At 38.1% G+C, this 66,281-nt stretch overlaps 3 protein-coding genes across 3 annotated transcripts; all 3 read right to left on the minus strand.

Moving 5' to 3' along the window:
• Positions 1-21,340: 21,340 nt before the first annotated feature.
• On the minus strand, positions 21,341-22,485 carry LOC112087334. Its single transcript, XM_024157349.1, has 2 exons — positions 22,282-22,485; positions 21,341-21,829 (listed from the first exon to the last, which is right to left on the minus strand). Exons 1-2 carry the CDS (start codon positions 22,483-22,485, stop codon positions 21,341-21,343), a joined length of 693 nt encoding a protein of 230 aa, XP_024013117.1.
• Positions 22,486-31,044: 8,559 nt separating this feature from the next.
• Positions 31,045-32,484, minus strand: LOC18020386 (aspartic proteinase CDR1). Its single transcript, XM_006402991.2, has one exon. It carries the CDS (start codon positions 32,467-32,469, stop codon positions 31,150-31,152), a length of 1,320 nt encoding a protein of 439 aa, XP_006403054.1. The 5' UTR covers positions 32,470-32,484; the 3' UTR covers positions 31,045-31,149.
• A 1,154-nt stretch (positions 32,485-33,638) lies between these two features.
• On the minus strand, positions 33,639-36,684 carry LOC112087288 (triose phosphate/phosphate translocator, non-green plastid, chloroplastic). Its single transcript, XM_024157314.1, has 9 exons — positions 36,163-36,684; positions 35,252-35,374; positions 35,004-35,156; positions 34,769-34,854; positions 34,589-34,673; positions 34,381-34,500; positions 34,230-34,298; positions 34,003-34,132; positions 33,639-33,909 (listed from the first exon to the last, which is right to left on the minus strand). The coding sequence occupies exons 1-9, from the start codon at positions 36,550-36,552 to the stop codon at positions 33,833-33,835; spliced, it is 1,233 nt and encodes a 410-aa protein (XP_024013082.1). The 5' UTR covers positions 36,553-36,684; the 3' UTR covers positions 33,639-33,832.
• Between the last annotated feature and the right edge of the window lie 29,597 nt (positions 36,685-66,281).

Here is a 66,281-nt window from a genome sequence, read left to right on the forward strand (position 1 = left end):
AATAACGTAATGACTACAGCTTATATGAAAATCAGCAAAAAACTATAAAGACAAAAAGCTGGGTTTTCAGGGAAATTCTCTCTGGGGGATGAACGATTCAAAACATTGCTAAAAAGTAAATTAAAAGATCCTAGCTAAAACTTTTAGAACTCGAGTCACGAACATATTAACACGCCACTGTTGTGATCATAACCAACTATCTCTCGCAACTCTGACCAGTAGGTTTCCACTCTGGCCCAGGAAGGAAAAAGATGCAAGCTTGCTTAAGACTCGTCAACATTCATAGTTCGCCCATAGGTAGGTTTCCACTCTTATGGTTGATCTGCTCTTCTCAAACTAGATCTGGCCCCAGATGAATACTTTCCAAGGACTGAGATCAGATTGTAGTTCATGACGCTGCTCTCATGCATTAAAAATAAGTGTAGAAGAAAAAGTTCTAAGATTCGGCTTCAATAGCTAATGGAATCCGCATCAAACATGTATAACCCCCATCGAAAATCCCTTAAACCCAACAATAAAACTACTCAGACATGGTTAAAGAAAGCAAAAACATTGTATTCAAAAGATGAATAGAAATCGATATTGAAAAAAGAAACAAAGAGGGTTCAAGAGATAGATCTCTATCTCCCTAGACCTAAAACTAAAAAAATAAAGGACAAAAACTTAAAAGCTGCTAAAAGAGAAATTTCATAAGTGTCTCCTTCGTCTAGGACTCCTAAAAACATGTATTTATAGTGTTCAAGTCATTTCTGCGCGTCACTTAGGGTTTCTCCAAATGAGGGAATCATTTTGGGCTTCTAGGCCGGACAGACCAATCTCCGCGGTCGGGGAGGATGGGACTGGTGCAAATTGGGTGTTGGCCGCAGGTAGGAATGCTTGACGGCTGGTTTACAGGACATCTTGCTCTTCGTGTAACTTTTGATTGAACCGTTGGATTATCATGTTGTAAAGTGTGCTGGAAAGCTGGTAGTTCCATCTTTAAGGTCTCCAAATTTGAGCTGGATCAGACCGTGAGAACGTCTTCATTTGAGGATGAACTTCTGACGGTTTCACTCTGAGCTGAATATCTGGTCTTCTATCCATTTTGTTAAGCTTTTTCCTAAGTTTCCTGAAAAGAGTCTTGAAACTACAAGTACTAGAAAAACATAATAAAAAACATTTGAAAGCAATAGAAAACATAAAAAAATTATCGCAAAACGATCCATAAAAGTGGTCAAAATATAGTGTTATCAACAAGTGACCGTTTAGGAAGAAGAAAGATGTTCGTATCCCACCACCAATGTATCTAACAAGGGAAGAACTTAAAGCGCAAATAGATCACTGTGGGGGGGGGGAGACTTGAAACGGTCCCTCGAGGGGGAAACTGGCACACTCCAGCTAATATGCCTGATGGATATAGGGATCATCATAATTTGCACAAGAAAAGCATATTTTGGGAATTGTCGTACTAGAAAGATCATCTGCTGAGAAACAATGCACATTGAGAAAAACTTTTTTGATAACATCATGCATACAGTGTTGAATATGCCGGGAAGAACCAAAGACACCGGGAAATCACGGATGGACTTGCCTGATCTATGCAACAGAATTGAATTGCCTATTTTGAGCAATGGGAAAGCACTAGTTCTGGTATTTCGATTAGGTGAAAAAATAAGGCGGTGTTGTTTGATGCTAAGAGAATCAAGGGTTACTTCTAGTTTCACGTTTTAAATTTATAACCCTAAATGTCTGCAAATGCACAGATGTACGCTGTAGTACTTAGGGGTCGAACCACAGATATTTGGAGCTTTCGGTACGAATCAATCAAAGATTAAGACTAGTAGAACAAGCAAAATGGGGTTTTTAGTTTTGGTATCACCAAATCTAAATGCAAATGAAATGAAAAGGTTGTAAAACAATAAGGAACTAAACACTGGGTCTAAAGGGTTTTTGCAGGGGTTCATGAACTGATCAAAAGACCAACAAATCGATAAAGGTAATCATCTAGTGAAGATCCAGAACTCGAATAGGCGCGTGTATGATTAGCCAAATCTCGCCACCCAAATCAACAAATCACTCAACTTGGCAATTAACTCTCGCTCTCATGCCTAAGATCATGCATTAAAAACAGAATTCGTCCACGCTCGCGATTCTCTATAGGTAGTTTTCGTCTCCTATAGCGACTTCACTCAATCACTTCTAGGTCTGGTAATTCGATACCACACTCTCGTGGCTCCAATTACTGAGATCAATTTCTAGTCGGATAGCAACAGAAACATCATAGGGAACAAGAATGAACGAAGGACTCCTAGAAGATTAATAACCCTAAATCGAACAAAGCATATGATCAAAACATGAAATTCCCTTTGAAATATCCCTTAAAAACCCAACTGGGAAATTACTCAGACATGGTTGAGTTTAACATTATAATTGCATAGAAATTAAATAGATAAAGGTAAGAAACGAAGAACAGAATGAAGCAGGAGGGCCGATGGTGCCTCTCTCGGTGGCTCCTCTTCACGGCGAGTCTCTCTCTCTAGGGTTCCTTACAAAATGTGGCACCCCCTTCTAAATGACTTAAAAGAAGTTTATATAGTGTCTTGAGACCTCGGGAATGCCTAGAGCTTGCAGGAATAATGACGGGAATGACTTGGGCTTTAAAATGGGCTTCTGAGGATCGGAAATAAGCTCCCCGTGGTCTATAATGTCACAACCCCGGCGAATGATGTTTTGGCCGCGGGTGAGCTTTCGACTGTGATGTTTTGCCTTCAGTGCATCGGCCATATCTGGAGATCTAACCGTTTGATTGCTTTGATTCCACTTGCATTGGAAAGCTGGTTGTCTCCGCTATCTTGTACCGAAATTTGGTGATGATCATACGCTGGGAAAGGCTCCATTTGTTTCCAAACTTCCGACGGTCCAAAGTTATCCAAAGTTGTGCTTTTGGCTTCCAAATGCATTCCTTTTCTCAAAATATCCTGAAAATTCTTTTTATATGGAAATCACTTAAAATTCTCAAATGCATTCCAGATTCTAAAATATGGAAATCACTTAAAAACCTTTAAAACTGAGTACCAAAATTGTCTCAGATCTACTTTTGGTTTTCCAAAACTCTTCTTTTTTACCGAAATTAACTATCTCCTCCGCCTATCTTCTTACTCTGGCGTCCGTGAACCGCCATGGCATCCCTTTTTTTCTTCTCCGGCGAGCTCTGTTCTTCCATCTGTTCGAGTCTGTCAACATTCAATCTTCTAAGCCTTGTTTGCAACCCTTCATCTGCTCTCTCTATCTCAAGATAAGACTGCCTCAAGATCAAATGTTTTTCTTATACCAAGTTCTTAAAGAATGTTTGCTCTGTTTCAAACTTCTGAGACCAGCCTCTAAATCCCTTACGTTTCAAGCCTCTCAATCCTCTTAAAGATGTAGCAAACTCTTACCCCCAGGAGCAAATCTGAAGCCCCGAAAGATCAAAGTCTGAAGACCTCTCCCTCTAAAGGGAAGCTCGGATTACTGAAGACTGAAGATCTCTAGCTTTGGGCTAAGCTATTCTTTTTTTGTCACTCCAAAGAAATTTCTCTTTTTCAGTGCTCGCCTCCTCCTGAGAAGTGTGACGTTCCTCTTACTTGGATCCAACCTTTCTCTAGTCGTTGACTAAGCTCCTTTGTATCTGTCGAACCTGTAGCTTTTTCATCTTGTTCCCGAGAACACCATATCCGCGTGGTTTATTGTTCTCTTAAAATGGACCAGTCAAAAGCAAACACAAGTAACTCTCACCTGGAGGAGGAACTCCTGAAAGACGATGATATGCTCAGAGAGGATTTAGAGAATGTGGCATTGGGTTTCATCGATTCTGAACTGGGCGGGTGATGTGTCGTGTGAAGGTGTCAAGTTTTACCCTAAATGAAATCAATAGCCGCAAGTGCACAGCTGATCGATTGTAGTACTTAGGGATCGAATCCACAGGGAAGGAGGATCTTTCCTGCAAAAGCCTTCGAAAGAAATATAAAGTAAGGAAGTCTAGAACCAGGCGAGTTTTGTGAGGGTTTTGGTGGTGTGTTTAAAACGTAAAAACGAATCCTAAAGAGAAAATACGGGAATTAAAATGACCTAATAACTAAACTTAACGAAAATGGGTAAAAACGAGAAAAACGGCTAGACCTAATTGCTAAGTGAAAATCGATTGAAAGAGTAAAGAAACAAGACTAAAGCTTGAATAAAAATCGGTGTAAATCTATAAGAAAAGAGGCGCTGGGGTTCAGGGAAGTTTTCTCAGGGGTATGAACGATTCAAAACATTGCTAGAGAGTAAATTTTATAAGATCTTAGCTTAAACTTTTCGAACTGGAGTCACTGACGTATGAATACGCCACTGTCGTGATCATAGACAACTATCTCTATCAACCGTGACCAGTAGGTTTCCACTCTGGCCCTGGAAAAGAAGAGGTGCATTATGTTTAAGACTCGTCAGCATTCACAAATCGCTGTTGGTGTTGTACTCCGCACCCCCGGTTTAGCCCGGTAGGAACCAAGATTGGCCCAATTAATCCCGATTTATGATGGTTCACCCGCAGAATATTTCATGATCTTATCCGGAAAAAGGAAATATTCTGAGAAGATAATTCCTCAAGGAAAAAGGAAGTTGTTCTTATCTGCTCCAAGAAATAAGGAAATCTGCATTATCAAGTCAAGGAGGAAAAGGAAAATTGACCGGCTTCAACCTCTATAAATAAAGAGCTCATCGTTCATTCAAGGATTCATTCACAACTCTGCAAAAAACCTAGAACACATCTTTTTCTTATCTGTAATATGAACTACGAATGGCTTGATCCCTCTTTTGGGTACGTAGGCAGCTCATATTGAGTTCAGCTATAACTTTAATAAAATCTCTAAATTCTTTGTGTGATACTCGGTATCAACAATTGGCGCGCCAGGTAGGGGGACCAACGATTTTCAAAAAAAAAAAACCCTAAAAACGAAAGATACGATGATCTCCAATCTCTCTCCATCAAATATCTCCAATCACCGACATGGAACTTGCACGGCATCTCAGATATTTAATTATTTTTTTCAGCTCATCGGTGGGGTTTTGGAAAATTATTGATTTGTAATAATCAATTGGCGTAACTCAACTTGGAAGGAAATTCATGCTTGAAGGCAAAACTATTAAATTATTAAACTGTATAGTTTTCTTCTTTACACACGTTTTCTTCTTTTGATGGCAGTCTCTTCCTTCGATGACTTGCATGTGAAGCAAAACTTCATCTTCCTTATCATACGAGAAAAATCAACAACTACAATGACGTCAACGCCAAAGAGCTCGGCAAAGAAAGGAACTGAAAACAAAAAAAAAAAAAAAAAGAAGGAGGATAAGAGCCCCGAGCCCTCATAGAATTTGTTACAAGGGAGAAGTAACTTGGGGAACAATCAAAACAAAAATCTCCAACAAAAATCAAGCAAATATCATGTGCACCCTCAGGCCTGTGTCAAGGAAGACCGCAGACAGAGAAAAAGAGGCGGTCGTACACAATTTCTTCACCAGATCAAACTCTCCAACAAAAGGAAGAAGATCGTTCACAAGGGCTTCAACCATAAAAGACTCAAAGCCAGATGTCAAATCTCCCGATGTCAAGAAGTCAGTTTGTCGCTTCCCATATTCTGCTCGAGTTCGTCGACTCTGCTTGAGCTCGTCAGCTCGGCATCTGCAAAAAACGAGATCCCACAGCCTACGGTTTAACTTGTTCGCTCATGAATAAGTTCTAAGTCAATAACAAGCTCAAACCCATATGGAGAACGGTTGCTCAGATCGTGATTTAAGTCTTCAAAAAAGGCGGCTCACGAACTCATTTTGAACTTATCAGACATCAAGCTCAACATAAACAAACAAGAAGAATTAAAAGCAGCTCGCAAGATTGGCGATTTGTGGAAAACATCAGTCACGGTTCGTTTGTTAAAAAAAAAAGAGAGGAGTGGGATACCTCACTCTGAGTTCCATTGTCCGCCATCGTCGCCGCTATTCACCACTGCACCTGCAAAATCAAAGCCGACCAAAGTGATAGAAGGAAATCAAATCTTTTGGGCTTGAACAGGTTTTTGGCCCCATCTGATATTATACCAGGCCCAACAGCTGGCCCAAGATGATGTGAAGACTTTGGCCCATTCCTCACCATTCTCCACGATCCCCTCCCGATCCTTTCTTGACGAAAAAACTATTCCAGCTCCGATCTAGTCAAATCCGGCCAAACCTCCGACCAATCCTGCATCTTCCGGTGAATTACTACTTTTCCGACCAGAGCCGTCTCATCTGTTTGCTTCGACGCCAACAAAAAACCCCTCGAGATCTTCTCCTCTTTCTCACTTCAGCAACCATGGCGAAGAACATAGGCTGCCTCCGATTCTCGATTTCGCAGAGTAGTCCACGCAAATTGCTCCATCACCGAACTCAAGAGATTTCATGTTCATTCTAGGCTCGGAAAACTTCAGAGATTCGCAACAATTCCCAAGTTTCAATACATGATGACATCCCAGAAATACTTCACTGAGATTAAGAAGATTTATTCTAGCCGATACCATCACCATCTCAGCTCGCCGCACGGCTTCACCAGCTCTTTACCAGAATCTAAAAACCAATCTTCGCTCTAACAAGGGTTGAACATCAAAGAGCCGAGCTCCACAATCCCACACCAAAAGCTAAGTATCATTTTCTCTGCTAAAGTACTATGATCCAAAATCTAAGAAAACTGTCTTCACAAGCCTTCATTACAATGTCGCAGGATTACAAAAGTATCAGCTCCGGCTAGGATGATTTGGTGCACGAATGCCATTATAACGACATATAGTCAAGAATCTGTTTGCTTTGACAAGGCTATAAGCAGACAACCGCATGGAGCTCTCCATAGAAGGATACTCACCGAACTCATTCCAATTTTGTTTTCACCGATCTCGTTCCGCTTCCGCTCACATCCAAAGTTACTTACCAATTCCTCAAATCTATACTTAGCTCGTCCAACTGAGCTCCTCGAAACCCAGGTATCATTTATCGAGATATTTGTCTTATTCAAAAATATTCTCCATTCTGCTAAGTTACAGGGTCCGTCCCTCAAGTCAAGCCGAACTTCTGTTCGCAAAAAGAAAAGAAAAGAGAACGCTTCTCTGAAGCTCTCCATAGACGAGCTTGGAGCTCCCACGTAACTCACGCTTCTCTAAAGTCGTTTCTAAAACGAGCTCCAAGCTCCCACTTAAGCTCACATTTCAACACATTTCCGAACAAAACTATTATTGACATGATCGTCAGTTTGAGTTCGTCAGTATCAGTTCAGACAGGTTCAATTCCTTAGTTTCAGCTCATCAGCATTCAGTCTGTGTGTTGAGTTTCAGCTCGTCAACAACTTCAGTTTGTCACTTTTAGTTCGTCACTATCAGTTCGGTTCAGATTTGACAACTTTAGTTCGTCGGTTGTTATTCAGAATTTCAGAATCTCAGTTTTGGTTCAGAGTTTTAGTTCGACTCAGAACTTCAGCACCTCATATTCAGTCCATAGATCAGATTTTGTTCAGAAATTCATTTCGTCAGAGTGGTTCAGTTTTTCAGCTCGACAGATTCAGTCTGTTACCCTTAACCCGTCAGCCTGAATTTTCAAACCGATCATCTGCAAAATACATTTCTACCGAGCTACACTACGCTCATCTATATTTTCAAGCTTGTCAACCGAACTCCTCAGAAATACAGGGTCCGTCCCTCTAAGCCGAACTAACATGTTCGCAGTCCCAACCGAACTCATCGGTATTACATCGACTTCCTGGCCAGTTGTTCGATAGCATTTCTCAACAATGCAACCTTAAAAAGCCGAGATCCGTCTCGCAAGCGTCCACATGGCGCCGTGGTGAAAGAATCCACAATACTTAAAGCCGGGGCCAGTCCTGCATTACTTATTCCTAAGTCACCGAGAACAATAAGCCGAGCCCATCTCGCACACTCTGGTTCGACTTAGGAAACCTTGAGTCCGTATCGTGTGTTTACAAGAGTTTGAACTTCACTCTTCCAGCACGAGAAAGCTCACTTGGGTCCCCCAGGCCGAGTTCATTTAACTCGCACAAATTAAGCCGAACACCTCAGATTCGCACCGTAAGCCGAGTCCACAACACTCGCAAAAGTAAGCCGAATTATCGCAATTCGCAATAGACTAAGTCGAAACTCATATAAGCCGAGCTAACAGCCTCGCAAGAATCCACCAATCTCAGTTCACACCAGACTAAAAGTACTTACGAAATCTGCCGAACTCCTACATATACTCTTTCGCCGGACTGAGGGGGGGGCTTACTGTTGGTGGTGTACTCCGCACCCCCGGTTTAGCCCGGTATGAACCAAGATTGGCCCAATTAATCCTGATTTATGATGGTTCACTCGCAGAATATTTCATGATCTTATCCGGAAAAAGGAAATATTCTGAGAAGATAATTCCTCAAGGAAAAAGGAAGTTGTTCTTATCTGCTCCAAGAAATAAGGAAATCTGCATTATCAAGTCAAGGAGGAAAAGGAAAATTGACCGGCTTCAACCTCTATAAATAAAGAGCTCATCGTTCATTCAAGGATTCATTCACAACTCTGCAAAAAACCTAGAAAACATCTTTTTCTTATCTGTAATATGAACTACGAATGGCTTGATCCCTCTTTTGGGTACGTATGCAGCTCATATTGAGTTCAGCTATAACTTTAATAAAAGCTCTAAATTCTTTGTGTGATACTCGGTATCAACAATCGCCAATAGGTAGGTTTCCACTCCTATGTTTGTTTTGCTCTCCCAAACTAGACCTGACACTGGATGAACACTTTCGTGTCACCAAGCATCTGAATCAGATTGTAGTTCATGACGCTACTCTCATGCAGTAAAAACGAATTCAGAAGAAAAATATCTAAGATTCGGCTCAATAGCCAATGGAATCCTCACCGACCATATATCCCCATCAAAAATCCCTTAGACCCAACTATAAAACTACTCAGACATAATAAACGAAATCAAAAACATAGTATTAAAAAGTAGTACAGAAACCAAAATTGAAAAAGAAAGAACAAGGGTTCAAGAGATAGATCTCTCTCTCCCTAAAACCTAAAAACAAAGCTTAAAGTAAAATTTCTGTAAAGTATTTCGTCTCTTCTCCTTCTATTCTTAAAAATGACCTAAATGACATGTATTTATAGTCTCCAATACTCTTTGGTGTCTAGGGTTCCAGAATTGAGGCTAGGAAAATTATACGGGCTTCAGAAATGGGCCTTCAAAGTCGGAGTTAGTTGGCCGCGGTCGGGATGGTTGTGACCGCGGGGAAAGGGTGGCTGGTCGCGGTGGTTGTGACCGCGGGGAATGGCCTGTTGGCTGCGGGTGGAAACGCTTGCCGGCTGGTTTACGATACATCTTGCTCTTCGCGTATCTTTTGATTGAACCGTTGGATTGCCAAGCTGTAAAGTGTGCTGGAAAGCTGGTACTTCCATCTTTAAGATCTCCAAATTTGAGCTGGATCAGACGGTGAAAAGGCCTTCAATCGGGGGTGAACTTCTGACGGTTTGACTCTGAACTGAAATCTGGTTTTCTATCCATTTTGTTAAGCTTTTCCCAAAGTTACCTGAAAAGAGTCTTGGAACTACAAATACTAGAAAAACGTAATAAAAGTACTTAAAAGCAATTAAAAACATAGAAAAAGTATTTCCCATAAAAGTGGTCAAAATACGGTGTTATCAACTCCCCCATACTTAAACCTTTGTTTGTTCTCAAACAAAGCAAAAGTCTAAACTGGTTAAGTGAAAACAAAAATAGGGAATGCACAAATCTCAGAGACATGAACTCCTAAACTAGGACCAAAGATCGTGCATCAATCCACAACTTAGTCTAGAAAATTCTCACCAGTACACAAAAGATACTAGTCCACTTTTTCCGTCATGCAAAACTTAAACAATCTAAATCTTGATTCCAGTTAACTAGCTCTCTACATTAAGTTCAATAGTGAGTTCTCATTAAAGACATCATCTAGGGTAGACGGCGTTTGGCATTGAAGGGCTGTTTAAGTGGTGGAGTTAAAGTGTTTCGGGTTACCTGATGAATCTGGAGGATGCAAGATAGTATGCAAAACCGCAAGAGAGATAAGGACCTGTTGATGACCGCAATTTTCAGTCACTTCTTCTTGCCAAATGTTGTTGCATAACTCTTCCTCCTTTGTTGTAAACACCTATTCCCCCAGACTTAGATTCTTTCCGGGAATCAGAAAATGGTCTCCAAAACTCCATAAAATCGAACTCCAGTTGCCTTGGGACTTAAAATTCGACCTCTCTAGACTCTCTAAGGCTTTTATTTCCTTTCTTTTCTTATTTTTTTATTTTTTTATTTTTTTTTGGGAAGGAAAAGCCTTTTAAAGAGAGAGAGAGACTAGAGGACGAGATTGTACCAAAATTTGAGATTTTTCTAAGGCAAACTGAGCTTCCTCTTGTGTTGAATCCTTCCGGGAACTTTTCCGGCAAATCGCAGGTCTCTGTCCTTGGTGACTGAAAACTGCGTCGTTCCTCTTTCTCTCCAACGTTTTTGCACTTATCTGCATATAAGACAATAGAAAACAAGAGTGCATGTGGTTTGAAAGAGGATTGGTTAAGGTGGAGAACTAGCTAAAGATGAACTAGCCATTCAGGATCAACAGAGAGTGGTAAAAAGGGTAAAGGAGTCCTGAATGTATGATTCGTTTCCCTGGTCTAATGCCTCAATGAGAAAATTAAGTCCAAATTAAGTCCAAATAAATCAGAGCTAGTGTATTCCTTCATCTAAATAGAAATCATTCAAATTCCTCTGGGGTACTTCGTTTCAAAAATGCTTAGCTACTGCCTAGTCTAGTCCTAAATCATGAATGAGCATGTCACTAGGAACAGTCTAAAAGCACACAGTCAACTATCATTGATTCATGTTCACCATTCCCTTTAAAACGTATTTTGTTTTAAAAACCGATTTTGAAAAACTTTAAGGAAAATGCAAAAAGTGTAGATAATGCAAGACTCATGAAAGAAAAGTGGTTAGAAAGGGATGAAATCCTCCCCCAGACTTAAATCACACTGTCCTAAGTGTGAAACAAGTCGAGATTGGATGAGAAAAATGCATAGATAATCGAATTGGTAAGGCCAAAGAGAATTTACCTGGATCCGGGATGCTGGTGGTGATGGACCGGATTCATTCGAAGAGGTTTGGGAATGTGATAGGTGGTGATGAAGGTGGTGGGAAGTGATGAATGAGGTGGAGTGGGGATTGGTGAGGTGGAATGAGGTGAAGGGGGTAATTTGGGGTCGGGTTTGATCTCAACGACCATTCACCGCGGTCAGAGGTCACGCGACCGCGGTGAAGTGGTGCTCGGCCGCGGTCAGAAAGACGGCTGCGGTCGATCATGCGTTTCCTGCAGTCAGAGCATCTGCGACCGCGGGGGCTTATATCGCGGCCCGTTCCTGCTTCTCCTTGGTTCCTGCTGGGCCGAGCAGTCAGGGACCATCCTTCTTTTTGGTTTTTTCGGGTTTTTAGATTTTTTTTTGGCTTTTTTGTTTTATAAGAAACACCTGAAACTAAGAAAAAGAAAAAGATAAATAGAAAAAGAAAGAAAAATCCTAAAGAAAACAATACCTAAATGGGTTGCCTCCCATTAAGCGCTTCTGTTTAAGTCGTTTAGCTCGACTTTTGGTGTTAGACGTGGCTTAGTCTAATGAAGAAGACCTTGTCCTGAGACAAGTCTTTTTCGACATCTCCTTGCTTTGCCTAGCAGGTTCTTCGTCACTCCAAAGCTCTTCTTCAAATTCTTCTGTTGCAGAACGTTTTCCTGCTTTGCTGTTGTATAGCACAGCTTCTGTGAAGACATCTTTATCGATATTAGCAAACGAAATCCTCCGGTTTAGCCAGTCCATTATAGCTCCGGAAGTTGCTAGAAAAGACCATCCAAGAATCATTGGATATGTTGCGTCTCCGTTTCGACAATGTAGAAATCGACAGGCACTATGCAATCTTCTATTCTCAAAGGAATTTCATGAGCTATTCCTTGAGGCGTTGCATTTGAATCATCAACTAGACTAATCTTTGCTCTAGTCCTGCGCAGGTGTTTAATACCAAGTCACAAAGCAATTGCCTTGGACATCATGTTAAGACAAGCTCCAGAATCACAAAGCATGTTTTTAAACATTTCTCCTCTAATAGAGCAAGAAATGAGAAACTAACCTGTAGTCTTGAACTTATGGAGAATTCGAACTTGCCTTTCTCTGTAGGTGTTGGCTGGTGTTTCAAACGCAGAATAGGATTCACAAAAGAAAGCTGCAGCGTCGTATTCAATGATTGAATCGATGTATGGCATCTTTATCTTGCTGCATATTGGGTCTTCTTGGATTGTAGAGTCAGCTGAATCTTCAACACATTCCTTTGCCATCATACAAGGTAATGATTGCTGCCAATCCGTTTCTTCATATGAAACTTGGTTTTCTTCTTCCTGAGTTGCTTTTTTAGGTGCTGGAGGTTGAAGTTGGGATAGCAGATGTATTATTTTTCTTTCAAATCCTGGAGGTGAATCTGAACGACCAACTCCCGCGGTCACAGGCGTCGCGACCACGGGAAAAGGAGCCTTGGCTGCGGTCGGAATGGTCGGACCCGCGGCTCCGGATGCGAATTGCTCGTAGTTCGCTTCTTCCTTCTTATACTTGATACGAACCTCTCCAGCTTCTTTATTTGGTAGACCAGCATCATATGAACTCACACCAGGGCGTTGTTGTGCATCTTCATCAGGATTTTTGGGAGATTTCTTAGAAAATCTCACAATCTGCTCAATGTTGGGCATCTGTTCCATCCTTGTATCAATCTCCCGTGCCTTGACCTCGAGTTTGTTCAGCCTGTGCTCGATCTCCTGCAACTCTTCATCTGTCTTCTCTCTATACCAGGAGGCGGATTCTCTGACTTCTGTGATCTCCTGCTTCAATTCGACAATATCACTTGAGTTTTGTATGATGTCATACCCTTGTCTTGTCTGCTCTATTGCGACTTGGTGGATCATCCCAGCTAGTGTTTGTGCGTCCTTGTGTGTTTGTTCTTCCAGAACTCGAACATGATTGGCCAGATCATCGAATTTTCTGTTGAACTCTTCAGAGATTGAATCAATTCTCTTGAGCAGGGTGTTTTCGATAAGAATCTGCTGATCAAGGAACTGGTTTATCATTCTTTTGAGGCGTCCCAAACGTCTGCTGATCCTCAAGTTGTCCTCTTGCTGATTAAGGTTCTGCGGTGTAGGATTATAGGCGTGTGGCTCGAAGTAGGTCGGAGGAGGACCATAAGGATTTTCCCGGCGTCGAACAGGCTCTCTGCGCCGGTGCTATGGATGATTTGGCTGGCTGTATCGATCCATGTAGCTAAGATCTCGGGCTTGGTGTTCTTCTCTGCGTCTGGTGGCTTGAGGAGTGTTGTAAAAACCTTCCTCATAGTATGGATTTCGATTTATAAGATCCATATCTTCTGAAATGGAAACAAAATAACCGAAAAATGGAAATATGCAGAAAAAGGGGTTCTAGAGTCGATTTACCAACCTTTCTTAGGGTTTTGCGGAAAAGAAAACGCGTGCCTTCCCCGGCAACGGCGCCAAAAACTTGATGTGTGTCGTGTGAGGGTGTCAAGTTTACCCTAAATGAAATCATTAGCCGCAAGTGCACAGCGGATCAATTGTAGTACTAAGGGATCGAATCCACAAGGAAGGAGGATCTCTCCTGCAAAAGCCTTCGAAAGAAATATAAAGTAAGGAAGTCTAGAACCAGGCGAGTTTTGTGAGGATTTGGGTGGTGTGTTTAAAACGTAAAAATGAGTCCTAAAGAGAAAATACGGAAATTAAAATGACCTAATAACTAAACTTAACGAAAACGGGTAAAAACGAGAAAAACGGCTAGACCTAATTGCTAAGTGAAAATCGATTGAAAGAGTAAAGAAAATAGATTAAAGCTTGAATGAAAATCGGTGTAAATCTATAAGAAAAGAGGTGCTGGGGTTCAGGGAAGTTTTCTCAGGGGTATGAACGATTCAAAACATTGCTAGAGAGTAAATTTGATAAGATCTTAGCTTAAACTTTTCGAACTGGAGTCACGGACGTATGAATACGCCACTGTCGTGATCATAGACAACTATCTCTCTCAACCGTGACCAGTAGGTTTCCACTCTGGCCCTGGAAAAGAAGAGGTGCATTATGTTTAAGACTCGTCAGCATTCACAAATCGCCCATAGGTAGGTTTCCACTCCTATGTTTGTTTTGCTCTCCCAAACTATATCTGACACCGGATGAACACTTTCGTGTCACCAAGCATCTGGATCAGATTGTAGTTCATGACGCTACTCTCATGCAGTAAAAACGAATTCAAAAGAAAAAGTTCTAAGATTCGGCTCAATAGCCAAAGAAATCCTCACCGAACATATATATCCCCATCGAAAATCCCTTAGACCCAACAATAAAACTACTCAGACATAATAAACGAAATCAAAAACATAGTATTAAAAAGTAGTACAGAAACCAAAGTTGAAAAAGAAAGAACAAGGGTTCAAGAGATAGATCTCTCTCTCCCTAAAACCTAAAAACAAAGTTTAAACTAAAATTTCTGTAAAGTATTTCGTCTCTTGTCCTTCTCTTCTTAAAAACGACCTAAATGACATGTATTTATAGTCTCCAATACTCTCTGGTGTTTCTAGGGTTCCGGAATTAAGGCTGGGAAAATGATACGGGCTTCAGAAATGGGCCTTCAAAGTCGGAGTTAGCTGACCGCGTTTGGGATGGTTGTGACCGCGGGGAATGGGTGGCTGGCCGCGGTTGGTGGTTGTGACCGCGGGGAATGGCCTGTTGGCCGCGGGTGGAAACGCTTGCCGGCTGGTTTACGAGACATCTTGCTCTTCGCGTATCTTTTGATTGAACCGTTGGATTGCCAAGCTGTAAAGTGTGCTGGAAAGCTGGTACTTCCATCTTTAAGATCTCCAAATTTGAGCTGGATCAGACGGTGAGAAGGCCTTCAATCGGGGGTGAACTTCTGACGGTTTGACTCTGAGCTGAAATCTGGTTTTCTATCCATTTTGTTAAGCTTTTCCCAAAGTTACCTGAAAAGAGTCTTGAAACTACAAATACTAGAAAAACCTAATAAAGGTACTTAAAAGCAATTATAAATATAGAAAAAGTATTTCAAAACGATCCATAAAAGTGGTCAAAATACGGTGTTATCAGCGGGCGTGAGGATGAAGCGCCTGCGAAACCGAGAGCATCATGGTGGAGAAGCCCTCAAAAATCGGATGAAGGACCAGAGTCAATTCCAACTCTCGGAAAGCTGGGCAAGAACGTCGGGAAAAAAATTCCAAAATCGCCGGCGGCCCTAGGAATATCGCTGAAAAAAAGGAGTTTTGTGAAGGGCCGAATTTCTCCAAAACCCAAGGGAAAAGGAAAGGGTTCGAATTCTGGCCCAGGCCCAAGTCTACATGATGAAAAGAATGAAAAGCCCAAAGGTAAGAAAAAATCCAAGGCCCATAAGGCAAAAGCAGCATCATCTTCTGGTTTGGGAGGCGCCCAAAAACCAGCGAACTGCCTGAAATGAACGTGATCGGATGGAATTGTCAGGACGCGGGTGCCGACCTGACAAAGGACCACCTAGAAGAATTGCACCAATGTTTTTCACCTCGGCTTTTATTTATATCAGAAACTAAAAACAATCATTTTTTCTGCAAGATATGCAAGTGTATTTTGGCTATGACCATGTTTGTACCGTTGAACCGAGAGGTCGAAGCGGCGGTCTAGCACTTTTTTATATGGATGAGCCTGCGGTTTCTATTTCTTATTCGGATGAGCACTTGATTGACATAGAAACAACTCTAGACGGGCATAAAATTTTTATGACTTTCGTCTACGGAGATCCGATTGTAAAAAATCGAGAAATTGTTTGGGAACGCCTCACCCGGATGAGTCTTTCTCGTAAAAAGGTTTGGTTTATGATTGGGGATTTTAATGAAATTACAGGAAACCATGAAAAACGAGGAGGACGAAGAAGACTTGAATATACATTCATCCCCTTTCGAAATATGCTGGATAATTGTGGCATGCTAGAATTCCCATTTAAAGGAAATTCATTCTCATGGGTAGGAAAGAGACGGTCGGGTAAAGTCAAGTGCCGACTTGATAGAGCCCTTGGAAATGAAGAATGGCAATCCAGATTTTCCCACACATCAGTGGAGTACCTAAAACTATGGGGTTTGGATCACCGACCGGTTCTAGCTATGATAGGAGTGGACAATCAACAGCGGAATAAAACTTTTAGGTTCGATAAAAGATGGCTTGGAAAGCCGGGCTTCAGAGAGGTGGTGATCTCCGGATGGGGCTCTTTTGATTGAAGCTCACGTCGAGTTTTCCATCAAAAAATAGTCGACTGTCGGAAGAGTATCTCCTAGTGGAAGAAATCTCTCCCAAATAATTCGGAGAAGATGATTGAAGATCTAAAAAACCAATTAGATAAAGCTCAGGATGATGAGGATACATCAACAGAAGAAATAAAAGAGATCAGAAGGAAATTATGCGCAGCGTTGCGGGAAGATGAAATCTTCTGGCAACAAAAGAGCCGTGAAAGATGGCACAAGGAAGGGGATAAAAACACAAAAATTTTCCATGCCATTACTAAACAAAGGAGAAGCCGGAACCGTATCATCGCCTTGAAAGATCATAATGGAAATTGGGTGGACACCGCGAAAGGCATTGAAAGGGTGGCCTCACAATATTTTCAGGATCTGTTTACCTCATCGCAGTGCACAGACCCCGGAAACGCACTCCGGTATATTACCGAGAAAGTTACTGATTCTTCCAACCAACTCCTGCAAAAGGATCCCTCAGAAGCAGAAATTAAGGAAGCCCTCTTTGATATTAACCCGGATAAAGATGGCCCAGATGGGATGACGAGTAAATTTTTTCAAAAATTCTGGTTGGAGTTCCGCCATGACATAGTTAAATTGGTGAAAGACTTTTTTATTTCGGGAATTTTTGATCCTAGACTTAACCAGACGAACATTTGCCTTATCCCAAAGAAGGAAAAACCGAGAGCAATGACGGAATTTCGCCAGATTAGTTTCTGCAATGTAAGCTACAAGATTATCTCTAAGCTTCCTTGCAAAAGACTCAAGAGGACCTTACCAAACCTGATCTCGGAAACACAATCAGCCTTTGTGGCTAGACGTTTGATCACAGACAATATACTGCTGGCACAAGAAAATTTTCACGCCCTTCGCACAAATTCTATCTCTAGAGAGAGCTTCATGGCCATCAAGACAGACATGAGCCAGGCTTACGACCGGGTAGAATGGGGTTTCCTCGAAGATCTTATGCTTAAACTTGGGTTTTTCGAGAGATGGGTGAGACTTATAATGTTCTGCATCTCCTCTGTTTCGTACCAAGTCCTGATTAACGGAGAACCAAAAGGAAAAATCATCCCGACGCGAGGACTTCGACAAGGAGACCCCTTATCCCCATTCCTTTTTATCATGTGTACTGAGGCTCTTATCTCCCTCCTTAACGGGGCAGAGGAGGAAAAACGCATTTATGGGTTAAAAGTAACCCAAGCAAGCCCTCCAGTTTCACATTTGCTTTTTGCCGATGATAGCATGTTCTTCTGTAAAAAGAACGTCCAGGAGGGTTCTGAGATTTTTGGGATTATTAATACATATGGATCAGCCTCAGGCCAACAACTAAACTTAGGCAAATCATCCATCATTTTTGGGAATAGAGTACCAGAATTTAAAGATGGCTATCAAAAATGCTGTTGGAATATCTCCTGAGGGCAGCATGGGCATGTAACTGGGCCTCCCAGAACAGATCTGCGGATCAAAGAGGAAAGTTTTCGCATATGTTCAGGATCGGCTGAGTAACCGAGTCAATAATTGGTCTGCAAGACTTCTTTCCAAAGGTGGAAAAGAAATTCAAATCAAATCAGTCGCTCAGGCTGTTCCCACGTATGTCATGTCATGCTTCTTCTTACCCCAAGGAGCTCCAAGCAGAATAGTTCCGGAATCCACTGGATTGCCTGGGATAAGATTTGCATCCCCCAAGATATGGGAGGACTTGGATTTAGAGACTTACAAGATTTTAATTTAGCCATTCTAGCTAAACAGCTATGACGACTTATTCAGTATCCTTTATCCCTCTTAGCTCGGGTTCTGAGAGGCAGATATTATAGACAGACTGATCCCTTAGAGGACCGGAATGTCTATTCTCCATCTTATGGGTGGCGGAGTATCATGGCTGCTAAGCCTTTCTTGAAGATGGGCCTGAGGAAGACGATTGGCTCAGGTCTTAACACAAGAGTTTGGAGTGAACCGTGGATCCTTGATCTTAGGGCTCGACCGGCAAGCGCCACCCCACAGATCGGATATCGAGATCCAGGATTATTAGTATACTCTTTTATCCGTCAAGACACGAAACAATGGGATGTCCCCCTCTTGAGAGAGTTTTTCCAACCCGAGGACGTCTCCCTCATCCTTGGGTTGAGACCTAGCCGTACCCGGACCTTAGATGGATACGCCTGGAACCATTCCAAATCAGGACTTTACACGGTTAAGTCGGGATATGACCTGATTAGAAGGACTAAGTTAGATCGAGATGCGGGAGCAAGGAGCGGGCCAAGTATCACGGCCCTCCAAAGACATGTATGGAAAGTCCGTACACCTGGAAAGATGAAACACTTTATGTGGCAATCTCTATCAGGGTGTGTCGCAACCTGCCAGAACCTCACTTACCAGCATATGGGGTCTGATAAGCGCTGCCCCCGGTGTGGGGATCCTGAAGAGTCTATAAACCCTCTATTGTTTTATGTCCCCCGGCATTACAAGTCTGGGCGTTATCGGACTTTCCGTCCCTTCTGGGTTTTTTCCCGAGCACTTCTATTTATTAAAATTTGAGCTTTCTCTTTTGGAAAACAAAGGAGTTGGGCATGACAGATCCCCAGAAGGATGTATATCCTTGGATCCTATGGTTTATCTGGAAAGCAAGGAATGACAAAATCTTCAAGGGGAAAGACTCCTCCCCCGAAGATACTTGGATTCACGCCAAGGTGGAAGCGGAAATTTGGAGGATTGCGAATCTGCCGGAAGATGACGTCGACCCTATCGCTGGGACGATAGGCCCCTCTCAGCCCCTGATACCCCTAACCGGGGACCTGCAAATCCCGATATGCCAGATTGATGCTTCATGGATCGATCACAGACCGGTTAGCGGCCTTGGGTGGTGATTAGAGGATGATAGGGGATTAGAGATTTCTGGCCTACAAGGATGTCACAGAAGCCTCTCGGCTCTTCATGCTGAGATGGACTGCCTTCTTTGGGCTATGTCGTGCTTGAGAGATGGACAGATATTTTCGGTGAATTTCCAGACTGATTGCTCGGACTTGGTGTGAATGACGGAATCTCCAGCAGATTGGCCATCCTTATGACAGAGTTGGAAGCCTTCCGGATCCTTCGAGAGAGCTTTGCCGAGTGCACCTTATCCTATATCCCGAGAACTTTAAATGTCCGGGCGGATAGTCTTGCAAAAGGAGCCTGTGCTAGAGGATGTATTTTCTCCCAAATCAATCATAACGAGCCGGTCAAGGATGAACCCCGGATCATCTCTACGACTAGCCAAATGTGATGTATTAATTGGGTAGTGAAAAAAAAAAAAAAAAACCTTAAATACTGAGTGAAAACACCTGCATAAGACATTAAAAGTGATCCATAAAAGTGGTCAAAATCAGGTGTTATCAACTCCCTTAGACTTAGACCTTTGTTTAACCCCAAACAAAAATGTATTTAGGAAAGAGGTTTGAAAAACGCAGGAACTAAACAGTATCTTAGTGACCATGCTTCTAAACTAAAATCAATCATTATGCTCAAGTCAGGTATAGTCTAGAAAATTCTCACCAAAATACTGGCATAACTAGTCTGTTGATCCGTCATGCGAAAGTCTAGACACTTAAACCTATCTTCCAGTCGACTAGCTCTTAACATTCATTCAAAGGTTCAAGTGGTTTTCATCAAAAGGACTTTAGTAAAGCAATCAAGGCTAGGTATTCAAAATGGCTTTTTAGGGTTGAGGTTCTTAGTGTTTTAGGGTTACCTTTTTCTGGAGAGACAAGATATTATGCAAAACAGCAAGAGAGGATGGAGATGTTGATATTCATGGTTTCCAGTCACATTCCTCTTGTCTTAAGATTTCTGATCTCGTTCCTTCAAGGTCTCTCCATAACTCCCGCAGACTTAGATTTTTGTCCAGGTTTTAAAACCAATGATGCACTAATGGATACTTGTAGCCTTATCCAAGTAATTTCCACTATCCTGGACTCTTAAGGCTTTTGGTTTCCTTTCTTTTCATTTTTTTCTCATTTTTCGATTTTTCTTTTTGAAAAAGGAAACCGCCTTTTGATATAGAGTCTTAGGGAGCACGCAATTTACTTTTACTTTTGTGATTGAGATTTTTGAGAAACCATTAAGTTTTGATATATTCTTGATGCTCCACTTTCCCAAATTCCTTCAGTCTTTCTCTTGAGTGACTGAAAACTATGTTATTCCTCTCTCTCAAGCGTTTTTGCACATATCTGTCGATACAAACTAAAGGGAGAATGCATGAGGTTCGAACATAAAGGTTAGGGTAAAAAGTGTGATACCAGCTAAAGATGAACTGGCCATCTTGGACAACAAAGAGTCATAACGATAAGGTGAAGATGTCCTAGATGTATATTATGATGCCTACTAAAACCAATGATGAGAAAATTAGATGTCAAGATTAAGTTCAAGTGAAATGAGCTAGTATATCTTGGCAGAAAAGATCTCCATGAATAGAAGTCCTCTGGTGGGAGTTCATAGTGTGAGTATTCTAGCTACCTCCTAGTAGAGTTTACAAACACATGGGTCTTACTCATCATCATTTTTTTTTCGGTGTTCCTGTTTTGAAAACCTTTTGAAAAATTTTTTTGAAAGATCTTTTATGGAACACAAACTCAAAACAAACCAAATTTCGCTACCAAGGGATGAACATCCTCCTCCAGACTTAAATCACACTGCCCCTAGTGTGAGAAATCTTTGAGAGGATGGGATAATGATGGATTGAAATTTGGAATGATTAGGTGTACTTACCTGGCGATATTCCGCGGCTCTTGATGTGTTTTCTGGTTCGTGATTTCTGTTCATCTTTTATTCGTTCTTCACTTAAAAACCTGAAATAACAGAAGACAAAAACAAAGCAGCAAAATAGAAAATGCAAATCAAAGGGAATAAGTAAAATACCAAGAGGGTTGCCTCCCACTAAGCGCTTGCTTAAATTCATTAGCTTGACTTTGATGATGCTTTAGCCTGGTGGATCTGCCAAGAGCATTTCTTCTCTTCCTTCTTCTTCTGCGAGGTATGGTTTGACACGCTGTCCATTAACTACAAATGTTTCTCCCTTCTTACCCCAAAGAATGAGTGCTCCGTATGGTTTGACTTCCTTTACTCTGAAAGCTCCAGACCATCTTGATCGTAGCTTTCCTGGAAAAAGCTTAAGGCGCGAATTGAAAAGAAGAACCCTGTCATTTGGAGCAAAAGACCGAGGTATGACCCTTTTGTCGTGATACGCCTTCGTCTTTTCCTTGTATATCTTGGAATTTTCATAAGCGTTATGGCGGATTTCTTCTAACTCGTGCATTTGAAGCATTCTTCTTTCTCCAACTGCCTTAAATTTCATGTTCATCTCCTTAATCGCCCAATGTGCTTTGTACTCGAGCTCCACAGGAAGGTGACATGCTTTTCCGTAAACAAGATTGAACTGTGTGGTCCCTAAAGGAGTTTTGTATGCTGTCTGATAGGCCCAAAGTGCATTGTCGAGTTTTTCAGACCAATCCTTGCAATTTACGCCATTTGTCTTTTGCAAAATCTATTTGATCTCTCTGTTAGAGATTTCCACTTTTCCACTTGTTTGAGGGTGATATGGAGATGCAATTTTATGTGTGACCCTGTTCTTTTTTAGCAGATTTTCGAAAACTCTGTTGATGAAATGGGATCCCCCATCGCTTATAACAATCCGAGGAATTCCAAAGCGAGGGAAAATGATTGATTGAAACAGTTTTATAACCACTTTTGCATCATTATTAGGGCTGGCAATTTCTTCTACCCATTTAGAGACATAGTCTACCGCTACTAAGATGTATTTGTTTCCAAAAGAATTTTGGAAAGGTCCCATAAAATCAATCCCCCATACATCAAAGATTTCGACTTCGAGAATAAAGTTTTGAGGCATCTCATTCCTCTTACTGATTTTTCCAATTCATTGGCACGAATAACAGTGTGAGATGTAGACGTGAGTGTCTTTAAACATAGTAGGCCACCGAAATCCTGCTTGAAGAACTTTGGAAACTGTTTTGTAGGTATCGAAATGTCCTGCATATGCTGAACTATGGCATCCAAACAGTGTTCCTTCCATTTCTTCTTCGGCGATGCACCTTCTGAATAAACCATCTACACATCTCCGATAGAGAAAAGGTTCATCCCAGAAATAGTGCCGAACTTCCATTAAAAACAGAATTCATCCACGCTCGTGATTCTCTATAGGTAGCTTTCGCCTCCTAAAGCGACTTCGCGCGATCACTTCTAGGTCTGGTAATTTGATACAACACTCTCGTGGCTCCAATTACTGAGATCAATTTCTAAGCGGATAGCAACAGAAACAGCATAGGGAACAAGAATGAACGAATGACTCCTAAAAGATTAATAACCCTAAATCGAACAAAGCATATGATCAATACATGAAATTTCCTTTGAAAAATCTCTTAAAAACCCAACAGGAAAATTACTCAGACATGGTTGAGTTTAACATCACAAAAGTTTTTAGATTGCAGAGAATTGAAATAGATAAAGGTTAGAAACGAAGAACAGAATGAAGCAGTAGAGCCGATGGTGCCCCTCTCGGTGGCTCCTCTTCACGGCGAGTCTCTCTCTCTAGGGTTTCTGGCAAAATGTGGCAAACCCTTCTAAATGACTTAAAAGAGGTTATATAGTGTCTTGAGACCTCGGGAACGCCTATGGCTTGCAGGAATAATGACAGGAATGACTTGGGATTTAAAATGGACTTCTGAGGCTCGGAAATAAGCTCCCCCACGGTCTACAATGTCGCATCCCTGGTGAATGATGTTTTGGCTGCGGATAAGCTTCTGACTGTGATGATTTTCCTTCACTGCATCGACCATATCTGTAGATCTAACCGTTCGATTGCTTTGATTCCTCTTTCATTGGAAATCTGGTTGTCTCCTCTATCTTGTGTTCAAATTCGGGGATGATCATACGGTGGGAAGGACTACATTTGTTTCCAAACTTCTGACGGTCCGAATTTATCCAAAGTTGTGCTTTTTGCTTCCAAATGCATTTCTTTTGTCAAAATATTCTGAAAAATATTTTGAGACTCTAAAACATGGAAATCACTTAAAAACCTTTAAAACTGAATGAAAACACCTGCATAAGACATTGAAAGTGATCAATAAAAGTGGTCAAAATCAGGTGTTATCATTGTTCAATTTGATTTCATCTGCCGTGAAATTCCATGATGGGTATGTATTTAATCTTGATAAATCTGTTGAGAAAGGCCAAAAATTTTCAGGGATGAAGAGTCATGACTGCCATGTGTTTATGCAACGGTTACTTCCTTTCGAATTTGCTGAACTCCTACCAGAAAATGTCCATGAAGTACTTGTAGGCATTGGAGCATTTTTCCGTGATCTTAGTCCTCTGAAGCACTTGGACGTTATCAGAAGATGTAGTTGCACAGCTGGCTGCAAATATTCCTATATTGCTAATTTAGAGAAGATCTTCCCACACGCTATTTTTGATGTTATGGAACATCTACCTATTCATCTCCCTCACGAAGCATAACTAGGTGGACCAGTTCAGTTTAGGTGGATATATCCGTTTGAGCAATTCATGAAACATTTAACAGGAAAGGCCAAAAACCTAGCCAAAGTTGAAGGCTTTATCGTTTCAGGAAGTTTGACAGATAAAACGTCGCATTTCACATCGTACTCTTTTGCTCCAAAAGTTCGTACACGAAAATGAGCTCAACGACATTATGATGATGGGGGGTGTGGGACAAACTTATGCAGTAGAAGGTGTACCAAACATTTTCTCACCGGTCAGACGTCTTAGTGGAAAACTGATGGAAACTTGTTGGTCCAATGAAAAAGACTATCACAGTGCACATACATACATCCTCCTAAACTGTGATGAACTGGCTCCGTTGGAGAGGTTGTTAATTTAGGATTATATTAGTTAGTAATACATATTGATTATTAGAATTTTACTATGTTGTATTCTGCAGCATTTTTGTAAGTCAGGTTCGAGAATGCATTGAAGGCATCAGAAAATGAAATAAATGATCGAAAAGACCAACGGGAATCTCTCTATCGACGATTTTAAAATCATTTGAATGACACCAATTAGTTTTTGTTTAATATTTTTCTAAATATTTTGAATTTATATGAAATTTATTATACTTATTTTTATTATTTTTGATTTTTTTAATTAATTTTTTTGGTTTATTGTAAATGTATTAGGGTTTACCATTTAAAATATAGATTTTAGGTTTAAGTGGTTAGGGTCTAGTACTTTAGTGTTTACGTTGTAGGGTTTAGGATTTATTATTTTACTGTTTATGGTTTAGGATTTAGGGTTTAAATAAGAGGATTTAGGTTTTAGGGTTTAGGGTTTAGTGTATTGTTTTTTATCTTACTCGAATAAAATGAAAATGTGGTGTTAACGAGTAAATGTTATCTGTTAATGAATTGTTATTTGAAAGGAATCTATGTTATCGGCATAGGATAAAGTTAGTAATAGTTTTCATATGTAGTTATCAGATTTATATACATTAAAGTTAGCAAACAATAACAATATTACTTGAACCGTTATGTCATTTACCGATGCCTAACTTCATTATCTACCACACAACACTTGGATACATCAAATCCTGTGTCAAACGATGGGATCATTATCCATGTTATATCTGTGCAGAGCTAATTCCCTTTTTTCTTTGTAGGATCAAGTGAAGTTGACGTTATGAGGAGTAGGGGTAATACAGAGAAAAAAAATGATGTGGCAGGACCAAACTAATTTTGGATCATCTTTTGGTATCTACTTAATTTTTTGATCAACTTTTTCGTTTTAAATAGAATCACTCTTCATGTTAAACATGTTTTTTGTGAATATAGATAATAAAAATGTAATATCTCTATATTATTATCTAATTCTTAGTTTGAGTCTAATTCGACTTATCTAGTGATTTCGCTCTTTCTTGCAAGTCATCTTCTTCTTCTCTAGGCATGCGGCTTTCCCTCTCCTTCTTCAAAGTTGTCAAATATTTTGTTTTCCATTTATATGTTCATTTGTTTTCTGATTTTCTATCCCTAGAAAAAAAAAATCATTTCTTATTTGAGGATTTGGGTTAGTTAGTCATAATTCAGCTTAAAAACCTTCTTTTTTTTTTCTTCGTGTTCTTAAAGAAGACAAATATTGAGTAGAGACGGTCGTTGGCTTTTATCAATAGAAACTATCAGTAACTCTATGAATTTTTTTACGGTTGGTCATAAATTTGTGTTAAGGAATCCCGGAAATGATAAGAATAGAAATTTTGGAATAAAACTCAATTACCCGTTTTCTCTTTCTCATTTGATAGCAATCTTCTTGGTTCGTTCTCCTTACGGTTTTTTTCACTTTGGAACTCACACAAGAGATGTGCAACTCAAAGAGTGATATGATCATGGAGAGCACTCGAAACATAGAGCTAGAACCTGAGGAAGGAGAGCTTGTATCTGAGGAACAAGAGCATGATCAAGAAGAGGCTTTAGTAATTCCGAATGGTCCCATGACAAGATCAAGGACTAAGAAGTTTAAAGAGGCCGTTGGAGGAGTTCTAAGACAAGCACAACATTTGGCTAAAGAGGGAAAAGAGTTCATCACAAATACTTTGGTTGTGATCCAAGTCCTCGCTTAGTGGACTTGTGATCCAATCTTGTACTCTTTTTCCCCACCACTAGTTTTGTCCCAATGGGTTTTCTAGTGATGGGTTTTTAATGAGGCAAGGTTGGATCACCTTCGCAATAAGTTCAGCCCAAAGGAGCCAGCCAAGAGAAGAGGAGCGTGTGAAGATATTTGAAAATCAACTTAGACAGCTCATACTTATATTTCCTAGACATGTTTATTGATTGGCCGAGACTCTCTTCTTTTCCTTTATATTCTCTTGTAATCTCATTTGAGAAACCATCTTTCTTTTATCTAAAAACTTTTCTAAGTAAGATCATTTGTTCTTTTGAACATCTTAGTTTGTGAGTGTGTCATATTTCTCAAACACCCGATTCTTAGGTGTGTAATATCCTCAGAATCAAACCGGAAAATCAAAGGTCTTCTGAAGCCTTTGTCGACCCATCGATCCACTTCCTTGTCCTTTGAGTCGTTTGTATTTCAGAGTTCAAGCTTGTCCGATCCAGTCTTTAGAGTGCCGATTCAGGGAGGAACACAAAACCTTTTTTTTTTGCTTCGTGTTCTTAAAGAAGACAAATATTGAGTAGAGACGGTCGTTGGCTTTTATCAGTAGAAACTATTCAGTTACTCTATGAATTTTTTTACGGTTGGTCATAATTTTGTGTTTAAGGAATCCTGGAAATGAGAAGAATAGAAATTTTGGAATCAGACTCAATTACCCGTTTTCTCTTTCTCATTTGATAGCAATCTTCTTGGTTCGTTCTCCTTACGGTTGTTTTCACTTTGGAACTCACACAAGAGATCTGCAACTCAAAGAGTCTCTTTGTTTTCGCATAAGGTACGTATAATTGTTATAATACAATAAGCCAAAATCAATTCAAGTGTCTCTCCGGTCATCTTAGAGTATTCTTTCCATGCATGCAGTGATGCAGGACCTTAACTTGGACATGCCAGCCAGTTTTGGTAAGGTTTCACTTCCTCTAGATAGGAGATGGGTAGAGAAGCAGTCATTTGTAGGTATCGGAATTTAATTTTGATGGATTGGAAGGTAAGAAGTAGTTGGTATCGTTCCTATCGTTTATGCTTTGGAAAATAGTATTTATAATGGTTTGTAGTCATTAGACAAAATACATTGGACTTTTTTTTAAAACAAAAAAATACATTATCTTGGTAGCCAAGGTTAATGTGATATCATTTTAATATTATTGGTAGTATACGATTCCAATTTCTGTGAATGTTCCATAAAAAAATAGAATATATTACAATATATTGAATGTGATTTACTTTTATATATTGATCGAAGATGTAATTCTTACTTGTGAATAAATAATTGACTCTTTCATTCCATAAAAGAGTAGAACATATATAACAGTTACACTCTAATGTTAATTATATATTGCACTCCAACGATTTCGATGATACATTTGGGACTATTTCAAGGTAACTGTTTAATTTATATAATCGCTATTATATTATTTGGGAAAAGTTAAGTTAAATGACTTCAGCAAATAATCCATGATTTTTTAAGGGTTATTAGGTGGAAGGACATAAGTCAGAGTTCAAATTTGCACCATTAAAATAATCAGTTTATTACATGAAAAATTATACAGCATCACATCCTCTATTACAAGCAATATTATCCATTCTCAATCAATGACACTCAAAAATTTTCTTTCTGACATCCTCATTTTATTGCTTTAGATACTTACTTTTCTTTTTTTTCCCATTTCAAATTTCAAACCACCAACTTTATCTTCTTTCTCTTTTTATTCCTCTCTTCTCTCCCACCGTGGTTAAAAATCTCCCACCACCGACAAAATCTTCGTCGCCACTTCAAAATCCATAAACACCATGACTAAATCCCTCACCGCCGAGACGATTTCAGAAGCTGCCGCGACGAAACCCCTCGCACTCTCTATTTATAGCTTTTCCACCCCAAGCTCACTTTCTGGACAGGTTTTCTCCACATCTTCGATTCGTTATTCTTTGTACATTGTTTCTTATTCGTGTTTCGCATCTACAAAGTTTTTCTTCAGGTCCCTTAGATCTAAATGCCACTTTTGTTTATCAGATTTACGTTTTCACATATATTTGCTCTATAGTAGTGTTAAACCTTCCATTTCGAGTTAGTTTTATACCCGTCCACTTTATGTTACAGAAGTTCTATTCAATTTCGGCATAAATCAGACCCAAGAAATATGTTAAAATTTTGACTATTAATAGTTGTTTACTTTTTGTCAAATCTCTGTGTACCTATTTTTCTATTAATAGTTGTCTACCTCTCGTTTCGTTTTCAGAATGGCCAACATTCCTCTAGCTACAGATGCATCCCCTATTGAACCTCTACGTGTATCGTTGAATCATGTGCTTCTAAATTTATTGCGGTCAACTTAGATGTTAGTTGTTTTCTATTAATAGTTGTCTACTTTATCTTTGTTCAGATCGCTTAATAGTAGTCTACTTTAATAGTTGTCTACGTTATCTTTGTTTTCTGCTAAAAGTTGTCTTATATTTGTCTACTAATAGTTGTCTACTTTATTAGTATATACAGAATGGCAAACAATGTATCTCTCCAGCTTCAGATGTATTGATCGATGTCTTTGTAAGAGTAGAGAGAGAATCTGCGGACTTCAGCTGTTAGACCGTTCATTCCCCGAATGCGGTTGGAAACACCACTTGAAGTGTTGTGAGCATTGCTACCTGTTCACTCATTACCAAATTGTGAGGAAATGTTCTTGCACCTTAGTTATCTGCCATAGTAAACTACCTATGTGTAGATGACTATGTTATGTATTCTTGTTATGAACCTTTTTTTGTAGTCAACTACTATTTAATTATGAACATTTTGTTTCGCATTTGTAGCGTACAATTTTATCTGTATATTAATTGCTATATACTTATTAATTGTAGTTGAAATTTTTGTATCTAACTACTTAGTATTACTTTCTATTAAGATGCCTAGCGTTATGTACTCGGATTTTAAATAAAAAACAATCGACAACAAGATAAAAAAAGTCAGAAATACCCCTATTATACTGTTCATAGTAGCCTAGCGAAGAAACACTAACATAGCATACCCGAATTCAGAGTCTGTTAAAGATCAGGTTTGTACTTGTATAAGTATATATAGTCAAACATTTTATAGTCACCTTTTTTGTATCCATCTACTGTAACTGTTCAGGCAACCGAGGATATTTCAGACCTCCCAGATCTGAATTCCAAGTCTGCTAAGTTCAAGTTCGTATTCATCTATTAATAGTCATATATTTTATAATAGTTTTTTCATTCCTCTAGTGATATTGTTTAGGCAACCGAGAATATGTTAGCTTTTCCAGATCCAAATTCTGAATTCGCTTAAGTTCAGGTTCATATACATCTAATAGTACCCATCTATTTTATAATCGTTTTTTATTAGTCTAGTGATACTGTTCAGGCAACCGAGGATATGTTAGACCTCCCATTTTCGAATTTCAAATCCGCTAACAACCAAGTTTGTATTTATCTATTTGTAGCCGTCTATTTTGTAAATGATTATTTTGATTTATATACTGTTACTACTTAGACAATCGACGATAATGGAGGTGCAGACAATCAGACCCGAATTCCGAGTTAGATAAAGGACAGGTTTTGTATCCATCTACTAATAGTTGTCTATGTAATTCATATATGTAATTGCCTATGTCTTTTGTTTATTTTTGACTGTTCAGGTTATCGATGATAATGCTGGCCGAACCGATCCAAATACCGAAGAAGCTCGGGAACAAGTACGCAATCGACTTTTAATATTCGTCTATTTATGTATAAATTGTAGACACTGCTATCATTCCAAAATTAACACTGCTATCATTCCAAAGTCGACTTTAAATTACTTTTATTATCCCAAAAGTAGACACTGCTATCGTTCCAAAGTTGATAGTAGCGTCTTAAACTTTAAAAAGCAACATCATTGTCGTGTCAGCAAAAAGCAATGTTTATGATAAGGGAGCAAGGAGTTTTTAGGATTCGCCTAATTGTCAGAAACCAAACTATTATTTCTGCAATTCACCCATTTTTTTAATGGATCAGCAAACGGGTCATAAGCAAGATCCGTGTCTCCAAAAATCCGGATCAAAAGATCCGCGTCTTTTACTTTCGGATCATATAAATATTTGGACGATGATACGCTTAATGATTTTTTTTGTTTGTTCTTTTTTATAGTGACATTTCATTTCATGTAATATTCTACAAAACAATGTTCATTTTTTAAAATGTCTACTTAAATAATAGTATAGAAATATGTTAGTGTTTCTTATTGGAAAATAATATTACAGCAATATAGAAGAAGATGATTTGCAAGAAAGACAGAAATTAGTTGGCAAAATCAAAATAGATTCCAAGTAAGGATTGGATTCCTAATTATGAGATTGCAAGGGAGAAACCTACAAAGAAATAGAAACCCTTTTGTCTTCTCATGGTTAGACACTATTTTTGTCGGGATTTATTTTTTTTTTGTCATTTAAATTTGTTTCCTTTTAATTATCCGAAAATGTGTAATCCTTAATTTGTAGGATGACTTTTGGGTCTTGCAAATAATAAATATATCTTGACAATGCCTCAACTCAGTTAGAATTAAGCAAAAAAATAATATGCACTACAATTTGTAATGTTTATACCAATATATATTTTTACAAAATAATTTTACTTAATTATAGACAAAAAAAGTTTCTCAAACTATAGCGCTGATTAATTTCTAGTCAAATACAAAATGGAAACATAAATATATTATTAATATCACTGCTATCAAATCACAAACTCAACATTAAAACTCAACTACCAAATTACAAACTACTGTACAGATAAAAACCAACTATCAAGTCATAAATGACACTCACACAAATCCTACTTTCCAAACACTTTGTAATATCAAAACTAATATATGTCTAATATAAAAGTTATCAACTAATATCTAAATTTTAATAAAATTTAATGTACTCGCCGAACAAACATCGTTAAACACCCATGAGGGTTCAGAATCGAGTGGATGATTAAAATATTTGCTGAAAAGAAGCGCTGCATAATCATAACGAACATAGAAATTTGAAACAACCACTTAGGCTAAATGAACTCAGCCATTATTAGAATGAAAACATAAACTAGAAAGAAGATATTCACCAGAACCGTCTACATCTTTGCACAATCCGCGGGCTTAAATGACACCGTTTTAGAAACGGTGTCATATCCAACAAGAAAGTTCATCTGTGATAAATTCCCGTAAATGGCTAAGTCCTCGCTCCCACGGAAGGCGAAGCAAACCAGCTCCTCTGAGAGCTGCACAAAGGAATTGGAGGAGTCTAACTTCACATCTGCTCCATCGAAATGCATAGTAATTACTGGGACTTTCAGATTAGCGGTTGCGCTGTAACACAGACTCAATGGACTCTCTGGGTCGTTTTGCCTCTCAGCATCGATTGAGGACGCAACCGCATCCTCGAGCTCGGAGTAAAATGTGGTGGGTAGCATCGTCAGAGTTGTGCCCGAATCGATGATGATGTTTCCCTCTCCCTCGCCGCTTCCAGGATCTGAGACTGGGAATTTGATATTCTTGCTTCCCACGCTAATGGAAGCTAGGGTTAGGTAATAGAAGGTCTCTCGTGATTTCGTGATCAAAGGAGTTGAGACAGCTCCTGTTCCTGACACGACGGCACTGGTTCCGAAGTTGATATTGCTCGTTTTACCGTTTTCTGAAGATAGAGGGATCAAGCAGTATGAGAATTTGCCATCTATCGACTCACCGAGTTGCGAAATGAGCGAAACCGGACCACCACCAAGTCCGACGATTCCGGAGCCCTCCTTGTTAAATGTTCCATTGTTGTTGTGACCACATCCGATGATAACATTTTTGAGCTGCACTGGGCGATTATTAGTCGACCCGAGCGTTAAGGTGTCCGCAGCGACATTACCGTTTGTATAAGAGTGATCTCCGTAAGACATGGAGTAAGAGCAAGTATTGTCTTCTGTGGAACAAGAGGCTTGATTTCCAAGGGCGCTACATTGGCTTGAGGAGCAAGAAAAATCTTTGTATGTAGAAGACGCTTTAGGGTCAAAGAGAGGATCATTCTGAGTGTAACAGTCATCGCATGGTTTGCATTGCGTCCAGAGGAGATCGCTTCCCGTGTCAGCAATCGCCATGATCGGGAATGGAGGTGTCCCGAGGGATATATTCATGAGATATTCACCCCTATTTGAGGTGATCTCAGTTTGGGGCGAGTCAACTGATGCATCTTTGCTAGAGAAATGGACAACATGGTTTACGGATCGGCGGATAGCGTTTCTCAAACGCTGAGATGAGGTTTCCGTCGGTTTGTAGAAAGGAGATTTAGGAGAATCGCGGTGGATCAGATCCGTGGTGAAGCCGAGTTTTGTATGTGCGTTTGCGTTTGAGAGAAAAGGTGAAGAGAGTATACATAGAGAAATAAGAACTGTAGAGAATATAGAAGCCATTGTATTCGTATTTTAAGTCAATGGTGAGTTTTCTGTTTGTTTCTTTGACAATCTAATGTATTGATATTTATAACATTAATAGGATAATGGAAAATTAATGGCAATACATGCTGAGATTTTGATATTTTGAGTAAGTAATCTACAAATTTATTTCTCATTTGTGTTTAACGAATCTGACAGATAAGAAAATATACTAGAGAAGATTTTCTTATCTTAAAATAAAAGAAAATAGATTTCCTCATATTAATGCATATATTTCACTATTGCATTCATTTCATGTGGAAGTGTTTCTTGTTGCCTGTATCTTCATGTTGTATTTTCTTTAAATGCTAACATATATTCCTCCTCTTTGGATCTTATATTCTTCAAAGCATTTAACATATATAGACGGAAATTCTCATGAATTAGTGACTTATTTCTCATTTTGGTTAATGTATCATTCACCTAAACACGTGTCTACATGATTTTCTTAATTTATTTGGTATATCAATCTCCTCAGTTTAGTGCACTACGTATAATTTTCACAATCTTATCTTTATAAAAACATTCCTATGTTAGCTCAATTATTATCCTAAAATTTTGAAATGATATTTGCATTGATTCACACTATTTTAAATTTCAATTATTAAAAAAACATAGTTTTTTAAATATATTTTATTTTAGGGTTAATTTGTGTAATTGCACTTTTGGGTTTTATTTTGTAAATATGTTTGTTAAGAAGAAAAGAAAAACCCAAATTATAGAATCTAACACACAAGTCATCTAGAAATGGGGAAGACAAGTTACAGTTTTACTTTTAAAACCCTAATAAAAGAAAGAGCTGCGTAGTTTCAGCGCATGAGAAAAAACGAGTTGATGATGGCATAGAATTTCTAGACGTAGCAACGGATCACATGGCTGGTGGGACGTATTCAGAAGATCATTGGTAAGCGTTGAGTATTGTCGGAGAGGGTTTATCGAGAAATTGATCAAAGTAGGGAAAGGATGGTGAAAGGTTCCAATACTAATTCTCTCAAACCTTGTAACGATTTTGGGTCAATCAAGAGCCAAATGTACCGGCAGTATAGAAAAATAGACCACTTTTGTTTCAGTGGTGTTTTTTTACGAATTACGTGTGAGGACTGAGGACCAATTATTGTTGGAAAACTGTTAAGTATAGCAATGTCTAGTAACGGAAAGAGAATAACCAACTCATATTAAATGCTAAGAGGTGGCTGCGATGAAAAACTGAGAAATAGATGAAACGTATCAAGAACCCGCAAAAGAATAAAACCATCTATGTGAAAAACTTCAGCTTAAGAAAATTGTATTATATATAAATCCAGAGCGGGTGTGATGGCATTAGGCACTAGCAGATAATTGCTTAAGCAGTCTTAGGCTTTGGCTTGATTCGCTTCACTCTCGAGTATAAGAAGACTCCCGCTAGAGCGATCCCGGTTCCTACAAATAAGCAAAATAAAGAAACCAACAATGAGCTTCAAAAGATCGTGCAAGACAGGTTCACTAGCCGAGAATAAGGGACTGGATATTTACCAAAAGCATTAACAGGCGAGACCGGTGTCTTGAAGAAGATGACAGAGCTCACGATAACCACGACACGCTTCACACAGTTTCCTACAGAATGTGTAACCGGTGATACTCTTGCCAGTATCATGTACGATACCTATAGTTTCCACATTTTGTCAAAATCCTTCAATTCAAAAATCTTATGATGCGCTTAAGTGAACCAACAAAATCAGTAGAGAGAAAGATAGCCTCACCTGCTGGTACGCGTGGAAGCAGAGTGCAGCAATAAGAGACTTTGTATAGATTTGTTGAACATTCACACCCTGAAACCGAAATGTGGTGTTAGGGACTGTAAACATTTGTGAAGGATACAAAGGACTAATGTTGCAATGTATATAAACTCACAGCTGATTGGATGTATGAAGGAGTGAACTTGATTCCTTCGGAGAAGAAAGTCACAGGAGCCATCAGGAAGAGAGACATCAATGTTATTATAGAGAAGAGGGTGATGTTGTCCAAAGAATCCTGCCAACAAGCAACATAAAGATTTGTTTTTATTTTTCTAAATCACAAAAAATTGACTAAATTTCCAATCCATGCGCAGGAAACTTACGTCTTTCTTTACCATGACTTTTTTACTCAGCACATTACGGGATTGGTTAGTCAAGTTTGAAGCCATTGCACTCAAAAATCCAGCCCTGCCACAAAAGCAGTAATTGTAGTAAATATCTGCAAGTTATCAGAGAAATAGTTCATCACCAACTCAAATGTCACAATACTCGAACAAACTTACCAGTTGAATGAGACCTCTGTCACGGAAGCAAGTGCAACTCCACCAACGATTGGTATGATGGAACCGATGACCCATGGAGTGGGCACCTACGAAGAAAGTAATAAATCAAGCTCTAAAACATCCAAACTGTTGAAGTTGCACATGTTATACACAAATTAAACACAGTCAAAGAAGCTCATAGGAAAGCATGAGCATCAAGATGAGAAAGAAAAACGTAAATCAGAGAAGAGCTTACCTCCCCGAGAAACATAGCAGACAACACAACAGAGAAGAAAGGCTCCATGGCTTTAATGGTGTGAGTAAACGAAACGGAAACTTTCCCGAGGCTCATGTTAGTAAACAGATTACCAAGTGTGTGCACAACTGCAAGTGGTAAGATGGCCGCTAGCTATCAATGTAAGAAAATATCAGTGTGTGAGTAACATATCTCCAGAATAAGAACCATTTAAGCGATTAACAGTCTCCAGGAAAAACAAAAAGCACCTGAGCACCACTGATCTTCGGTCTCTTATACAGGTTAAGAGCCCACATGAAGGTAATGAGCACACTACCGACAGCAAACTGAACCAAAGTGACAGTCATTGGGGCGTGTAGAGCTTTCAAAACCTGCAAGAACAAGAAACAAGAAACTGTTATTGGTTCTTTTAGTATAAAGCAATAAATCAGCAATCAGCAGGGTGAATCTCTTTCCAGTTTCATATGATAATAATATATAATCTAATTTTTGAATTCTCCGTTCCTAATCAAAACAGATCCGTCACTGAAATCTTGGGACTAAACGAAGCATGTACAGAAAGCGAAACATTGGACTCAGAGTAAACAAACAAGGCTTTCAGAATAAGAAACAAGAAACTACTATGAATTCTCTCAGAATCAAACAGTAAAACATATCAAAAAAAGTATCAGCAATCAGCGGGACAAATCTCTCTCCAATTTCCCATGACCCTAACGATATCATCAAAATTCTCAATTCATCATCCTATATTTATCTCCATTTCTAACAAAAACTGATAAAACACTGAAACCTGAAATCACTAAAGTAAACATGTACAGAAAACTATGTCAGAATAAACGACCCATATAATAAAACAATATAACATATCAAGAATCAAATCAGCAGTCCACAGGACAAATCTCTCTACAGTTTCATGACCCTCAGATATAATTAAATTTCAGAATTCTTCAACCTACACTTATCTCCGTTCCTAATCAAAGCAGATACAACACGATTGAACAGAAAGGTGAGTCTAATTTTTTACAAAATATTTAATCTATCAAACTTATAACAGCTTTGTTCAAACACTGTCAAACACTGAATCTCAAAACAAATAAACATCTACAGAAAGCGAAATATTGGGCTCAGATTAAATCAACCGGGAAGAAGCTAAACGTACCTGTTTATTGTAGATGTTGAAGTAAATATTGAAAAGGTACCAAAACGCAAACAATAAGCCAAGCTCTAGAATCTTCGTCAGTTTTCCACTCTGTTCTCCTTCGTCAGCGCTTTCGGGAACTGCAGTAGCGGCGGTTTTGAAACGGTTCATATGGAGAGAAGGGGAGATCGAAGGAACACCGGACCAAGCACGAAGCGGCGAATCAGATGAGGCGAGACGCCAAGATCGGTGAGATAAAGAAGGAATAGAGACGACATTTAGTGGAGAGACGTTGAGATCGTGGAAGTTGGAAGAGGAAGAAGCCGTTACGGATTGGCGAAGAGAGAGACGCCGTGGTTTCAGGAGAGGGAGTGACGGAGATAGGGAAAAAACGGCGGAGCTCTGCATCATCTCAGCGTTGGAGATCTGAATCAGAGGTTGGTGGAAGAAGAAGGCGTTGGAGACTCCGTCGAGTGGGTTGGTGAGGGGCTGATACGAATACTCTCAACGAGCAACTATGAAATAAGGAGGCGACTGAGTAATAGATTTATTGAAACGAAAAGAGGTGTATAATTTTTTTTTAACCTTACTACCACAACGATAATCTATCACTTCTTTTGGTTGAAAAGTCCGCCTTTCAAAACTTTAGGCTTTGCACCTAATAGAATAGTCAAATTGGGCTCTGACCCGCAGTGGTGCGGGTTTGGGCTTCATAAAATTTGTCTAAATAAAAAACGGGTTACGCAGTCCAAACCCGCGTGGAAGTTAGGGTTTTGCAGATCGAATCAGAGCGGAACCGCGGATTTGCGGGTCAACCCGCAGAATTTGATATTTTCTTGTAAAGTTCGAAAAGTGAAGTATTTTGTTATTTTTGATTAGTGGATTTCGAAGTAGTAGTTTTATGGAGTGAATCGAAGCCTAGTGGAGTCATACAATTCAGCCGTTGGGTTTTGTAATAGCTCCATTTCAATGAGATTAAGGAATCATCAAACTGGTATGTGTTTTATATTCGATTCAGATTCTGTGATTGGATTTTTGAATTTGGGAGAAAATTTGGTCATTGTCTTTCCAGCTAAAAACTCGTATTTTTTTAGAGTTTTAATTTCAGTTTAATGTCATAAATTTGCTTTTTTTGTTGGTTTTGATCATCGACTATATCACGGACGTGGTTTTTATTTTGTCCGCAGCAATGCAAAGGTAATTTAGAATCGCTTAAATCTTGAATTGACAATAAATAAGTTTGCTTGAGAATCACATTGTTTGTATGCTGGACTAACAAATAAGCTTTGTTCATCATTTTTTTTTTTTTTTGATTTTATATGTGAATGTCTTGTTGCTTGTATCTTGATGGTTATCTAGATTAAATTACCAGTTTTGATGTGTATCATTATTTGTAATTCATTTATTTGCTTTTCAAAACTAAGTAAATTGATTTTTCAAATCTTATGGCATCCTAGGGTTATGAGTTTTGTATAAGAGGTTAATCGAATTCATTTGTTTGTTAATCGAATTTACTTAGACAAGAATTCTTTTTAGTTTTGTTTTGTATGCATATTGTGATTCAGTTACGAACAAAACTTTATTCTCCTCTTGCTGATTTTCTGGTTCTATAAATCTAAATGTCATAAAAACTTTAAGATGAAGAAGAAAGTATGAACCCGCGGATCAGCCCGTAAAACCGTAGAATATTAGCGGGTCGGGTTTGGACACATCAATTTAAAACCACAGCTTATGATAGGCCAGCTCGCCAGACCCAAAAAAAAAATTAAATCCACATCGGATCGAGCTACTTGGACGCGGATTGGCTCGTTTGACATCTCTAGCACCAAAAAAAAAATAATAATAATACTTGTCTTCACCAAAATTGTGGACTCAATTATATATGTTCTATATACCTACTTGGATATCCTTCTTGCGAGTAAAAATTTTCAGAAAAAGAATCGTCAAAAGTTATTTATATTGTTTTGTCACTTTGTATTGTTACTATTTTATGTATTCTTGATGTACTTGATTTTTATATAAATAAAGATAAACGTTATAAAAAACCTGTGTGGATAGAAATTAGACATAACATGCCAATTAATATGAAAATGGTCAAAATAAAGCTCTAATAAATTTAGTATAGAAAAAAAAGGTGAACTAAAATATGATATCATTTCCTACCTAAAAAGTATAAAAAATATATTTTATATCTGAATTTTGTATGTAACCCAAATTACGCATTGGCCGCAAATATGTTAGTCAACAATGTTAACAACGCTGATTTAGCCGTCTGAATTGGTTTCCACATCAACTAAAATATCCATAATTGCTAATTTAAGTGTCACATCAGCCGTCATTAATTTTTCTTAAAAAAATTCATCTTTTTTTAAAATTGTTTTTTTATATATTTTTTTATTTTTTTCAAATTTGTAATATTTCATTAATTTTAAATAGATGAATAATTTTTTCAGAAAGATGAAAATTTTTTCAAATGCAAAATCTTAGCCAAAAACTTGTGAATTCTAACCAAATTGAAAAAAAAAATTTAGAATCAAATAAACCAAATATCTAAATATTTCTATTATTAGAAAGAAAGATTAAAATCACAGAAATAAAAAAAATGCTAAGAGGCTTTTGCGCAAAAAAATCATCTTGATGAAGCTTTATGGATTCTTAAACCACCAAAAAACTTGATGATATTGGCTGTGTAGATTGGGTGGATGCTTAAAACAATTATAGAAATAAAAAATGATTTATATCTTAAATTAATTAGAAGCATCCACATTAACAATATATATATATATATATATATATATATATATATACTTCTTTTAAAGGTTTTCTACAAATAAATTCTTCAAGTAGATTTTTTTTTTCAACTTTACCCTCCACTTGCTAAAAAACAGATCAAACCAACAAAGTACTATTCAACCTGCAATATAGCCCTTCATCGTGTATAGATTTTGTAATCTGTATATAACTGTGTATACATTAACAAAACTACATCGATTTGAAAAATATTTAGAAAAATCATAATGCAAAACAGAGTATTGAACCAAAAAAAAATATCTTATATATATATATATATATATCAATCAATCAATCTTAATAAAAACGTTCTTCATAACCCAGAATCTCAATAGATAATCTGATCTCCGACTCCTACAATGAAAAGCAGCAATGAAGGAGAGAAGGGGATTTTCTTTAACATTATTATGAATGAACATGTTTGAAATTTCTAAATGATTATGCTGGCATAATTGGCTAAGCATAGTTTAATTTTCCCCCAGGACCCGGGTTTAACACCCCATTTTGCATTATGATTTTTTTTTAAAAAGTATCCAAACGACGTAGTTCCGATAATGTATGTTTTGGGGATTTTTAGTCCACCACTAGGGGCCATGTCTCCTGCAAAATAGAAAGGATGTCATGTGCTTTTTGTGATGAAAGGAGAGGAAAGAAAAGTCTGAGAGTGAAGAAGCTCCACAGTTTGGGAACCAACGTGGAGATAAACAGAAGAAATACAATCGGAAAGATGACTGGAGAGAACGTAAGAGTCGTGTCGAATGCCTGAGCGTAAGAACCACAAGTATCTAGAGAGATATCATGAGACTTAAGATGGTATAAGAATGTGAATCCTGATAACACCGTATTTTGACCACTTTTATGGATCGTTTTGAAATACTTTTTCTATGTATTTAATTGCTTTCAAGTACTTTTATTACGTTTTTCTAGTATTTGTAGTTCCAAGACTTTTTTCAGGTAACTTAGGGAAAAGCTTAACAAAATGGATAGAAGACCATATTTCAGCTCAGAGTCCACCGTCAGAAGTTCACCCCCGATTGAAGGCCTTCTCACCGTCTGATTCAGCTCAAATTTGGAGATCTCAAAGATGGAAGTATCAGCTTTCCAGCACACTTTACAGCTTGGCAATCCAACGGTTCAATCAAAAGATACGCGAAGAGCAAGATGTCTCGTAAACCAGCCGACAAGCGTTTCCACCCGCGGCCAACAGGCCATTCCCCGTGGTCACAACCATCCCGACCGTGGCCAGCCACCCATTCACCGCGGTGACGTACATCCCGACCGCGGCCAGCTAACTCTGAGTTTGAAGGCCCATTTCTGAAGCCCATATCATTTTCCCAGCCTCAATTCCGGAACCCTAAACACCAGAGAGTATTGGAGATTATAAATACATATCATTCAGGTCATTTTTGAAGAGAGAAAGAAGAGAGACGAAAGACTTTACAGAAATTTTACTTTAAGCTTTGTTTTTAGGTTTTAGGAAGAGAGAGATTTTTCTCTTGAACCCTTGTTCTTTCTTTTTCAATTTCGGTTTCTGTACTACTTTTTAATACTATGTTTTTGATTTCGTTTATCATGTGTGAGTAGTTTTATTGTTGGGTCTAAGGTATTTTCAATGGGGATATATATGTTTGATGAGGATTCCATGAGCTATTGAGCCGAATCTTAGAGTTTTTTCATCTGAATTCGTTTTTACTGCATGAGAGTAGCGTCATGAAATACAATCTGATCCAGATGCCTGGTGACACGAAAGTGTTCATCCGGTGTCAGATCTAGTTTGGGAGAGCAAAACAAACATAGGAGTGGAAACCTACCTATGGGCAATTTGTGAATGCTGACGAGTCTTAAACATAATGCATCTCTTCTTTTCCAGGGCCAGAGTGGAAACCTACTGGTCAGGGTTGAGAGAGATAGTTGTCTATGATCACGACAATGGCGTATTCATACGTCCGTGACTCCAGCTCGAAAAGTTTAAGCTAAGATCTTATCAAACTTACTCTCTAGCAATGTTTTGAATCGTTCATACCCCTGAGAAAACTTCCCTGAACCCCAGCGCTTTCTTTCTTATAGATTTACACCGATTTTCATTCAAGCTTTAGACTAGCATCTTTACTCTTTCAATCGATTTTCACTTAAGCAATTAGGTTTAGCCGTTTTTCTCGTTTCTACTCGTTTTTGTTAAGTTTAGTTATTCGGTCATTTTAATTCTCGTATACTCTCTTTAAGATTCGTTTTGACGTTTTAAACACAACACCAAAACCCTCACAAAACTCGTCTGGTTCTAGACTTCCTTACTTTATATTTCTTTTGAAGGCTTTTGCAGGAAAGATCCTCCTTCCCTGTGGATTCGATCCCTAAGTACTACAATCCATCAGATGTGCACTTGCGGCTATTGATTTCATTTAGGGTAAAACTTGACACCCTCATCGCAGACCACACCAAGTTTTTGGCGCCGTTTCCGGGGAAGGCACGCATTTTCTTTTCCGCAAAACCGTAAGAAAGGTTGGTAAATCGACTCTAGAACCATTTTTCTGCATATTTCCATTTTTTGGTTCTTTTTGTTTAAGGTTAGGAAGCAATGAACCATATGAAACGAAATTACTACTATGACGGAGGTTTTTACAACACTCCTCAAGCAACTCGACGCCGAGAAGCACAATACATTTGTGATCTCTCCTCAATGGATCGGAATTCAATTCTGAACCACCACACAAGAGGACTTCGCAGCCACAACAAATCAATTCGCGAAGTTTTAGAGGAACAAGGATTCTACTGGGACCACGACCCTTATTCAACTTACAATGCCCACGGAGATATCCATGATCCTCTCTTTGATGAAGATATGCCGTCTGTCTCCCAAACCGAGAATGATGATATGCTTCAAGAGCTTAATGAATCTATGGATGACGGGTATTGGGTAGCTTATGAAGTAGATGGAGAATCCTCCATCAAGTTTGTTAGAATGAGGCCATCAAATGAAATTCCTTTGGGTCATCACGTCATGGAAGCTAGTCATCAAGAAAAAGGAGAACCTATTTCTACCCTTAGTGGCGATCTCGTCTCTACCGATTCGTTCAAGTGTTTTGGAAATGACAAACAAGATCATAAGTCACTTCCTCTTGATGAACCAAAGCCTTTTTCTCCTTCAGCTCCTCACCATCTTGACTGTGAGACAGACCACGTGGAAGATGAGACATTAATGGTGACATCAAAACCACCATTGGAGGCGCTTTCTAAGACGAAGGATCTTGAGAAGTTTGATGCCCCATTCTTGATCAAGGGAGTGAAATTTCTTGATTCTCTTTGTGATACTGGACCTGATGTGAATCTCATATCGAAGACCATTGCAGAGAATATAGGTATTTCGATTTTTCACCCTTTTAAGATTTACATTCACTATGGAAGTTTTTCTGGTGCAGCTCCACTCGGTTTCAAACCCGAATTGCCTTTTCAAGGGGAAGTTTGTCTTGTTTCTAATAATTTCCATGTTATGGAGATGAGAAAGGATGGAACAAAACCCTTGATATTTGGTACTTCGTTCCTGGCACCTGATGAAATACTCATCGACTACCCGAATCAATGTATGAGTATCACAATGATCGACAAGAAAACCTCACATCCGGCGATTCCTACAAGGAACTCTCATTGTCTGACAATAGGCGACATAGGTGATCCAATATTTGACCCTGGAAGAACTACAAAAGATGTTGGATACGTTCTAGAAAGAAGAGCACCTAAAGAAAACGCCGGATTTACAAGCTTCAGGAACAAAGGTACTTCCTTATGTATACCTTCAACTAATGCTCATATGAGAGGTGATGGAGACTTAATTGAAGCAAGAGTGAAGCTTAAATGGCTCTCAAGACTCTTTTCTGAAGACTCTCCTCAAGAAAAAAGAATTGGAGACAAGAAGCAAGAGGATCTGGACACCTCTCCTCGGACATTCGACACCGCGGTCGCAAGTGCGCTACCAGCAGCCAACCCATGTTTCTCCGCGGTCGCAACACTTGCACCTGCGGCCAAACCACCTTTCACCGTGGTCGCGACACTTCCACCCGCGGCCAATGCTCTTTTAACCAGTTCTCCAACAGTTCAAGCCATGGCGACACCTCTCCAACCAAATTGTCCCCACCTTGGATGCTTAACCATCTTTACCACTTCAGATCATAAAGGATCATCTGTCCTTGTATTCTTGCAACATAGTTTAATGCTATGACGTGAGAGGGACATTATTCACCTCATCATACAAGTTTCCAAGACATTCTCCTATCACAACAGGTGTTGAAGACTCATACCTCAAAGAAGTTTCAAGACTGATTTTTGATCCTGGAGGAGGCTACCATCTCGAACTTGAGGACAAAATTTCCAATTGGGAATGGCGTTATAAGGGATATAGAAAGGAAAGACAAAGAGAAGCAAAGAGGAGTTGTCCCAAGACATTTTCTTTTAAAGACTAAGTCACGTCATGCACCAAAGTCGAGCTAAACGGCTTAAAACAAAAGCGCTTAATGGGAGGCAACCCATTTAGGTATTGTTTTCTTTAGGATTTTTCTTTCTTTTTCTTTTGATCTTTTTCTTTTTCTTAGTTTCAGGCCTTTATTATAAAACAAAAAAGCCAAAAAAATAAAAAAAAAAGAAAAAAACCAAAAAGAAGGATGGTCCCTGACTGCTCGGCCCAGCAGAAACCAAGGAGAAGCAGGAAACAGGCCGCGATATAAGCCCCCGCGGTCGCAGGTGTTCTGACCGCGGGAAACAGCCCTTCGACCGCAGCCGCGTCTTTCTGACCGCGGCCGAGCACCGGTTTGCCGCGGTCGCGTGACCTCTGACCGCGGCAAATGGTCGTTGAGATGAAACCCGACCCCAAATCACCCACTTCACCTCATTCCACCTCACCAAGTCCCACTCCACCTCATTCATCACTTCCCACCACCTTCATCACCACCTATCACCTTCCCAAACCTCTTCGAATGAATCTGGTTCATCTCCACCAGCATCCCGGATCCAGGTAAGTTCTATTTGGCCTTACCAATTCGATTATCTATGCATTTTTCTCATCTAATCTCGACTTGTTTCACATTGAGGACAGTGTGATTTAAGTCTGGGGGAGGATTTCATCCCTTTCTAACAACTTTTCTTTCATGAATCTTGCATTATCTACACTTTTTGCATTTTCCTTAAAGTTTTTCAAAAATCGGTTTTCAAAACAAAATACATTTTAAAGGGAATGGTGAACATGAATCAATGATAGTTGACTGTGTGCTTTTAGACTGTTCCTAGGGACATGCTCATTCATGATTTAGGACTAGACTAGGCGGTAGCTAAGCACATTTGAAACGAAGTACCCCAGAGGAATTTGAATGATTTCGAATTAGATGAAGGAATACACTAGCTCTGTTTTATTTGGACTTAATTTAGACTTAATTTTCTCATTGAAGCATTGGACCAGGGAAACGAATCATACATTCAGGACTCCTTTACCCTTTTTATCACTCTCTATTGATCCTGAATGGCAAGTTCATCTTTAGCTAGTTCCCACCTTAACCAATCCTCTTTCAAACCACATGCACTTTTGTTTTCTATTGTCTTATATGCAGATATGTGTAAAAACGTTGGAGAGAAAGAGAAACGACGCAGTTTTCAGTCACCAAAGACAGAGACCTGCGATTTGCCGGAAAAGTTCCCGGAAGGATTCAACACAAGAGGAAGCTCAGTTTGCCTTAGAAAAATCTCAAATTTTGGTACAATCTCGTCCTCTAGTCTCCCTCTCTTTAAAAGGCATTTCCTTTTCGTTAAAAAAAAAAAGTGACTGAATCATTTTCTGTAGTTCGATTTTATGTCCTAAGGCAACTGGAGTTCGATTTTATGGAGTTTTGGAGATCATTTTCTGATTCCCGGAAAGAATTTAAGTCTGGGGGAATAACGGTTTACAACAAAGGAGGAAGGATTATGCAACAACATTTGGCAAGAAGAAGTGACTGAAAATTGCGGTCATCAACAGGTCCTTATCGTTCTTGCGGTTTTGCATATTATCTTGCATCCTCTAGATTCATCAGGTAACTCGAAACACTTTAACTCCACCACTGAAACAGTCCTTTAATGCCAAACTCCGTCTACCCTGGATGATGTCTTTAATGAGAACTCACTATTGAACTTAATGAATGTAGAGAGCTAGTTGACTGGAATCAAGATTTAGATTGTTAAAGTTTTGTATGACGGAAAAAGTGGATTAGTATCTTTTGTGTATTGGTGAGAATTTTCTAGACTAAGTTGTGGATTGATGCACGATCTTTGGTCCTAGTTTAGGAGTTCATGTCTCTGAGATTTGTGCATTCCCTATTTTTTGTTTTCACTTAACCAGCTTAGACTTTTGCTTTGTCTGAGGACAAACAAAGGTTTAAGTCTTGATAGCATTGTATTTTGACCACTTTTATGGATCGTTTTGAAATAATTTTTCTATGTTTTTAATTGCTTTCAAGTACTTTTATTACGTTTTTCTAGTATTTGTAGTTCCAAGACTCTTTTCAGGTAACTTAGGGAAAAGCTTAACAAAATGGATAGAAGACCAGATTTCAGCTCAGAGTCAAACCGTCAGAATTTCACCCCCGATTGAAGGCCTTCTCACCGTCTGATCCAGCTTAAATTTGGAGATCTCAAAGATGGAAGTATCAGCTTTCCAGCACTCTTTACAGCTTGGCAATCCAACGGTTCGATCAAAAGATACGCGAAGAGCAAGATGTCCCGTAAACCAGCCGGCAAGCGTTTCCACCCGCGGCCAACAGGCCATTCCCCGCAGTCACAACCATCCCGACCGCGGCCAGCCACCCATTCACAGCGGTCACGTACATCCCGACCATGGCCAGCTAACTCCGAGTTTGAAGGCCCATTTTTGAAGCCCATATCATTTTCTCAGCCTCAATTCCGGAACCCTAGACACCAGAGAGTATTGGAGACTATAAATACATATCATTTAGGTCATTTTTGAAGAGAGAAAGAAGAGAGACAAAATAATTTACATAAATTTTACTTTAAGCTTTATTTTTAGGTTTTAGGGAGAGAGAGATCTATCTCATGAACTCTTGTTCTTTCTTTTTCAATTTCGGTTTCTGTACTACTTTTTAATACTATGTTTTTGATTTCGTTTATTATGTGTGACTAGTTTTATTGTTGGGTCTAAGGGATTTTCGATGGGGATATATATGTTCGATGAGGATTCCATGAGCTATTGAGCCGAATCTTAGAACTTTTTCTTCTGAATTCGTTTTTTACTGCATGAGAGTAGCGTCATGAACTACAATCTGATCCAGATGCTTGGTGACACAAAATTGTTCATCCGGTGTCAGATCTAGTTTAGGAGAGCAAAACAAACATAGGAGTGGAAACCTACCTATGGGCGATTTGTGAATGCTGACGAGTCTTAAACATAATGCACCTCTTCTTTTCCAGGGCCAGAGTGGAAACCTACTGGTCAGGGTTGAGAGAGATAGTTGTCTATGATCACGACAGTGACGTATTGATATGATCGTGACCAGCTCAGAGGAGGAGGAACCAGAGGTAGCTAGCAGGATTACTCGTTCCAGAGCTAGAGAGATGGCTAAGGAGGCTCACGCTCTCATTTCAGCAGAGGACATCGATCAACTGGAGGCTGGAGCTCACATCTTCAACATCTCTATCTTGAAGAATGAAGAACCCAGTAACAATGACTAGGTAACTTAGGTGATGATTCTGTACTCTTTTCCTTGGTGATGATTTTGGAAGGCAAGGAGGTTCTTCTCCAAGGTTTTTAACGAGGCAGAAATCATTGCTACGTCGAGTTACTTAGAAGTTGTTACTAATGGGTAATAATGTGCAAAATCACAATAACTTGTGCACTAGTATTTTAGGCGCACCACTTAGGTTTAGAAGGGACGCCTCGCTGTTTTATTTTTACAATAAACTTCGTGTTGTTTTATTTCAAATTCCATGTAGCTTTGTTATTAGGGCTGCGATTTTCTCTCTTAGTCTATAAAAGGAGAAAATCGCCTAAGTAATATTCAGTGAAGAATTTTGATCAAACTTTTAACGTGTTCTTCTCTCTTTCATTTCTGAGAACTAAAAACTCTGAAATTCGAATCTCTTAAAAACTAATCTGTTTACAAGATGTTCTTCTATCCCTCCATTCCATCGATATCATCTCATCATCACCAACAATCAATCATATCACCATCACATCCCTCTCATGATCCCTTCGCGACGAGCCACACACACCACCAAATCGAGTCTTCAACTCGATCCGCCAGCCACCATCGTCTCTCATAGTTTCGACCATCATCATCGAGTCACCACCATCATCTTATCGCTTCATCGAATTCATACTATCCACCATATCGCTACATCTATTCCTCTTTGCTTCAGAGTTGATCGCCTAGGATCGTATCACGTATTCATACGTCTGTGACTCCAGTACGAAAAGTTTAAGCTAAGATCTTATCCAATTTATTCTCTAGCAATGTTTTGAATCGTTCATACCCCTGAGAAAACTTCCCTGAACCCCAGCGCCTCTTTGCTTATAGATTTACACCGACTTTCATTCAAGGTTTAGTCTAGTTTCTTTACTCTTTCAATCGATTTTCACTTAGCAATTAGGTCTAGTCGTTTTTCTCATTTTTACCCGTTTTCGTTAAATTTAGTTATTAGGTCATTTTAATTCCCGTATTTTCTCTTTAGGATTCGTTTTTACGTTTTAAACACACCACCAAAACCCTCACAAAACTCGCAAGTAATGATTTTTGAAGTTGGTGACCAAGTTCGGGTTCATTTGAGGAAAGAACGATTTCCAGCAGAGAGAAAATCCAAACTGATGCCAAGAGATGGACTTTTCACAATAACTAGAAGAATCAACAATAACGCCTATCAGCTTGATCTCCGATGTAAGTACAATATCTGCCCTAGTTTCATTGTGTCTGATCTCTTTTTTTTGTTGTGGCAGATGAACCAGATTTGAGGTCAAATCCTTTTCAAGAGGAGGGGGATGATGCAATCATGGAAAGCATAGAGGACTTGGAACTTGGAGCTAAAGGAGTTGTACTAGAAGAACAAGGAGAACCTGATATAGAAGAAGCTTTGGAGATACCAGCCGGTCCAATGACTCGATCAAAGACCAATAAACTCAAGGAAGCTATCGGAGATATGCTCAGAACTAGTTGGAGACGAACTAATGTCTTGAGCCAGGAGGGAGAAGATGTTATACAACCCGCATTGGTTTATATACAGGCTCAAGATGATCATTAAATAGGCATGTGACCGTTTGCACTCTTTGTCCCTCTCCTTTGGTTTTGTCCCAATGGATTTTCCAAAGGGAAGTTTTTAATGAGACAAACGGCTCACATCATATCCCCCATTTGCTGATCCAACAAAAGCCCAGCACTAGAAGGCTCGGCCAAATGGAGAAGAAGAGTTTCTTTCTTGTTCAAACTTAGTCTTTATTGCTATAGTTTTTTTCGAGACAAGTTTTGGCTGTCATAGACTTGTTCTCTTTCCTTTTAAACCCTTGTACGCTCCTTTGTTAAACCATCTATCTTTTCTATCAAAAACTCTTTCTAAGTTAGATCATTTATTCTCTTGAACATCTTAGCTTGTGAGTGTGTTATATCTTTCAAGCAACCAATTTTTTGGTGAATTATATCCATCGAATCACCCTGGTATATCAAAGGCCTTCCGCATCCTTTTTGTGACCTTTCATTCCATCATCTTTACTTTGAATTCAAACCCAAATCATTACACATCGATGAGATCTAGTGCTAAGAGTGAAGATCTAAAGGAGGAACGTATCAGGTTGGCCTTGAGAAAAGGGAAATTAATTTGTTTTCGCCGCTGTTTTCATTCTCAATGGGTTTCGTTGTTCGCCATTTCTTCTCTATCTTTCATCTGTTGCGTATCTCAGTCTCGTGTGCTCGCCTCTGCTGGATTCTCGCCATGATTGTCACCGTCAAAATTCCTCAGTCGGAGCCACTGCAACCACCAGCTCATCTTTTCCCTATAGTCTCTCTGCTTTAGACTACCGTTTTCAGAGTTAATCCTTCTGCCCTCCTCTGCCGATGTTAACATGTCGCCGACCCGCTGTTTTCTCACGTAATGCCAGTTCGTATCACCGGGTTAGTGTCACCCGAACGACCTTCCTTGGCTGTCGGGTGTTTAGAAAACCTTGAAGCTTGCCTCTGCTCGACCATTGCCAAGACCGCTGCTGTTTGCTTTCCCTTGTCGGAGCCAAAAATTCTTCCACAATTCTCCTAACCCGGTACATCTCTCCAAAACATTGACTCTTTTATGTAAATTTCACGTTTTATCCGCTTTCATCCCTTATTGTCGATTTACCACTTGATATTGATCCCTTCCTCCTCCTTAGAGTAACCTTTACCAAATTCCTCCGCTATGGAGTGTCTTTTACCCTTTAATTCTAACGTTATGGAGTTCTCTTCCTCCAACATGGAGTTCGTACTGCTCAAATGCAGTTTTCCTACATGGTTGTGGGTTTGGGATGATCTCATCTCCCCTTTTATGGAATGCATATTTCTCTCACGGATTGGTCTTAGGTCTTATGTATCTCGGCACCTTAGGGTCCAATCTCAACTTTAACTTCCTTGTTTCCACTGCGTTTGTACCTTTTCCTTTGTGCTGCACAGTTAGTCTTTTAATTGGAAGGTGTTGGGCCTCAGGGTTGCAGGTCTTTTGGGAGCCCGTTGGTCCAGAGTTTTAAATTTATAAAATCCTAATGTCTGAGAGTGCATAGATGTACATTGTAGGACATAGGAGTCGATCCACAGGGAAAATGTCTAATCTGCAAGGAAACACCAAACTGTGAATGTTGACGAGTCTTAAGCAAGCTTGCATCTTTTCCCTTCCAGGGCCAGAGTGGAAACCTACTGGCCAGGGTTGCGAGAGATAGTAGGTTATGATCACAACAGTGGCGTAGTCATACGTTCGTGACTCGAATTCTAAAAGTTTTAGCTAGGATCTTTTAATTTACTTTTTAGCAATGTTTTGAATGGTTCATCCTCCGGAGAGAATTTTCCTGAAAACCTAGCGTCTCGTTCTTTATAAATTTTCGCCGATTTTCATATAAACTTTAGTCATTAGTTTTTTGTTCTTTATTCTAGCCAATTTTCATTCAAGCAATTTAGGTCTAGCCGTTTTCATCATTTTTAGTCGATTTCATTAGGTTTAGTTATTAGGTCATTTTAATTCCCGCATTTTCCTGTTAAAATTAGGTTTTAAGTTTTAAAGACACCACCAAAACCCCTCCAAAAATTTCCTGGTTCTAGACTTCCTTACTTCATATTTATTTCGAAGGCTTTTGCAGAACAGAACCTCCTTCCCTGTGGATTCGATCTCAAAGTACTACAATCGATCAGCGATCAGCTGTGCAGTTGCGGCTATTGATTTCAATTAGGGTAACACTTTACACCCTCATCACCAACGACATCAAGTTTTTGGCGCTGTTGTCAGGGACTGGCACGCGTTTCTTTTTCCGCAAAACCCTAAGAAAGGTTGATACATCAACTCTAAAACCCTTTTTCTATGTATTTCCATTTTTTTGATTCTTTTTGTTTCCATTCCCGAAGCAATGGACCCTATAAATCGATATCCCTACTACAAAGGAGGTTTTTACAACACTGCTCAAGCCATCAGACGCAGAGAAGAATATCACGCTCGAGATTTCAGCCATATGGATCGAGACACCCATCCAAACCATCGGTATTACCGGAGCCGTGAATCTGCTCGTCGCTGAGAAGACTCCTACGGACCACCTCTGATATATTCCGGTCCGTACATCTAATATGTTCCACCGCAAAACCCTAGCTAGCAAGAGGACAACTTGAGGATCAGCAAACGTCTAGGACGTCTTGAAGGAATGATAAACCAGTTCCTTGATCAGCAAATCCTCACCAATAACACCCTGCTCAAGAGGATTGATTCGATTTCTGAAGAGTTCAACAGGAAGTTTCATGGTCTGGTTGATCATTTCGGGATTCTGGAAGAGCAAACCCATAAGGACGCACAAACCCTAGCCAGAATGATCGATCAAGTCGCAGCAGAACATTCAAGGCAAGGCTACGATATCATACAAAACTCAAGCAATATTTCTGAATCGAAACGAGAGATCAAGGAAGTCCGAGAATTTGCCTCCTGGTATAGAGAGAAGACAGACGAGAAGCTGCAAGAAATCGAGTACATGCTAAGCAAACTCGAGCTCAAAGCAGAGAGATTGATGCAAGAATGGAACAGATCCCCAATATTAAGCCGATTGGAAGATTTTCTAAGAAATCTCCCAATGATCCTGATGAGAAGACACAACAATACCCTGGTATAAGTTCAAGACTAACCAAGAGCCAACCAGATGATGGTAGACTTTCAAGGAAATAAGACGCAGAAGAGCTGACCGACTGGAAAGAAAAAGAAGCGAATCCCAAGAAAATTACATTCGGAGCTGCGGGTCCATCTCCTCCGACCGCAGCCAAGACCCTTTTCTCCGCGGTTGCAAGGCCTCTGATCGCGGGGATTGGTTGTTCAGGCTCACCTCCGGTATTTGCAAGAAAGAGCGAGCACTTTCCAGCCCAACCTCAACCTTCACGATCCGAAAAAGCAACCCAGGAAGGAAGAAATCAGGTTTTAGATACAGAAATAGACTCGGAAGAACCCATACCTTGTGTTCCCTGCAAAATGGCAATGGAGTATGACGAGGATTCAGCAGATTCCTCAATCCAAGAAGACCCAATGCACGACAAGTTCGAGATGCTATACATAGATTCAATCATTGAATACGATGCTGCAGCCTTCTTTTATGAGTCATATTCAGCGTTTGAAACATCAGCCAACACTTACAAAGAAAGGCAAGTTCGAACTCTCCATAAGGCCAAAACTAAAGGTCAGTTTCTCATCTCTTATTCGACTAGAGGTGAAATGTTTAACAATGGGCTTTGTGATTCTGGAGCTTGACTCAATATGATGTCCAAGGCGATTGCTTTGAGACTTGATATTAATCATTTGCACAAGACTAGGACGAAGATAAGTCTAGCTGATGACTCCAATGCAACACCTACAGGAGTAGCTTCTGACATTCCTTTGAGGATAGGAGATTGCATTGTTCCTGTCGACTTCTACATTGTCGAAACAAAATACGCAACAAATCCAGTGATTCTCGGATGGTCCTTTCTAGCAACTTCTGGAGCCATCATGGACTGGCCAAACCGAAGGATTCCATTTGCTAATATCAACAAAGATGTCTTCACGGAAGCTGTCGCGTACAATAGCAAAGCAGGAAAACATCTTGCAATAGAAGAGTTAAAAGCAGAACCTTGGAGTAACGAAGAACCTGCTAGGCAAAACAAGGAGATTTAAAAAAAGACTTGTCTTAGGACAAGGTCTTCTTCATCTGACTAAGTCACGTCCTACACTAAGTCGAGCTAAACAACTTAAACCAGAAGCGCTTAATGGGAGGCAAACTATTTAGGTATTGTTTTCTTTATAATTTTTTTTTCTTTTTCTATTGATCTTTTTTCTTTTTCTTAGTTTCAGGTGTTATCAAAAAGCCAAAAAAATAAAAAGCCAGAGAAAACCAAAAAGAAAGATGGTTCCCGACTGCTCGGCCCAGCAGGAACCAAGGAGAAGCAGGAAACATGCCGCATTTAAGTCCCCGCGGTCGCGTACATTCAGACCGTGGGAAAGGAAACATCAACCGCGACCCCGTACTCCTGGCCGCGGCCAGGCATGGCTTCCCCGCAGTCGCGTGAGCCTGGACCGCCGGAAATGGTCATTCAAATGACCCCCAACCCCAAACCACCCACTTCACCTCACCCCACCTCACCAAGTCTCACTCCACCTCATCCATCACTTCCCACCACCTCCCATCACCATTTCTCTTCCATTTATCACCTTCCCGCATCTCCCGAATCGATCCAGTTCATTCCCGTCAGCATCCCAGATCCAGGTAAGTTCCCTATAGCTTACCTATTTTGATATATCTATGCATTTTTCTTATCCAATCTCGACTTGTTTCACACTGAGGACAGTGTGATTTAAGTATGGGGGAGGATTTCATCCTTTTCTAACCACTTTTCTTTCATGACTCTTGCATTATCTACATTTTTTGCATTTTCATTAAAGTTTTTCAAAAACAGTTTTCAAAACAAAATACGTTTTAAAGGGAATGGTGAACATGACTTAATGACAGTTGACTGTCTGCTTTTAGACTGTTCCTAGTGGCATATTCATTCATGATTTAGGACTAGACTGGGTGGTAGCTAAGCACATTTGAAACAAAGTACCCCAGAGGAATTTGAAAGATTTCGATTTAGATGAAGGAATACACTAGCTCTGTTTTATTTGGACTTAACATGGACTTAATTTTCTCATTAAAGAATTAGACCAGGACAAATAAATCATACATTCATGACTCCTTTATCCTTTTTATCACTCTATGTTGATGCTGAATTTCTAGTTCATCTTTAGCTAGTTCTCCACCTTAACCCAACCTCTTTCAAACCACATGCGCTCTTGTTTTCCATTGTCTTATATGCAGATATGTGCAAAAACTTCGGAGAGAAAGAGGAACGACGTAGTTTTCAGTCACCAAGACGAAGAACTGCGATTTTGCAGGAAATCATCACCGGAAGGATTCAACAAAGGAGAATACTCAGCTTACCTCAGAAAATCGCCAAAATTGGTACATTTTCGTCCCTTAGACTCTCTCTCTTTAAAAAGTTTATTTCCACTTTCTAAAAAAAAATCCGAAAAGAAAAAGAAAAATAAGAAAAGAAAGGAAATAAAACCTTAGAGGATCTAAGAGGATCGATTTTATCCTTGAAGCAAGCTAGAATTTGATTATATGGAGTTTTGGAGATCATCTTTCTGATTCCCGGAAAAGATCTAAGTCTGGGAAAACAGCTGTTCACAATAAAGAGGGAAGGATTATGCAACAACATTTGCCAAGAAGAAGTGACTGAAAACTGTGGACATCAACAGGTCCACTCTCTCTCTTGCGGTTTTGCATAATATCTTGCATCCTCCAAATTCATCAGGTAACCCAAAACACTTTAAATCCACCACTTAAACAGCCTTTTAATGCCAAACGCCGTCTACTATGGATGATGTCTTTGATGAGAATTCACTATTGCACTTAATGAATGTAGAGAGCTAGTTGACTGGAATCAAGATTTAGATTATTTAAGTTTTGCATGACGGAAAAAGTGGACTATTATTTGTAGTGTTTTTATTATTCAAGTGTTTTTATTATATTTTTCTATTATTTGTAGTTTCAAAACTCTTTTCAGAAAACTTACGAAAAAGCTCAACAAAATGGATAGAAGACCAGATTCCAGCTCAGAGTCAAACTGTCAAAACTTCACCCTCAAATGAAGACCTTCTTACCGTCTGATCCAGCTCAAATTTGGAGACCTTAAAGAAGGAACTACCAGCTTTCCAGAACACTTTACAGAATGGAAATCCAACGGTTCAATCAAAAATTATGTGAGGAGCAAGATGTCGCGTAAACCAGCCGGCAAGCATTCCTACCTGCGGCCAACACCCATTTTCAAGTCCAAAATGATTCCCTCATTTGGAGAAACCCTAAGTGACGCCCATAAATGACTTGAGCACTATAAATGCATGTTTTAGGAACCCTATACGATATGCAATTTCTCTTTTAGCAGCTTTTAAGTTTTTGTCTTTCATATTCTTAGTTTTAAGGTTTAGGGAGATAGAGATTTATGTCTTGAACCCTCTTTGTTTCTTCTTCAATATCGATTTCTATTCATCTTTTCAATAAAATGTTTTTGCTTTCTTTAATCATGTCTGAGTAGTTTTATTCTTAGGTTTAAGGGATTTTTGATGGGGGCTATATATGTTCGATGAGGATTCCATTAGCTATTGAAGCCAAATCCTAGACCTTTTTCTTCTAAACTTATTTTTAATGCATGGGAGTAGCGTCATGAACTACAATCTGGTCTCGGTCCATGGTGTTGAAAAAGTATTCATCTGGGGCCAGATCTAGTTTGAGAAGAGTAGATCAACCAAAGGAGTGGAAACCTACCTATGGGCGAACTGTGCTTATAATTGGTAGATATTCGACTTCAAGCTCTCTTTCCTCTATGGTCCTTGTCTCTTCTTCTTGCTCTTCTTGGTTTTCCTCGACATGTTGGCTCGTTGGTGAAGGCATTGATTTGTTCCTTGCGTTTCTCTTAGTTTCTTGAGCTCGAGCACCTGCCAAAGTGTCATTTATGCCTTGGATATCATAAGGTGATGTTCTGTTCAAGCTCATTCGGTTGAAATCCTCAGCAAGACACTCCTTGGCCAAATCAGAAGCTTCAGTTTGAGCCTGATTGGTTTCTGCCAAATCTACACGTACAAATCCAATTCTACTCGGAAAGTTAGTCTACCTTCCTGAGTGGCGATTCGGCCGTTTAAGTTGTCATCCGCTTGTGGCTCATTTGGTTCGGTAAGATTGGTCTCAAACAAGTGTTTCTCGGATAAAAATGGATCAGGTGACTTTGGCTTGGCCAAGAATTGATCTTCCGGTTCCAGTGCACTGATGTAAGCTTGCACGACACGTTTAAACGTGTCATGGGGTTGATGTCTGCATCATTATGTTTTGAAAACTGCGATTCAAAATATCCAAGGTAGACATAGGATGACACCATATAACATGGTATTCTCCGAAGCCTGAGGATGTACGAGACTCAATCGAGAACTTCTTAATTATAAAAAAGTTTGAAATAGACCTGAGAACCGTGAAACACATGCAAGAATCTCGAGCAAACCACTTTAAATGATGAAAAGGGTAAAAAAAAATTACTATAAGATTTCTACATTGTCTATAGAAATCTATTATATTAAAACAGAAGCACATTTAGTGCTTGCTTCCAAACACTCCCAAAATTTTTTAAAAAATATTTTGAGAAAAAATTTTAAAATTATCCTAAATTATTGTAATATTATTTAAAAACATATTTTCTTTTTTATATAAAAAAATCCAAAAATTAGATATGAATTTAGATAACTAAAGATTTCCTTAAATATATGTCATATTTAATTTAAAATTCAAACTATTTTTATAATTAAATTTAATTCTAAAAAATGATATTAATTTAAATTATTTTATACTTCTTTAATTATAGATCAGATTTAATTTAACATTTGAAAATTTAAATAATATTTTTAGAAAAACAAATATAATTAAAAAAATACCTTATTGTATTTTTTTAATCATATTCAATCAGAGTAAAATTTCACATATTGAAAACTAATAAATATTAATATTATATGGTAATTTGATGGGGTGGATTAGTTTTTTTTTATAATTGCATTCTTATATTCAAAACATGCAAGATCTTAAGATAAATATTATTTCAAAATTAGTAAATAATTATATTATATAGTATATGACGGATGGGTTAGAATTATTGTTTAGTAACTACAGTTTTTTCGGATTAATAGAATGAGTGAGTTAAAAATATATTTTTATAATAACGATCTTTTTCGATTAATAGAATGATCAGGTTAGAATTATGTTTTTATGATCATGGTCATAATATAGTAGAAAAAATTAAAAAATAAATTATATCTAAACAAAAAAATAAATCTTTGTCATTTATTAAAAAATTATATCTATAAAGAAAATTAAATAACATTATAAATTTTGATTAAAAAAATTTTCCGTGCGAATGCACGGGGTAAAATCTAGTTATAACTTAAAACTGAAAACATAAATTGGCATTGATAGGATTGAATGATATCCAAGGTAGACATAGGATGACACCATATTTTATATTTTTAAATATAACCATTATTTTTCATATATGTGAATTAATTGTTTTTCAAAAAAGTATTGGTATTCTTAGTAAATTTTTAATAGTATAGATATTATTTAAAATAAATATTTAAATGAAATTTAAATTAATATCTAATTTATTATTTTTTATAAAGATTATAACTGATTTTGTGATTTTTGGTAGATAATTTAATCTATGTTTAAAGAAATTCAAAATAAACTATTTTTTTTTTGCTGACCCAAAATAATCTAAATTAATATTTGTTTTTTGTATTAAATTTTTATATATAATAAAATAATCTATATATTAATAATTAACTAAATTAATCTGTTTGGCGACATTAATGATATCTATCCAGAAAAAGAATTATTTTAAATGTACTTTTTTCTGTTTGGACACAAAAACTTATCTTAAAATAGATTATAGTATTTTAATATTTTATTTATCACAGCCAAAAAAACGTACCGAAACAAGGAAGCTGTTAAACATTTTAAAATTGGTAGCCACTAGCAAGAGTCAAAACCCTCCACCAAAATTCTTAAAATCACCTAAATATGGAAATTGGAGAGGAGTGGGTAGGTGGTGTAGCATGTAACAAAACACATGCGTTGGACTCGGGAGGGGGGCCACAGTCCTACCTATTTTCAGAATCAAGGCCTTATTTGGTATACTATCAATCGAATAATCAGCTTTAAGAAGTTACTCTTAGCAATTTTCTTTAATCGAAATGCGTGACAAGCGACATGTGTAGCAATCTACACTATTCATGGGAATTTTTTCAAGAAAAATAAATTTTCGTTTATGCGTTCATTACAAAAAAATACTATTGAAATATAAAGAAATTTGGATCATCTCATTAAAGATAATTTGGACTAAAATATACTCAAAAAGTGTGAAACAGTATCATACACCCAATCACATATATTTTTCCATACATAAATTAAAAAAAAACTGAAGTGTAGCATATTCACCATTTCATCTTTCTCTATATTGAAAATATTAATAATCACATTATTTATGATTTATATAATAAAATTTCTAGATTATTTTGCATACGTTATGAATCAAAATTTTTAAAACGAACATAAATGTAAGAGATTGCAAGAATAAAAAACTTACTTAACAGTGTTTTTAACTAAATTATATAAATAGACTGCAATAATAAATAAGAAAGAATTCCTAAAAATTACCTAACATTTCATTTAAAATGCAAAAGTATATCCCTTATTCAACTTAAAGTAACTGAAATGGATAGAAAAATTTACAATTACATTTAAATGAACAAACAAAAACCAGAAATCTCAATTATGGTTGTAACCTTCCAAAGTCTACTGAGTACTAAAGAACCCTGTTTGTAGACTTCATATTTTACTCTATAATTAATTCTTAAATTTATATTTTAAAATAATAAAAATAATTTGGTTTTAACTGACATTAAGCTGATCCACGGCAAACAGCCTTCTGGCCGTGCCTCACACCTCTCACCCGCGGTGGACCATCATTCCACCAGTTTCAGAAGACTTTCACCCGCGGTGCACCTTATCTCGGCCCTGCGGACCAACATCAAGCCCATTTCGCAATCCTCTTTAGAGAAACCTAAAGACGACTTAGAAGATTTGAAGACCTATAAATACTTATTTTAATAGTCCTATTTCGAGTGTGTGCTCTGATAATGAGTTTTTGAGTCACCCAACTTTTGTTTTCTAGATTTACGTTAGATAGATAGAGATTCTTTTCTTGAACCCTTTGTTATTCTTATTTTTATCTATCTATTTCAGTTTATACATCTATCTATTATGTTTTTCTTTTCTTGCATCATGTTAGAGTAGTATAGTTGTTTGATTAAAGGATCCATCAAAGAGATTAACATGTTCAATTAGGATTGTTATTTTTCTTGTATTCGTAAACTAAATATATTAAATTGTGATGTATATAAATTATTATTTTCATATTTATAAGTTTTGATCTATGGTTTTGAATATTGAGCGAAAATATTTAATTTAGGGTTTAGAGTTAGCAGACTTCATATGAAGTCTTATCGACATAAAATAAAATTACCTTTAGGGTTTAGAGTTAGCAGACTTCATAGCGAACTTTTGGAGTTTAGAAAATCGGAGACTTCATATAAAGTCTACTAAATCAAATAAAATTACCTTAACCAAAATTGAACTAAAGAGTGCAAGAGGTAGCAGACTTCAGTTAAAGTTTGCTAAACCGACAAAATTTACCCTAACCAAGATATTAACCAAAATAGAACCAATTATATTTATCTTAAACAAAATAATTCCTGTAACCGATAAAAATCATTTGAAATACAAAAAGGATTTTACTCCAAAAAAACATTTCTAATAGAAAAAAACTCTAGGCGACGGTTTCTCGCTTTCTCGAATGGGATTTCCTTATTCTTCTTCACCGGCGCTGGTTTCCTACTCATTGTCATTGATTTCCCGATCGCCACCATATCAGGCAAGTTTTCTTCCTCCCTATTCCTCCATCTTCCCCTTTATCCTCTTTTCGCAGATCTGAAGAAATTTTTTTTTTTTTTTGCAGATCTGCTTTCTCCGCCGATTGCTGTCAACTGCCTATCATTGCCGCCAGATTTTTTGTGTGCAAAACAGTAAGCAGATGTAATTCTAAAATTATATACATCACTCTTCCTCTATGTTCCTCCTTTCATCGTGGCCAGTTGCAACTCATATCCGCCGGTTGCCTCTCTTGTTGCCTTCGCCGGTTGTCGAGCTTTATAGATTTTAGTAGACTTCTTATGGTTTTAGTAGACTTCCTATTGATTTAGTAGACTTCTGATTGGGTTTCGTAGATTTTTTTAATGATTTAAGTAGATTTCATTTTGATATCAGTAGACTTCTTATTGATTTGAGTAGAGTTCATGTGGATTTTAGTACACTTCTTTTTTATTTTAGTAGACTTCTTATGAATTTTAGTAGATTTCGTGTGGATTTTAGCAGCCTTCTTTTTGATCTGAGTAGATTGCTTTTTGAATGGAGTAGACTTCTTTTTATTATAGTAGACTTCTTTTTATTATAGTAGACTTCTCATATATAGTTTTAGTCAGGCTTCTTATTCATGCAATCTACCATTTTTACAGACTACTCTTTAGATTATGGATGACCCGGAATTCCCTCCAAGGTGGTACACAAAAGCCGATGAGCCCATCCCTCAGTAAAGCATCAGATACTATGCTGATGATACAAGGTTGGTACCTGGAATACGCCAAGCACTCAAAGAAAATGAATGGGAAGAGATCTATGAGTCCAGATTAGATGTGTTTCTAAAGTTCCACTAACCGGAGTTTGTTTGGGTATCAAGGCTTGTTTACTATATGCTCTGTTTCAGATACTCTGCAAGAAGAAGTACGAGATATGGAGTCTAATTGGTGTAAATCCAGTGAGGTTTTCATTGAATGAGTTTGAGGCACTTACATGACTCAACTGCGAATATGTGGATGATCTAACATATCCTGAGGTTGAGGTTATAAATGAAATGCATGAATTGGATAACACCGAATTTTCATCATTTTTATGGATCACTTTTAATGTCTTATACAGGTGTTTTAACTCTGTTTTCAATGTTTAATAAGTGATTTCTATGTTTTGGAGTTTTAAGCGACAATTTAGGAAAATTGGACTTATGGAGTGCATTTTGGAGAAAAAGTACATTTTTGGATAAATTCAGACCGTCAAAAGTTCGGCAACCAATGAATACTTTCTCACCGTCCGATCATCCCATATTTGGAACCAATATAGAGCAGACAACTACATTTCCAATGCAATTAGAATAGAAGCAATCCAACTGTTAGATCTCCAGATATCATAATACACTGAAGGTGAATCAACACAGTCCAAAAGGTGAAGTAGCTCTCACCCGCGGCAAGGCATCCTGCACCACGACTCAGCCTTTCTCACCTGCGGTAGACTCATTTCCGAGCCTCTGAAGCCAACTCAAGGCCCAAGTCATTTGCTGCACTTATTCTACAGACCCTAGACGTCCAGAGAGGAGGAGAGACTATAAATACATTGTCTTTAGGTCTTTTACAACTAAGGCTCTTTCATGCTTTAGATAGAGCACTTCATTTTTAGGTTTTAGGTTTTACTTTTATGTTTTTGTAGAAGGCTTTTTCGCCAACTCTGTCTTCAATAAGAGAAGATTTTCTTTAACCTTTATCTTTGTACTTTACTGCTTTTCTATTTCAAAACCAATGATGATGTTAAGCTCAAGTATATCTGAGTAGTTACCGTGTTTAGTAAAGGGGCCATCAAAAGGGACCCCACGATCGAAAACATCTAGATTTTTTAGATTAAGTATTTTGTTTTTAAATGATTTTCTCATTCATCCTGATCCTAGCGATGTATGTTGGATTGATAACCTATAATCTGATCACTACAAAAAAAGAGGCCAATTTCAATCGAAAATTTATGTCGATTATAAATCACCGTAAATTTATGATATATTTACGTCAAATTTATGACGAGGAATTCAACATAAATAATAAAAGTCATAAACCCATCCTAAAATTATGATGATTTTACAAAGAATTAACAAGGGAGCTAAATATCAACGCAAGTGCGACGTAAACTTTGCATCGATTCTACGAGGATCAGCCATTCTCTTGATTTCGATGTAATCTCGATGTAAAATTAGTTTTGATGTAAATTCAATGTAAATATTCAATAGAAATTTGTTGGTAGCCAAACAAAAATTCTATATATACCCCTCTCCTTTCTCTCATTATTCTACCAAACAAAAAAAAAAAATACATACAAAGATACATTTTTTTTGAGTCTTTGAATTTTTGATTATAAGTTTTATGAGTTTTACTTTTGTTCAAAATAAGAACAAAGTAAAAAATAGTTGATTTTTTTTTTGAAATGTCTATATAGGATCTACGAAAGGGGACGTATATGCCCAAAAATGTAAAAAGGGCGTTGACCGAAGACTTCAAAAACGGGTTGGAAATATTCATGTATCAGGCCGGCCTTATGCAAACAATTATAGAAAGCGGCAAAAAGTATTGTCCTTGTCTGAAATGCAAGAATAGGAAACATATTCTTATTGACACAGTGTGGAGGCATTTATTGAATAAAGGGTATATGCTGCAATACTTTATTTAGTATCAACATGGAGAGGGCTATGGTAAAAATTAAATAGTGGTTGGATTGCTGCCGCAGGTAGTAGTAGTTATCATCAAGAACATGGAGATTTCGAAGCATCAAATGATTATCAGAGTAGTCAATTTGAGGGTCAAGATCAGGATAGGATGCATGATATGGTTACTGATGCATTTCATGAAACTCATGCTGATATTGTTGAGGAGCCCAATGTAGATGTCAAACGCTTTTATAATATGTTAAACGCTGCAAAACAGTCTCTCTACGATGGATGTAGAGAAGGTCTATCTAAATTAGCATTAGCAGCTCAGATGATGACAGTTAAAACTGATCACAATCTAGCTGAAGTTTGCATGGACGATTGGGCATATCTTATTAAAGAGTATTAAAGAGTATTTCCCGGAGGATAATTTGGCCACCGATACATACTATGAAATTCAGCAGTTGGTTTTAGTCTTGGATTGCCTTCTGAGATGATTGATGTATATATTGATAAATGTATGCTTTTCTGGAGAGGTGATGATTAGCTGCAGGAATGTCGTTTTTGCCAAAAACCGAGATATAAGCTGCAAACTTCTGGGCGTAAGAAGATACCGTAACAAACAATGTTGTATCTTCCTATAACTGATAGGTTAAAAAGACTTTATCTATCTGAACGGACAGCTGCATCGATGAGGTGGCATGCAGAACATTCACAAACAGATATGAAAATGACTCACCCCTCTGATGGGAAATCGTGGAAACACTTTAACACCGTATGTCCAAACTTTGCTAGCTCTTTGTAGAATGTCTATCTTGGTCTTTGCACTGAAGGGTTTAGTCCATTCGGTATGTCTGGTAGCCAATATTCTTTAGTGAGAATGTATGAAACTATCCTCCAAACCATGGTTTATTGCCAGAGTAGCCTTCAATAAGTCTAGCTTGCTAGATTATCCTTATTAAACATTTCAATGTCCAATTTATCCAAATGTTAGAAATTATTACGGAATTGTCATTATTATTATTTTTTAAAAAAATTTATTGTGTAGGGAATTTTTTAAAAAGATAGTAAAATAATTAAAAAGGTAAAAGTGAATTAGGTTAAGAAACATAAATTGAGGGAAGTTTCTGCGCAGTTTGAAGATTTTGCGGAGTTATGACGAAGAAGAAAAGTTTGTGGAGTTACGGCGACGTCCTCTGACGATTCTAGGGTTCGCCCGAGTCGTCTCTGTGGTGAAGTTTCAGCTTGCGGTGGCAGCGGCTGTTTTAGATATTGGTAGACTTTTTCATATAGAGATTGGTAGAATTGTTCGTAAATGATAGAGAGTTGTAGACGTATTTTCCCGATCTGGGTTTTTCGATTGAGATTTTGGTGAGGAATGTTAAATTTTGTATTTACTGTTTTTTTTGTTTAGAAATTTTATTCAGATCTGGATTTTTGGATCGAGATTCCGGTTTCAGCAAAAGATTCCGGTCAGGAATGTTAAATACGATATGTGGTTTGGTAGATTTATTAGTTATTTGATGGTAGATTTGTTTGAAAAATGATATGTGCTTTGGTAGATTTATTAAACGATTGATGGTAGATTTCTTTGTTAATGATTGTAGAGTTATCGTTTTATTATGGTAGATTTGTAGTTGTATATTTGAACTTTGCATATGAATGATGACATTTGTTTGTTCTTCTCTAACAGGTTATGCGCTTTGCTGCAGCGGACGAGTATCTGACGAAATTTGTGACATCGATCCGGCGTGTTCTTATATAGACGAGTCTCAGATGGAATTTGGTAGATTTGTTTTTGAACTGATGGTAGACTTGTTATGTCGACGAAGGTAGACTTATTATGTATGTCGAGCTCTAATGATGGTAGACTTATATTGTTTTGTACGTCGAACAATAGACTTTGTGGTCAGTTATTAGGACTTATTGTTGTAACTATACTTTCAATGGACCATGTTTTTTTTGGCATGATGTTGGTCCTTTGAAAGTTTTGTATATTTGTTGTCTAAGCCGTAAAATACTTTGCATCAAGTATGAGAAGTTCGAGAGACCAATTATTACAACAGAGTTCAAAAATGTAGAAAGTCGTACAAGTCCGATAGATCGATTATTACAAGAGAGTTTGAAACAATTTGTACATCTCTTGGCATTACACTATTCGCATAATCATGTTGCAAGTAGTTCGTTTGGTAAAAGGGATGGCATAGGTAGATATAGCTGAAGTTTTTCTTGCTTACGCGGTGGCTATGATATGTACACAACAGATTTTATCAAGATCAAGCCTACTACGTACATGTTTTTTCTTTCAATGTAGTACTTGCCAACTGAATATTTATCCATTGAAATATATGTTAGTAGAAAGGTTAATTAAAAAAATCATCTAAGAAAACAAATCTACCATCGTTACGATAAATCTACCATAAAACATTAAAACCTTTCATACTAAGTAAAATTGGATGTCTGAATTTTTCGTAGAATTGAGAACAAATGTGTGCAAAAATGTTATTTCCCGTATTAAAAAGTCAAATGTCTACCAGTAAAGAAGGTTCATAATTCTACCATCCTCTTAAATACTTATAAATCTACTAACAATATTTTTTCAAGTAGAGGCTATCTGAGTAGGTACCAAAAACAAATATAAGTCTACCATGATTGTAAATCAGAAATAATAAATTCACAAAGAATTAATAAATCTACCATACTTGTAATTAAACATACCACATTATTTACTGAAGTTCGACGATTTTAAATCTACCATTAATACTAATAAATCTACCATATTCTAATAATGCTACAATAAATAATAATAAATCTACCAACATAAATAAGTCTATCGTACAACAAAATAAATAAATATGTCACCATTATAAATAAGTCTACCAAATTTTAAGAAAAAACTTGTCACATTAATATTTAAATATACCAAAAAAGTCAAACACTGACCATAAGTCAACAGAATATTTATAAGTTTATCGTAAAAGGCAATAAATCTACCAACAAATAATATGTCTACCAACAAATAATATGTCTACTATGATATTAAAATATGTCTACCAAAACAAGTCTACTAAGTTTCAACAAAGTTACATTCCGTTAAATAAATCTACCAATAAAAATTTACGTTGACCAAATTTTAACAAGTCTACGACAAATATTGGCAAACTTATATTTTATTCCGCGCTACTTTTTGCTTATGTGGCATATAAAAAGTAATGACATTTTTGTAATAACGTTTTTCTCAACAAAGCCCTAAAGGGCATGTTCGGTATACGAGGTTAATGTAGTATAAAAAATAAGTGTGTCAAACTATTAATAAACATATATAGATTTAGAGGATAATTTAGTAATCCTCCCTATTCTTTATGGCCAATGATCCTTACGCCTTATAACATTCCCCTTGATGCATGCAAAGAGAATTGTTGTTTTTCAGTATCTTAGTCTCTGGTTCAAATCACCCGAAGCGGGCCTTTGATGTGTTTTTGCAGCCACTCATACATGAGTTAAACCAGTTGTGGCATGAAGGAGTTCAAACATATGACAGTTCGAGGGGTAAAAACTTTACGATGCGAGTGGTGCTTATGTGGACAATAAGCGACTTCCCAGCATACGGAATGCTATCAGGTTGGATGATGCACAAATGTTATCTTGTCCTTATTGTCTTGATAGGACTGATTCATTTCAGATTAAACATGGTCGGAAAACCTGTTAGTTTGATTGTCACTACCGTTTTCTACCACCCAACCATCAATATAGAAAAAACAAGCGTTTGTTTAGAAAGAACAAAGTCATTCGTCTCCCTCCACCAGTGTGCATAACAGGGGCAGATCTTGAAGCGCAAATGGATCATTGGGGTGGACTTGAAACGGTATCCTGAGGGGGAAACTGACACACTCCAGCGAATATGTCTGAAGGATATGAGGTTCATCTTAATTGGCACAAGAAAAACATATTTTGGGAACTTCCGTAATGGAAAGATCATCTGCTGAGACACAATCTTGATGTTATGCACATTGAAAATAATATTTTTGATAACATCATGCATACAGTGTTGAACGTGCAAGGAAGGCCAAAGAAAGCTTAAAATCACAGATGGACTTGCTTGATATATGCAATAGAATTGAGTTGCATATTGTCAGCAATGGGAAAGCACCAGTTCCTGTATTTCAGTTGGGTGCAGAACAATAATCTGCATTGTTTAATTGGATTTCATTTGCAGTGAAATTTTCTGATGGGTATGTATCTAATCTTGGTAAATCTGTTGATAAAAGGACAAAAGTTTTAAGGATGAAGAGTCATGACTGTCATGTGTTAATGCAACGAATACTTCCTTTCGCATTTGGTGAACCCCTACCAAGACATGTTCATGAGGCACTAGGAGGCATTGGAGCATTTTTCCGTGATCTTAGTACAGAACTTTATCAGCGGATATAGTTGCACAATTGTCTA

The sequence above is a fragment of the Eutrema salsugineum genome, unplaced genomic scaffold, assembly GCF_000478725.1.
Source record: "Eutrema salsugineum unplaced genomic scaffold, Eutsalg1_0 scaffold_18, whole genome shotgun sequence".
In the NCBI taxonomy this organism is placed as follows: domain Eukaryota; kingdom Viridiplantae; phylum Streptophyta; class Magnoliopsida; order Brassicales; family Brassicaceae; genus Eutrema; species Eutrema salsugineum.

Coding starts and splice junctions, on each gene's coding strand:
- LOC112087334 (XM_024157349.1), bottom strand. CDS start 22,485: ATGGTTTATTCAGAAGGTGCATCGCCGAAGAAGAAATGGAAGGAACAC. Junction 21,830..22,281: donor CCAATGAATTGGAAAAATCA/GTAAGAGGAATG, acceptor TGGGCCTATCAG/ACAGCATACAAAACTCCTTT.
- LOC18020386 (XM_006402991.2), bottom strand. CDS start 32,469: ATGGCTTCTATATTCTCTACAGTTCTTATTTCTCTATGTATACTCTCT.
- LOC112087288 (XM_024157314.1), bottom strand. CDS start 36,552: ATGATGCAGAGCTCCGCCGTTTTTTCCCTATCTCCGTCACTCCCTCTC. Junction 34,299..34,380: donor CTTCATACATCCAATCAGCT/GTGAGTTTATAT, acceptor TTTCGGTTTCAG/GGTGTGAATGTTCAACAAAT. Junction 34,133..34,229: donor GCTTCCACGCGTACCAGCAG/GTGAGGCTATCT, acceptor TGGAAACTATAG/GTATCGTACATGATACTGGC.